General features: G+C 53.1%; 1 protein-coding gene across 1 annotated transcript; it reads left to right on the top strand.

Moving 5' to 3' along the window:
- The first annotated feature begins 557 nt into the window (after positions 1-557).
- On the top strand, positions 558-52267 carry HTRA1 (HtrA serine peptidase 1). The gene is made up of 9 exons (XM_030334987.1): positions 558-1047; positions 28064-28163; positions 28528-28732; positions 44479-44673; positions 45870-45902; positions 47282-47396; positions 48532-48589; positions 50071-50166; positions 51545-52267. Exons 1-9 carry the CDS (start codon positions 558-560, stop codon positions 51711-51713), a joined length of 1461 nt encoding a protein of 486 aa, XP_030190847.1. The 3' UTR covers positions 51714-52267.
- Positions 52268-52566: the final 299 nt, after the last annotated feature.

Genomic DNA, 52566 nt, shown 5'->3' with positions numbered 1-52566 from the left:
TGTGGGACGCGGGGGTCAATTCCAGGGAAGTGCCCGCCCCCCTCCTCTGGAACGCATGACCGAGGGGCCAGCGGGTCCCCGGCTCGGCAATCTGGGGAACTTCCTCGGGCCCGCGCACGCGCGCGCGCGCGGGGCCGCCGCAGGTTCCCCTTCGCAGAGTCTCCCTCTTAGTTTTAGGCTGGCGAGGGGCGTGCGAGAACCCGCGGACGGGAGGGGCGGGAGGGGCGCGCGGAGCCGGACACCGAGCCCCGCGAGAGGGCGGACCCGCGCGCCGCCCCGCCCGCGCCCCGCGAGCCGCGCCGTGCCCGGGCGCGCCCGCCCTGCCCCCGCCGCGGGCGGTCCCCGCTGCAGCCGCCCGCCCGCCCGCCCCCCGTCCGCAACCCCCCCCCCCGGCCGCCGTGCCCGTCCCCAAGGCGGCTCGTCACCGCCGCGAGGCCAATGGGCTGGGCCGCGCGGCCGCGCGCACTCGCACCCGCTCCCCCTAGTCCCTCCCGCGCTCTCCCCGGCGCCGCTCTCCGGCCCGCGCCCAGCCCGCCGCCGCCGCCGTCGGAGCCGCCATGCAGCCCCCGCGCGCCTCGTGCCTCCCGCCGCCGCCGCCGCTGCTGCTGCTGCTGCTGCTCGCGGCGCCCGCCCCGGCGCAGCCGTCCCGGGCCGGACGCTCGGCGCCTGCCGCCGCCGCCGGGTGCCCGGAGCGCTGCGAGCCCGCGCGCTGCTCCCCGCCGCCGGCACACTGCGAAGGCGGCCGCGTCCGCGACGCGTGCGGCTGCTGCGAGGTGTGCGGCGCGCCCGAGGGGGCGGCGTGCGGCCTGCAGGAGGGCCCGTGCGGCGAGGGGCTGCAGTGCGTGGTGCCCTTCGGGGTGCCCGCCTCGGCCACGGTGCGGCGGCGCTCGCAGGCCGGCCTCTGCGTGTGCGCCAGCAGCGAGCCGGTGTGCGGCAGCGACGCCAACACCTACGCCAACCTGTGCCAGCTGCGCGCCGCCAGCCGCCGCTCCGAGAGGCTGCACCAGCCGCCGGTCATCGTCCTGCAGCGCGGCGCCTGCGGCCAAGGTACCTGCGCGCCCGGGGGCTCCCCGCTCTCGCCATCCCGGCCCCGGCGGGCCGGCCGGGCGAGCCGAGGGGCGGCGAAGCGTCGCGGGGTGTTGGGGCTCCCACCTGCTGCGAGAGGCGGGGGCCCCGGACCCCCGGTGGGGGAACTTTCCGCGGGCCCCCTGGGGACCCAAGCTTTGCGCCCGGCCCGGGGCCGGCTCCGCGCCCGGCGGGTGCCCCGCGCGCTCTGGGCGGCAGCCCCGGGTCAGGGTGACGGGGCGTCCCGCCCGCTGGCCGGCTGCTGGGTGCCCCGCGAGGCACCACAGCGCCCCGGGGGAACACGGACAAACGAGACAGGAGTGTGCGCGTAGAGTTGAGAGGGATTGGGAAAGGTGCCTTGTGCCGGAGGCGTCGGGACCGCCAGGACTCATTGCTGTCGCTTTGCCTTCCTTCTACTTCTCTGCATTCCGCCCCCCACCCCCCTGGCGCCTTTAGAGTTAAGCGTGCGTTCGTCTTATTATGGATCCTGTCCCGGAAAACTTTCCCGTAACTTTGTATTTGAAAGGAACGGTGTTCCCGCCCGCTCCGCGGTTCCCCCAGATGATCTCGCTGGGTTGGCACCGCTTGAGCCCCGCAGACTTTGCAGCGGCGTGGCCGCCTGCCTGCTTCCCGTGTTTTGAGCCAATCCTACAAAAATGAAAGTGGCTTTTTTTTTTTTTTTTTAAATAAGCGGAACGGAACTTTGGATCGCGGAATCTGAGGCGGGGAAGGGGTGGGGGGAGGCGGGTTAGGGATGAAGACGTGAACCCCTCCTCCTTACTTTCGCATCATTTCTGGCTCAGCGAGACCCGTCCTGGCTGGGGAGGTGCCGGTGACCCAGCGAAGGGTGGGGAAATGGTCTCTCTCGCGGGACCTTCCAGAGGGATGCTTCTCCGGGCGGAGAGACCATGTGGAAAAACAATACGGAGTTCAGCTGCGGCCAATCCAGCGGTGTAGGGACGGGCCGGCTGTGCTTGGCAGCGCACTTGGCCGCAGCCTCCTACCGCGGGCAGTGCATGGGGAGGGAGGGAGGCATGGGAGCCCAGCGCCAGGAAGTGGTCTAGATTTTCTTTGGAGAAATATGGTCCAACACGACCAACTAGGGCCTGGCACAGGTTGGCTCCCACGCAGAGAAAGGTGCCAGAGCCGTGGAGGAGAAATTGGAGGTTGTGTATTCCAGCAGCACAGGAGCAGGGAGCCCGGCCTGCCCTCGGGAAAGAGCCTAGCCAGGGGGGAGGCAGGAGACTTCCCTCGGAGAGAAGTGGTCCAACAGCGACTGAGGTATGGCTGTGACAGTGCACAGGTGTGAGATTCCCGTTTCACAGATAGGGGAACTGAGGCTCAGTTACTTGCCCACGGCCACTCAGCTGGAATTTGAACCCAGACAGCCTTCCCTGGTGCCAGCCCCAAGGCTGAGAAAGAGAGGTCAGACAGGGTGACGGAAGTTTCCCGAAGGCCGGGAAGTGCATCCCGGGCGGCCTGCTCAGTCTGGGCAAAGCCTGAAACTTGCTTGGGAGCTGGTGAATAGATTGGTGTGGCTGGGGACATTAGGGGCGGGCAGCGAGAGTGACTCAGGCTGGTGGCACAGAGTCCCGGGCCTGAAGAGGCCGGCTGTGCTGTGTATTTGGATGTTCTTGGACCAGGGGCAGCTTAAAGAAATCCCGGCGTAGGACTCACCTAGCACCGGAGCGCAGAACTCGCCAGGGTGCGGAGTGAGGGCCACTGCAATAGTCTGGGTGTGGGGTGACGACACTGAAAAAAGCATCTGGCATATTTTTGTCAAAAACAAGCCAGCTGTTCCTGTGTGTAGTCTCACTGCTCGGGGTCTTGAGTCATTGGCACCGTCTGAGCACCTGATTTATTGCCCGTGGAGTCACTTAGCGAGCTTCGCAGCTGGCAGAGGCATTAATAGTCGCCGTGTGGAGAGAAACAGGTCCTTGTCCGTGGGCCATCAGGCCCACAGCAGGCTCCCAGACAGCGGCCTTGAGAGGAGAGAGAGACAAGAGGGGGCGAGGCTATTCTCACCCTTTTTCTGCAAGTATTTATTGAGCGCTGCGGTGTGTCAGACGCCGTGTGCTTCTCTGCCTGGCACACGGGAGGCACCCGGTAGATATGTGGGCAGGTGATGAATGAATAAGTGAATGCATCAGGAAATAAGAGGTGCCTGAGACACAGGGCCATCCAGACTTCCCCTAATGGAAGGCCTTGCTTTTCCCATCTGCCGCCCACCCGCGCTCCACTCCTGCCGTCTAGCACTCCACCCTTGACTTCCCAGAGGTGCCTCTGCGGACCGGAGCCTGGGAGCCAAGACTTCATTCAGTGGAAGCCCGGCCCGCGAGCAGGTCACTTGACGTCGTTGTTGAATGAGGTGAATTGGCAGCCAGTTCTGGCCGAGAGGGCTGGCGGGAATGCTCTCTCTTTTCGCTGGGGTGATCGCGGGAGGCCTGGAGTTGGAGGGAGCCGTGCACGGATGTGGGGAAGGAGCTCCCGAGACAGGAGCGGGCTCCATGATCTCCGAGATCCTCTGGAGGGTTTGTCTGGAGCAGAGAGCGAGCGGGGAGCCAGGAGGAAATGCCCGCAGACCAGCGGGCCCTGAGTTGAGCGGCTCTTCAGAATCATGGTGGATGGTTGGATGGGGGAACGTGTCACCACTGAAAAGAAAGCACTTTTATCTGTAAGCTGTTTAACGAAGAGTTCAGACAGCGTCTCCTAAAAATGGTTCTGGAGGTGAAGGCAAATCATCTATTTCAGAAATCTCGGGCCACCGGGGTGGCTCAGTCGGTTAAGCGGCCGACTTCAGCTCAGGTCATGATCTCGTGGTCGGTGGGTTCGAGCCCCGCGTGGGGCTCTGTGCTGACAGCTCGGAGCCTGGAACCTGCTTCCGATTCTGTGTCTCCCTCTCTCTCTCTGCCCCTCCCCCGTTCATGCTCTGTCTCTCTCTGTCTCAAAAATAAATAAACATTTAAAAAAATATTAAAAAAAAAAAAAAAAAGAAATCTCAATGCTGCTGTCAGGGTTTGGATGGGAAAGTGTCCAAGTATGAGAACAAAGATCTCTCATCTTTCACCACTAGCAGCTTGGATTCATTTAAAGCAAAAATTCGCTGCTGTCAGGAAATTATAACGGAGAAAGGAATTGCAAGTAATATAACAGTATAATAATAAAGGCTAACATATATTTAGGGCTTATTCTGTGCCAGGCATGTGTCAACCCATTTGACCCTCCTAGAATCGTGTGAGGAGTGTGCTCTAATCTTCCCTGTGTCCCAACTGGGAGACAGAGTCACAGAGAAGTTCCTTGTCCAGGACTTGAACCCATGCATCTAGTCCAGGGCGCATTCATAATCACCGTGCTGTGCTGTTGACAGAGAAACTAAGATTATAAGCCAGCTCCAGCTAAGCCGTGGCTAATAGCTGGAATAAACAGTGCTCCAGATGGCCATGGCCTTGAGATGAAATGTAGGACACCTCCCAGCTCTCATTCCACAGGCACGAGAGTTGAAGGACAGGGTTGCCCCAGTTGCCGTCAGTGCAACTTTTGCTACAGAAAAGCAAAAGAACAGAAGGGGCTGGAAGAGAGATGTTTCCAAACCAGAACCCTCGGCCCCAGACTGCTGTTGGGGAGAGAAAGTCCCCCCTGGATTCCCAGACGTTGCAAAAGACTAGCCAGCACTACGGATCTCTGCTAAAAATGGACGAGAAGCCAGGAAAGAGGCCTGAAAAAGACTTCTCAAAGGAGCAGGCTACTCCGTTTCTACCCCTAGTACCCCCCCCAGGAGAGCCCACCCCACCCCAAACGGCAGCCCAGACAAGCCTGGAGCTCTCCCGTCCTCGTTCTGGTCCTGGTCCCAACATCGCCGTCCCCCCCCCCCCCCCGCCCCCCAAATCTCTCCTCCCCCACCCTGATGAGGTGGAGCCTGGCTGTGCATTCCTGGTAAAGAGCCACCAGCTTGGAAGAAGAACCGTCTTTTCCACGGTTTAGAAGGCTTTGCTCTCTCCGGTTGGTTATTTGCCTTTATTCTCTTGTCGGTTTTGCTAAAGAGTTAAAATATTAAAGTTTCACAAAATTAGTAAGTTAACAGTGTCGAAAGCCAAGCGTTTGAGTTATTTCATTCCGTCCAGAAGAGCTGTAAATAGGTTGCATTAGAGCTTAAAATAACCGCATTCAGTAAGCGATTCTGGTGGGGACCATGAGCTAACTGTGGTCAGGCGTCCGACAGCCTCCGGACTGCGGGGCTGGATTCTGAGTCCATTTGGAGTTGTGTGATCCTGGACACTGTTTCGTGCCTTGGATTGAGAGATCAGACTTTCCATGGACCTGTATATCAAGTGAATAAATAGCTCTGGTCGGGCTTAGTTTGAAGAAGAAATCAAGCTTGGCAGCGGCTGAGGGTTCCTTGGAAGGCCAGCTGGTGTGGAGGGACTGGCGGGCTGGCCCCTGGCTCTGACCCTTCCTAGACTGTTACCTCACCAGGTGACCAGCCCCGACATCTCAGAGCCTCAGCAATGAGGGGATTGGGCCAGATGATCTCTGAGGTCCCTTCTAGCTGGAATGGTCTGTGATTCTTGTAAGAAAACTAATCTAAAAACCCGTGGTCACGTGGCCCATCTTGGGCCTGGTTCCCTTGTACGTTAGCTTTTGCTGGCTGGGGGAAAATCCCTGGTTGACCATCGTGGTGACATGCCCACCCCTGAGATGTGAGCTCCAGTGAACCTGGTGCCTCTCCCTGTTTTCCCAGAGGCCCCACGGCTGGGCTGGAGTGGGATCCTTCTCGAGTCATTTCATCTTTCTTTCCCACCTTCCTTGCCATTAAAGAAGAAGGAAAAAGGGAAGGAAGGAAGGAAGGAAGGAAGGAAGGAAGGAAGGAAGGAAGGCAGGCTGGCAGGCAAGAAAGGAGGCAAGAAGGCAAAGAAAGAAAGGGAGATAGAATTAACATCAACAGAGGAACTGAGACGGGTACCAATTCCAAATGCTTTTCCAAAAGGCCCCCAGAAGTGATAGGGAAGTTGGTGTGACCCAGTGCTGCTGGGTGACATGTGTCTAGAGCCACCGATGGTCACCAGCTAGGATAACACAGCACCAGACCGAAATGAGTGGCAACGAAGAGGCCAGGCCACTTGCTGCTCAGAGGGTACAGAATTTAGCGTTTGGAATTAGTGACGTGGATTCTATTTCTAAGTTTCTTCAGAGCATTTATGGAACACCTACTGTGTACTCAGAAGGGGGTCGAAGGGAGTTAGTCTAGCAGCCCACGATCTCAAGGACTTCGTGCTGGATCACGTGATACCTGGCCTCAGGAGTCGGATCAGCACTTTCTAAACGTGGGACTTCGTGTGTGTGACATAATCTCTGTAAGCCTCAGTTTCCTCATCAGTGGAATAATAATAAAAACAATAGTACCTGCGTACATATGTCCTTGGGTTGCTGGGGGGTGGAAGCTCTTAATTATATGAAGTGCTTAGAAGTGTACCTGCTGCGTTACTAGGACCCAATCAGCATTAGCTGTAATAATAGAAACAGTCATCATTTTTGAGACATCTAACAGGGAGTCAGCTCGGCGGGGCGAGTGCTGTAAGGATCATGTCTTCCTGGGGATGAGGTGGGCAGGTGGGTTACAGAAGGCTTCGCAGAGAAGGAAGGTGGTGGGGGACATGTATCCTGGAAGCTGACTTGGAATTTGCCAGTAAATATGTTTGAAAGTTTCTCTGGGCAGAGGGACTCAGACGCCACTGTCCCTGTTACCCCGTGAACCCCCTGGTCCTTGCCTATGTGTCATTTGACAAGTGTGTGACTTTTCTTTCTTTCTCTCTCTCTTTCTTTCTTTCTTTCTTTCTTTCTTTCTTTCTTTCTTCCTTCCTTCCTTCCTTCCTTCCTTCCTTCCTTCCTTCCTTCCTTCCCGCTCTCTCCCTCTGCCTTCCTCTTTTTTCCTTCCTTCCTTCCTTCCTTCCTTCCTTCCTATTTAGTTTTGAGAGAGAGAGAGAGCGTGAGAATGAGTGGGGGAGGGGCAGAGAAAAAGGGAGACACAGAATCCGAAGCAGGTTCCAGGCTCCCAGCTGTCAGCACAGAGCCCGATGCGGGGCTTGCTGCACCCACCAGCAGGGAGATCATGATCTGAGCCAAAGTCGGACGCTTAACCGTCTGAGCCACTAGGCGCCCCTGTGTGACTTCTCTTGAGTGAAGAGCTGGACACCTGAGCTTTTACAGATGTCCCCTTGTTAACCCTGCCTGGAGGGACTTTGTGACTCTCAGGAGATGGCAGTGTTTAGAAGCCCTGAGAGCTTCTTGAATAATCCTTGTTTTGGGAGCGTCTCACATGGAAAGATTTGCCACATTGAAGTGTGGGAGCCTACCGGCTACCCTATTATTTGAGATTCCTGGGACAAATTGTCAAGTAAGCGCATTGCATGAACATGGTCCTCCCCAGCATCACGTGACCGTGGCCCACTCCCTCACTGGGGGCTGATCCTGCGCCCTTGGGCACATGCTGGTTTCGGAGGACACGTTGTTGTGGCTGGAATTTTTGATAGTTTTCAGATTTGAATAAACCCTAAGTGAGTCAGAGGCTTGTGCAATGCCTTCAGGCCTCAGGAAACATCTTTTTCATTAGTTGTGCAATCAGATCTTGAGAAGAAGACGGTAGGCCTGTGTGTGTGACGAGCTGTTTTCTTCTCAGGGTTTGGCGAGGTTTGCGGGACGGTTCCCTTTCACATCGTCTCGGGTGAGATTTCAGCAGCTCATCTAGCACTTGAGTCATCTCGCACCCCGTGACTGGGAGAAGCCCTGTCTTCGGTGCCACTATTCCAGGTGGCAGTCACCACTTGGTGGGGATGGATGGACACAGAGTTCTGCCAGTTGGGGTTGCCCAGGCAGGCAGCTGCCAGCCAGATACGGAGGAGAGAAGGCTCAGCGTCTAGCGGTCACATCTGGTTTTCTCTGGCAGAGTGAGCTAGCCGGGGGGCCCAGGGACCCCAGGACGGCCGGGTGGTGGGTCACAGCCCTGGAGAAACAGTGACCCCCAAAGAGCTGCTGCCGCTGGGTGTGCTCTGGGAGGGGACACTGTGCACCCTGAGTTAGGGGCCTGCTGCCTCCTTGGCCACTAGGGCCACCCAGGGAGGGAATGGCATTGTCCTCGCTTCCCGGCTCAGGAAACAAGAGGAGGGTCCAAGCAGTAGGTTGTAACTGACCAAGGCTCCCTGGCAGGACGAAGCAGGGCTGGGATTGGGACCCAACTCTGTCTTACTCCCAAACCATTTTGAGACTTCTTTTTTATTTATGTTTTTTTTATTTATTTTTGAGAGAGAGAGAGTACAAGTGGGGTAGGTAGGGGCAGAGAGAGAGGGAGACAGAGGGTCCAAAGCGGGCCCTGCGCTGATAGCAGAAAGTCCGATGCGGGGATTGAACTCACAAGCAGTGAGATCATGGCCTGAGCCGAAGTTGGACGCTTATCCGACTGAGCCACCCAGGTGCCTCAAGAGTTCTTTGCCTCGAGTGTTACTTAGAAGACTGTTACTGAATCTCCAAGTATTTGGGGGGGGGGGCGGTTTCCAGCAATCTTTTCTGTTCTCGATTTCTAGTTCAGTTCCACTGTGGTCTGAGAACATACTTGGTATGATTTCTGTTCTTTTAAGTTTGGTAGGGTGTGTATTCTGGTCTGGAATGTGGCCTGTCTTGGCGAGTGTTCCATGTGAACAGCAGAATATTCTGCTGTGGTTGTCGGATGGAGTGTTTTATACATGCCAACTAGGTCTAGTGGACTGATAGTGCTGTTCAGGTCAACCCTGGCCTGACTGATTTTTGGCCTGCTTGGTCTGTCGGTTCGCGAGACAGGTGTGGCAAAGTCTCCTGAGTCTGCTCCAAAGCCCTGACCCGCTGTCTCCTTTGTGACCTCCTGGTGTCAGGAGACCTGGGTTCTCGTACTTGCTTGGACCTTTTGGGGGAGTTCTGAACTCCCTTCAGCCTCAGTTTCCTCATCTGTAATATGGGGATAACGATGCTGCCTAGGAGACCTCAGAGGGACACTGTGAGAGTCAGAGGAGAGAGTGGCTGTGAAGCTGTGTGGTCATCTGGGAGTCCTGGAGCATTGCACCTGAAAGGAATTAGGACCCTGAATTGGCACTTCCGGACTCTTCCGGGGCTCCTGGTACAACCAGCACCAAGCCGTGGAGCCAGAAGGATGCAAAAAGTAATATGCTTCCTGTGTGTTTAAGACATGGGTCTCCTCTGGGCGTGTTCCCCCATCCCACTGAGACACGATAGCCCTTGGCCAGGGCGACTGAATTATTCGTAAGCACTGATGCTCTGTTTCAGGGAAGCCAAAGGCCAAGTCCACTACCATCAGCTCTTAAGGGAAGAACACTTTGGCTCAAACCACTAGGAATTGGGAATTATGATACCGAGCACACTGCCGTCTCCACTGTGCCTCCAGGGAGCCTGTGGCGTGCGTTCTGAGTTCCTTAGGCTGAGTTTCTGTCGGACATCTGCTGGCCAAGAAGTGGCCTGAATTGAGGTTCTCCAGCTTGAAATTGCTGGAGAAATTCATCAAATGTATGAATCCGTATTCCAAGATATGACACTTTTGACATTTTGGGTTCTGAAAACTAGAGCCCAGTATGGGTTCAGCCCTCACCGGAGAAACCCAGGAGAAGTCTGATAACAGCTCAGAAGGCACAGGAGGAAGGGCAAGGATTGGAGACTGTCGAGAAAGGACCCACGTGCCCTGATTCCTTCCTGTGTGGGGGGGGGGGGGGGGGGGTTCTGTGGTGTTCTCAGACACAGCCATTTCCTTGGAATGCCCATCACTGGCCAGCCAGACAGTCCTTCGTCCTCTGAAAAATACTGTGGGCTTCCACAGCCCATCTCTGACCATGGCCTTACCTCATTTTCATGTTTTCTGGGGTTTTGTGGACAAGAACAACTCCTTCCCTTCCGAGGGCTGGCCATAGTCCCCAAGTGCCTCGTAGAGAGGACCGAATCCCAGAGCGTGCAGCCTGAGTGTGGAAGGGCCTTGCAGGTCTTGTAGCCCAACCCTTCCCTTTACAGCTGGAGAAATGGGCACCTAAGGGAAACATGACTCACGAGCTGCCCAGCTCATCAGTGGGGAGCCAGTGTGGACTCCATCCTGAGGCCCTTCCCACGTCAACCACGCCTTCCTGCTGGAAGCAAATGGGTGTTTGGGAGAGGACAGGGTCCATCCATGTGATTTTCCCATGAGGCTGAGAAGCAGTGGGTACTTTGGCTTAGTCTCCCAAAATGATGCTAAAGATAACTGCCCCCCCCCAAAAAAATGATCTCCCCTCCAAAAGAATGATCTCTTTCAGTTGGAAGATGACCCCTTCTAAGCACATATTATTAATGCTTCTGAACTATAATTATAGTGCTCTCACTGAGGGGAAAGAAAAAAAAAAAAAACCAGTACAAATATCATGGTGGACACGCCACATAAATCGGGGCTGAGATGCTTCCTTGTCTTTTAAGCTGCGGTTAGATTTTCTTTGAGATGACTATACCAAGTTTTCCCTCTCTTAGCATCAAGGCTCTTTTCACTTTTTATTTCTTTTACTGGACTCTGTAGACGTCTCAGGACATGAATTCATACATTTGATGACACGTTTTACCGTATCAGGTTTTAAAAATTATAAATATAGTCTAATTACATCGCAAACAAAGAAAACTGGCAAAAAGAGCCACAGCTTGGCATCTCCATCATTTCTGTCCCAAGCATTACTAGCGTCTGGTTACCGAGTCCCCGCTTTGTGTCTGTTTGAGCTGTGGTTGCTGTGGCAGGGGATACTGAAATGAACACTTTCATGCTCTTGGTTACTTTTGTATCTAGGGTTATTCCCCAGGGCAGATATTAACAAGTGCGATGACTGGATGGAATAAGGCTTTTTTAATGCCCCTCGGTGTATATTGCCAAGTCGTCTTCCTAGAGGGTTGTACCCGTGTTCGTTGCCATCAGCTGTAGAATTAGCAGCGTCTTAAGTCACTGAAAGTTGAGACGGGCAACAAGAAATTCCCCTAAAAGAAAACCTTCAAGATAAATGGAACAGGATGATGCCAAATGAGTCATTCTGTTCACTGAATAGATCACCTGGTTGGTCTTTCAGTTTGTTTGTTTGTTTATTTATTTATTTATTTATTTATTTATTTATTTATTTTTAATGTTTATTTATTTTTGAGAGTGACATAGAGCATGAGCAGGGGAAGGGCAGAGAGAGAAGGAGACACAGAATCCAAAGCGGGCTCCAGGCTCTGAGCTGTCAGCACAGAGCGCGATACGGGGCTGGAACTCACGAACCGTGAGATCATGACCTGAGCCAAAGTCGGATGCTCAACAGACTGAGCCACCCAGGCACCCTGGTCTTTAAGTTGTTTTTATTTTCAGGTGGATGCTTTTAAGAGATAATCAACGTTTGGGGTAGAGTGAACACTTCAAAAATTTGGTTTTTACCCAGTGATAGAGTTGTGATCCCAGACTGTCTGACCTGGAAGCGGTCCTGTGTTTGTTAGGTCATCTTATCTGACCCTACTGTTTTCAGTGAGGAGCCAGGACCAGCCAGGGCATGTGAAGGTCCGAGGTCACAACCTAGGCTGTGACCGAGGACTTGAGTCCCTGGACACCCAGCCCAGGCCTCTCTGCACTGAGCCTCCCAGATATCCAGTTCTGCCCAGGGTGCAGGAGGAGGCCAGGATGTTTTTGTTTGTTTTGCAAAGGGAAGAATATGTTTATTCAAACGTTTTGTACACACAGAAATATGACATGAGCCACATAGATAAAATCCACCTTTCTAGTCGCCCCATTAAAAGAGTTAAAAAGGGGGGCGCCTGGGTGGCGCAGTCGGTTAAGCGTCCGACTTCAGCCAGGTCATGATCTCGCGGTCCGTGAGTTCGAGCCCCGCGTCGGGCTCTGGGCTGATGGCTCGGAGCCTGGAGCCTGTTTCCGATTCTGTGTCTCCCTCTCTCTCTGCCCCTCCCCCGTTCATGCTCTGTCTCTCTCTGTCCCAAAAATAAAATAAACGTTGAAAAAAAAATTAAAAAAAAAAAAAAAGTTAAAAAGGTACAAATGACATTTTTTTCTTTTTTATTGTAGTTGTATTGAGGCGTAATTCGCATGCTGTGAAATTCACCCTTTTAAAGTGTATGGTTCACAGTTTCTGTATATTCTCAGAGGGGTGCAGTTATCACTGTGGTTGAATTCTATAACATTTTCATCACTCCCAAAAGAAACCCAGTACCCGGGGGCACCTGGGTGGCTCGGTCGGTTGAACGTCCGACTTTGGCTCAGGTCATGATCTCACGGTTCGTGGGTTCGAGCCCCCACATCAGGCTCACTGCTGTCAGTGTGGAATCGGCTTTGGATTCTCTGTCCCCCCCCCTCTCTGCCCCTTCCGTGCCGTCTCTCTCTCTCTCTCTCTCTCTCTCTCTCTCTCTCAAAACTAAATAAACGTAAGAAAAAAAAAAGAAACCCAGTGCCCATCAGCACACACTCCATACTTTCCCTCTGCCCAGTCCTAGGCAACCACTAAATCTGCTTTCTGTCCGTCTGGATTTGCCTGTTCTGGACATCTCCTACTAACGGAATTGTACCCCATGTGGTTTTTGGTGACTGGTTTCTTTCACTTAGCATAATGGTTTCAAGGCTCATTCACATTGTAGCATGTGCCGGTGCCTTAGTCCATTCTATGGCCACACCAGACTCTCTTGGGTGGATATAGGAAGGCCAGACTTTGTATTCTATCGATTCTCCCTGACGGGGAGTCCTAATCCCAGCCGGGAAAGTCACGTTGAAAGTCTGAACTGTTGAGGTGGCCCTGGCTTGTTCTATTGGAAGAAACCAGAGCACGTGACACAGGAAGCCAGCATTGAAAACAGCAATATATGTATTTTTTAATTTATTTATTTAAATTCAAGTTATTTAACATACAGTGTAGTAAGTGATGGTTTCAGGAGTAGAACCCAGTGATTCATTACTTGCATATGACACCCAGTGCTCATCCCAAGTGCCCTCCTTAATGCCCATCCCCCATTTAGCCCATCCCCCCACCCAACACCCCTCCAGCAGCCCTCAGTTTGTTCTCTGTATTTAAGAGTCTCTTATGGTTTGCCTGCCTCTGTTTTTTTTTTTAATTCTATTTTTTAAAATTTATATCCAAATTAGTTAGCATATAGTGCAACAATGATTTAGGAGTAGATTCCTTAATGCCCCTTACCCATTTAGCCCATCCCCCCCCCCCAAAACCCCTCCAGCAACCCTCAGTTTGTTGGGTCTCTTAGGGTTTGTCTCCCCCTCTGTTTTTATATTATTTTCCTTCCTTTCCCCTATGTTCATCTGTTTTGTCTCTTAAAGGAAACCGGGAATATTCTATATGGATGGGAATTATTTGCTGACAGGAAGAGATCAGGAAATGCACTTCTCAGATTTATTAGATCATATAACTTTGTTGGGAGCTGGAAAGGATGTCGGAAATGGTCTAGCCCACCCCCTCATCATCTTACTGCTGAGGTAACTGAGGCCCAGAGAGGGGAAGTGGTTTGTCTCGGGTCTCAGGCCCCACTTTTCACTTCTTCCTTGAGCCAGAGATTCCCCCTGGCTTCTGTCTCGGTTTCCTAAGTTACCCTCCTTCTCCTCCTTGTATCGGGCTCATCACAGATGGGTATGGGGTACTTCCTGGGAGGAACTGTCCCCTTCCTGGATGGAGGGCCTTGGTTCACAGTCACATCCCTCCCTGTGCCTTCCCGGTTTCCCCTGGCTCCCAGGCCCACCCTCCTCCACCAGGGGGCCGTGGGAGGGGAACCATGACCGCTGAGGGGTGCGTTCCGGGGGGGCCCCTTGAGCAACTCCGCGGTCGCCTCCCAGCCCCACTGCTTACGGAGGCAGAGCTGCCCTGGCCGCTCCAGACATAACAAGTAGCAGCAGTCGGAGCAGGAAGAAAACCCAAATGAGAAATCTGGGAAGGTCAAGACCGGAGCCAGATGCTTATCAAGAGGAACATTAATAGTGTTTTTGTGAACTGAGCGGTCAGCCGTTTCCCTGAAGGTAATAAAAGACACATCATGCTGGGCATTCAGGAGACTTCGGGGGGAAAAAAATTGTGCGGTGGAATGGATCGGACACTTTTCCCCCAGCACGGACAATAATAGGTCGGGAAAGACTGTCAGAGGCCGCAATACTGACCAGACCCGAGCATTCACCGAGGTGCGCAGGGAAGGGCTTTTTTTTTTTTTTTTTGGCCGATGAAACTGAAAAGTAATGATCAATGACAGGCGCCATGAAAACATAGACACGTTGTTCTGGAAAAGGCACCTCTTTACTAGTAAAGTTGAAGCTGCAACACCGAGCCGCCCTTGTGACTGACGGCACATTTAGGGGTTCGCAGCCAACTGGCCAGGTGCCCCCCACCCCCAGAGCCCGTGGTCGGTCGGGAGAGGCAGGCTCGGGCTCAGGCTTGTCTGGGGCAGGGTCAGAGTGTGCGCGCCCCTTGTCTTACCCCTGCATCATCTGCTGCCCGGCCTCTGCAGGCGGCTCCGTGCTCAGGGCCCCGTGGGGCTGGGGGGCACCTTCGCGGTCTGAGGGCTGGCGTCAGGCGAGCTTTTCCCACCCTCGGCCGTCTGGGAGACTGCGCCGGAAAGGGGGGCTGCCAGCATTTGGAAGCGCCAGTGTGGGCTGGAAATTGAGGCCAGGCTCCCAGGCTCCGCCTCCTCTTCCTCCTTTCTTCATTATGAGGAGAGAAATAGGTCACCCTGGACGCTCCTGAATTTCATTTCTTTATTTCTGTGCAGAAGACAGGGAGCATGGGAGTGCATCATGCAACCTTAAAAAAAAAAATAGTAATAATAACAGTGGCTCCTTGTGAATTCAGTGTATTATTTTTTATGACTTTTTAAAAATGTTTTTTAATTTATTTTTGAGAGAGAGAGGGAGAGTGTGCAGGATCGGCCAGGGTAGGGATAGAGAGGCGGGGGGGGGGGGGGGGACACAGGATCCGAAGCGGGCTCTGCACTGACAGCAGAGAGCCCGATGCAGAGCTCGAACCCCATGAACCGTGAGATCATGCCCTGAGCCAAAGTCAGAAGCCCAGCCAACCAGGCGCCCCGTGAATTCAGTTTATTTTAACAAGGAGGGGTCCAAGGGCCTTTGGCCTTGAGAAGTTTGACTCTAGAACTGTGTCTTCCGTTTCCTTCTTCCTTAGATTTGCAGACGGTGGCCCTGATGATGCACAGGATTTTCAAGTTTATTTTAGACCTCAGCCTCTGCTGCCGTGGCCACAGCCAAGTGATACCTGTCTCCCTCCTGGGCATTTTTCTCTGCAAGGTTCAGAGCAACCTCGTTGTGCAGGGGCCCCTCTGCGTCAGGCCCCCAGCGTCCTGGAATTTGCAGTCACAGCACTGATTAGAATGGGGGTCTGGTTTCCCGGAATGTGCAAAGTCTCACTTCTGTTTCTGCTGCCTCCACACCCCAGACCAGCGCTGGGCCAGCCTCTGGGTTGGAGCTGTTCCTGACAAGCTTACTTGGAATTTAATGGAGTGGGACAGACAGATCGCAGTCGCTCAAACTGAAAACGTGGAGAAAATGAGTTTTTCGGGGCATCTTTGCTGCCTCCACTGGGTTATGCTTCTTCTCCTCCCAGGCAAGCCGCTTGCAAACAGGAGGCCCCATTCCCTTTGCGCATCGTGACTCATTCCCCATTAGGAACCTGTTTAAATTGATTCTCTGCTGACCCTCAGGGAGAAAGTAGTGAAAGTTCACTGCAAGGCGAGGAAGCCTCCTTCTGTTTCTCCGCCCGCCCGCCCGCCGTCTGGCTCCTGTAATGCTTCTCTTTCTCCCCCCCCTTGGCTGGTCTGGCCTCTCCCACCCCTCTCACAGTCATTCTTGAATTCATCATGCAACCTCACAAAGAGAGCTTTTCTTAGTGAAAAATCATCCCCCTTGCCCTCCCTGAATGTGGACCAGCACCTCTCCCAGCTGCACGGTGTCAGGTTAGTTAACCGCCTGCTTCCTAGTCCCGTCTCCACGCCCCTACCCAAGTGGGAACAGGTGGCCCGCTCCTGCTTCAGGTGCCCGCACTCGGCAGAGTTGTGGAGCCCAGTTCCAATGCTGACATCAAAAGACCCTGATGTGTTGGGGCGCCTGGGTGGCTCAGTTGGTGAGGCATCCGACTCTTGATCTCAGCTCAGGTCTTGATGTCAGGGTCATGAGTTCAAGCCCCGCGTTGGGTGAAGCCCACTTTAAAAAAAAAAAAAAAAAAGGTCTGATGTGGCAAGCGGGGTGGCGGGGGGACCCGTCATTGAGCAAAAGCACAGTGTCCCCACCATCATAGCGTCGGGCCATGGCAGACCCCTCATATGTGTTGGCCTTGGCTGCAGCCCTCTCATTCTCTGCTTTGTTTTGTCTCTCTGAGATTGACGTCCTCACCCCATCAGAAGTGCGGGGACCTTGGGCGCAGGGCAGTGCAGCGCTGGGGAAGTAGGAGGAGCATCGGTGGGACAAGCTTTGGATCCTGACTGCGTGTGCTACCCACCCCCCACCTCCCCCTGTCCAGGCTCCACTTGGCCTCTCTGTGAAGGTGCCAGACTGTGAGCAGGACAGAGCAGGTGGGAGAGCAGGCCCCGGGCATGTGCAGGTGATGTGCCAGGAGTGGAATTTCCTCCTGCAGGTCCCCTCTGGGTTTGAGCCCGGATTTATTTACCCAGCAAGTAGCCTCTTGGTAGTTACTCTTCATCTAGCCGTGCTAGGGACGAAGAAAAGTTCAGATGTGCCCCTCAGACCATCAAAAGGTGAAAAAGAGGCCAGCCTTCAGCATGCAGCCCCCTGGCAATACATTCTGGGGGTGTCCCTGGATCGTCAGCCTGAATTGTGGCTGCTACTTGGAGGAAGGGGGCTCCAGAGGCTGGAACTCATATGGGGTGGGGGGCTCCTGTTCGAGCGCTGGGGCTGTGGGAGGGTGGCTGATGACAGCTGAGAGTGTGTCCCAGACCCCGCAAGCAACTGAGCCATTCCTAAAGACTATTGAAATGTTTCATGACACCCCACTGGGGGCCGATTGACAGTTTCTGAGCCCGTGGGAGCCTGGCTGGAAGTGCCTCTGCTGGTGGCCAGAGTACATTTCCCCAGGCTTTGGGGCTGGCCTTGAATCTAGAGCATGGTGGGTCCAAGCTGGTGTCTTAGGGGTGATTACTTCTCCTGGTCATCACCTGGCCCGGGGCCCGGGGTGTCCCTTCAGGTGAACACGGGAACAGGCTTTCCTCTGGCCTTCATCTCCGACCTCTGCATGGTGCGTTTTGTGCCCTTGCCTTTGAAAGGACTTCGTTTCTTTTGTCACTTGTGCCCGGGCCCGTGTGACAGAAGGAAGAGAAGGGCTGGACCGGAAGCTTGAGAGAGGCAGGGGCGAACGGAGGAGGGCCAGCTATCCCCGCCTGCCCTCCCGCGGTCCCTTGGCGAAGAAGGCTCTGGCCAACTCGGGCCCTGTTGGCTGAGTGTCTCTCTTCACATTTCGTCTTTTCCCCTGCGTCCTGCTGATTGTTGGAGCTGGTCTGTGCTGGGATTTGTAGGCTTGAAAGGACCGGTACCTTTGGTGGCACTTGAAGTGGAAGCAATCAGGTGACACATCACAAGGGATTTCTTCCCTTTCTCCTCGGGGGCTGGGAGGGACCCTGGAAGCCACCCAGTTGAGCCTCCTTATTTTATTATTTTTTTAAAACTCTATTTAGTTTTTGAGAGAGAGAGAGAGAGCAGGGGAGGGGCAGAGAGAGAGAGGGAGAGAGAATCCCAAGCAGGCTCCGCACCGTCAGTACGCAGCCGGATGCTGGGCTCGAACTCACGAAGTGTGAGATCGTGATCTGAGCCGAAACCAACAGACGGATGCTTCGCCAACTGAGCCCCACCCGGTGACCCCGCGCCTCCTTATTTTAAAGTTGAGGAACCTTCAGCCCCAGGGCCTTGCCTGTGGTCGCATACTTGTCTCACCCACGTGTGAGGCGTGCCCGGCACTTTGGACCACGGAACGGGAGTGCCCGCCTCCCGGCACATGGAGCGCCCGTCACCCCTGACGGCTGCCTGTGGGCTCCTGGGCTCTGCCAGACTCAGTATCTCCATCGGCTCCTGGGCAGCGGGTGCTGCCTCTCAGTACTTCTGCACTTTGGGTTTTAAATCAAATGAAATGAAATGCAGACAGGCCCGGCGTCATGGGCACGCCTCTCGTGCAGTCCGTGCTCCGACGGACCCCACACCCGGGTTAACGCCCCGTGGCCACCGTCTTGGACTTCTCGATAATTCTGGAGCAAGGAGCCCCTGCAGTTTCATTTTGCACAGGGCCCTGCGCGTCGCCTCTCCGGTCCTGAATGTAGGACAGGGCATTAAAATGCCCATGATTTGATCAATCTCCTCTTGCAACTGGTTTGAATTTTGGGAACATGCTGTTCCCTGTGAATAAAGGGGGATTCATTTCTTTTCCCTCGAATACACTGTGTTCTGTTTTCCAAATTAGCTCTACTTCTCGATTCTCTTGAGAAACTGGAAGGCGCGATTGTTCTTGTTGGAAGCCAAGGCTGGATTGTTAGTCCCGAGTTCTGGCCCTGAGCTCTCAGGCACGAAGTGGGAAGCCTCTTCCTACAGCCATGGGGCCGCAGGGGGCTGGAGGCCGAGGGAAGGGGCCGGCGCCTGGAAGGGAGGCTACGGCCGCAGAGCACAGGGGGAAGCTTCCCGCCCGTGCCACCTGCCAGCTCTCAGGACGTGAGCAACATGCTTCGCTTCTCGGCCTTACGTCTCACATCCTTCGTTTTTCCATCTTTCCGGAGACTGGGCATGGGGTTCACCCTAGAGGCTTGCAGGAACATTTAGAGATAATGCTTGTTGAGTGTCTCGCATTCTGCTTGCACGTAGTAGATGCTTAGTAAATGAGTACTGGTATTATTCTCATTGGTGTTATTATTTTATTGCCAATATTGCGGGTTAGGTGGGACTGGCCCAGCTGTATGGGAGGAGAATGAGGATTCCAGGCAGGAAGGAAAATAGTGTGAGTGCAGGGGTGGGTGGGGTGGAGCGGAGTGGGCCCGGAGGCTGGTGAGAAGTTTGCAGCAGCGGAGGGTGTATCTCAAGGGGTCCTGGGAGAGCGAGTTGGGGAATCAGGGCAGTGGGGAGCTGTGCTCGGGAGATGCAGACCAGCGTGGGGGTCCTGCAGGAAGTTCACACCCCCCAGGTGGTAACCGTCATTTCGGGGGCAACACTGAAAACGGGCCGGGCATGCCTGAATGAGAATGCAGAAACGGGATTCTGAGAAGTCTTAGGAGTGTGGGAGGAGGCGCTTGGGAGCCCGCCCTGAAATGCACCTGGGTGGTGCGCAGGCTGAGAGCTGGGAGATGATAATGGCCTTGAGGGCAGGCTTTGTGGGCACTGTCCCGCTTTGGACTCCCCACCACCTGGACGAGGTGGTACTATCTTCAGGATGTAGAACGGGAGACTGAGGCTCGGACAGAGGGAAAGCCACTGCCGGAAGTTAACACGGCTGGAAGGGGCAGCATCAGGATTTGAGGCCAAGTCTGGCTCTGGAGTCATCCTGGCACTAATGGGAGCCTTGTGATCTTTCCCAGCGTCGCTGACGCTGCTAGGAATCTTCTGGGGCTGGAGCTCAGCCCGGCACCCCATCTATTCCCTGTAGGTGCGACCCGGAGCTGCCAGGCCAGATTGGGAAACCGTGGAGCCGAGAACAGGGTCAGGGCATCTGGGATCCGTGCTGGGATTCCTGGAGCCAGGTCTGCGGTGGCAGCTGCCCCCGGGGCGGCCCCGGGGCTCTCCTGGGACTGCCAGGAGGGCTCCATTGGTCCTCCTAAAGCAGATGCCTCCCCTGCTAGCCATGGTGTCTGGACGGTGACCGGGAGTCCTGGTGACTGAGGCAGCGCATCCCGTAGATGTAGCTCAAGGGTCCCCCACTCCTCGCCTTACACGGCGAGCCAGTCACGAGCTCCAGAAATCCAGGGAGCTGGGGAATGAGTGGGACTCAGGCCTGCTACTCGGTTAGGAGCTGGTCCTCCCACCTCCCCACTGACAGGTCCAGGGACCTGAGACATAGACAATTCAGGAACCTCTTTGCGGAAAAGAATTCAAGGGGCGCCTTGGATGGCTCAGCTGGTTAAGCATCTGATTCTTAATTTCGGCTCAGGTCATGATCTCACAGTTTGTGGGATCGAGCCCCACGTCGGGCTTTGTGCCGACAGCGCGGAGTCTGCTTGGGATTCTCTCTCTCCGTCTGCCCCTCTTCAGCTTGTGCGTGCGTGTGCGTGCGTGTGTGCTCTAAAAGATTTAAAAAAATTTACAAAAGAAAGAAAAAGTTCAAAATTATAGAGCCTTGGATCACCTTTCATATGATAGTGAGTTTGTAATGTTTCCTATGGAGAGAATAGAATTCTTTATTGTTATTATTATTCTTATTATTATTTTGTTTATTTATTTTGAGAGAGGGAGAGAAAGCACAAACAGGTGAGGGGCAGAGAGGAGGAGAGACAGAATCCCAAGCAGGCTCTGTGCCATCAGCATAGAGCCCGATGCAAGGCTTGAGCTCAGCTCATACCCTGAGCTGAGATCGAGTCTGAAGCTTACCTGGCTAAACCACCCAGGTGCCCTATTGTGATTATTATTAATTTAGTCTTTCCTCTGGCATATTTCTCTGCTCCCATATACTTTCATACCCTGTACAACCTCTGGCCTGCACTAAGGAGCTGGCAGGAGGGAAGTATACGAGTTTGATCTTTTCCTCTTGCCCCACATCTAATCTTTACCAGACGTTTTTGCCTTAAATAGGAACACACGCACACTTTGATGTTTTTAAAGCACATGTCTAATTCGGTGCTAAATCTTCGGAGAGGAGCATAGATAAAAGTCCACCTGTTGGTTCGTAGCCCCCACATTGTGATTTTTCATTTTCACTGCAACACATTTTTCTTCACTGTGATCACGTATGTCAAATTCTTAACCTATGCCTGGCACTTTTCAGCAAACACTTAATAATGGAAGTGTCTGTTACGCTAATTTTGATAATTAATGAAACGAGCAGGCTGTGTGTATCTCTTTCTTCCCCCCTGTGTAGAAGTTTTTGAAAGTAGGTAAGTATTATCTGTAAAACTCCGAGGAAGATGGGGTTCAAGGAAGCAGCATTTACGGAGCTGTGTGTTTTCCTAGTAGTTTATACAGAGGAAAGAAAAATCATTTATTATCTTTGGATGAAATCCTGGCAGTTTTAAACTCATTAAATAATAGGAAACGTTGGCTGCTCTTAATGGGTCATTTGTTGTGTTAAACATTAGTAATGATAAATATTTATTAGGTAGATGGAAAGGCCTGTCCTGTAAAATGCTGTGACTCATTATTCTAATCCTAGTTATTCACAGTTTTTCAGTTTAAAGTGAAATATTTACCTATTATGTATTTAATATTTTTGATGCTATAATTGGTATTTAAAAATTTTAATTTCCAACAGTATTTAAAAAATTTTTTTAATGTTTTTATTTATTTTTGAGAGAGAGAGAGAGAGAACATGAGTGAGGGAGGGGCAGAGAGAGAGGGAGACACAGAACCCGAAGCAGGCTCCAGGCTCCAAGCTATCAGCACAGAACCCTACGTAGGGCTTGAATTCACAGACCATGAGGTCGTGACCTGAGCTAAAGTCAGACACTCAGCTAACTGAGCCATCCAGGCGCCCCAATAGTTTATTGTTTTTTAAAAAGATGTTCATGGGGCGCCTGGGTGGCTCAGTCGGTTGAGTGTCCGACTTCGGCTCAGGTCATGATCTCACAGTTCGTGGGTTCGAGCCCCGCATTGGGCTCTGTGCTGACAGCTCAGAGCCTGGAGCCTGTTTCAGATTCTGTGTCTCCCTCTCTCTCTGCCCCTCCCCTGTTCGCGCTCTGTCTCTGTCTCAAGAATAAACAGACATTAGAAAAATTAAAAAAAAAAAAAAAAACTTAAAAAAAAAAAAGATGTTCATGACCTGAGCTGAAGTCAGACACTCAACTGACTGAGCCACCCAGGCGCCCCAATGGTTTATTGTTTTTTTAAAAAATGTTTTATTTCTTTTAGAGAGCGAGCGAGAGAGAGCAGAGGCAGGGGAGGGGCAGAGAGAGAGAGAGACAGAATCTGAAGCGGCTCTAGGCTCTGAGCTGTCAGCACGGAGCCCGATGCGGGGCTCGAACCCGTGAACCACGATATCATGCCCTGAACTAAAGTCAGACGCTTCACCGACTGAGCCACCCAGGTGTCCCCAATAGTTTATTGTTAATACATGGAAATACGATTGTGTGTATTGACCTGTGTTCTCTTGTGACATTGACAAACTCACTCACTCCAGCAGGTACACTTCAGATTCTTAAGCAATTTCCGTATGGACTATCGTGCCGTCTTCAAATAGTGGCAGGTTTATGTTCTCCTTTCTAATCTCTATGCCTTTAATTTCTTTTTCTAGCTTAACTGTTCCAATTAGGACATCAATACAATACTGAATGGAAGAGTGAACGGCCTTGTCTTGCTCCCAGTTTTAGAGAGAAAGCATTCAGTCTTTCACCATTGAGAATGATGTTGGTTTCAGGTTTTTTTATTAATCCCTTTTTATCAGGTCAAGGAAGTTCTCTTTCTGGTTTGCTGAGTGTTTTTGTCACGAGTGGGCGTTCAGTTTTGTCCCATCTTTTTGCAACTATTGGGATAATCGCTTGAGTTTTCTTAGCATCACATTGATTAGTTTTCTGATGTTAAGTCTTATCGATCCTTTCTGGAACAAGCCCCACCTGGTCACGATATGTCATCCTTTTTGCTGCCCTTTGTGCGGGTTAGCCTTGTACGCTGGGGAGCACAGGTCAATATCCAGGCCAGAAACATTGGCCTGCCACACAACTTGCCCCTGATCTCTGCCTCTGCAGCGGCGGCCGTGATGGCCCTGGGAGGAGGAATTTCCAGGACCTGAACAAATTTGCTGAGGTGGGGAGCCTGGTTCTGTGGACAGCCTCACGTCTCCCCTTAACTTCTCTGCTGTACCGCCGAGGCGTGTGGTGTTCACACCTGTCCAGAGCTGTCTCCTGAGCACCTTTACCGTAAAAAGAGCAGCACTGTTTAGTTTTATTTTTAAACTCGACACTGCGACTTGGCCAAACGCTTCATATACAGTAGCTCATGCACTCGGCCTCAGAACTGCACTGAGGCAGGTTTATTGTCACCCCGTTTTCTGGACAAGGGGGATGAGACTTGGAGGAGTGAGGTGACATACCGAAGGTCGCACAGCAGGTAACTGCTGTGCCGAGCGCCACACTTACTCTGCTGAGACCACAGCCTGGGCTCTTAGCCATTTTCCCCAGTCTTAGTGGCCTGGATGCCCCGGCCCTCCATCCGTCTAAAATCACCTAGATTGTGGCAGAGCCAGCCGGGGTCCACCTCGGGGAATTCTCCACCTCGGGTGACCCCTCTGGAAGGAAGACAGTTGGCTGGCAGTTGAGATGTGAGCAGGTGAGCCAGCCAGGGTTTGTAACGACCAGGGGGCCGTGCCAGCCTCCTCTAGTTTGATGCACAGCCTTTGACATGGAGTGGGACTCTGACCCTGAGCCATGCTGGTCTTAGAGACATTTCCATTCCTCGTTCTGAAATAGCATTTCGAGAAGCCAAACACTTCTTCTCTGGTTTCACATTTTGCCCATCTTTGAACAATCAGTTGATGTTCCTTATGATCATTGTTTCTGCTCTATTTCATTTTCCCGCTGATGCGGGTCCCCTTGGTGATGGCGGGGGGGCGGGCGGGGGGGCACTGGTGGTTTTCTCATCAAAGCTTCACAATTAAGGCTTGTCAGTTGGGCTCTTCATTATGGTCCGTCCTCCCGCTTTTCCTCCTTTCTGCGTACTCATGTGCAGAGTTTGGAGAGTCCTGTGCCCGGCCTCAAATTCCACAAGTTCTTTATCTTGCCATAGCACTTTGGGGTGAGAGGGAGAGACGGGGATTAGATCACAGAATGTTGGAACTGGGCTGGATGGACTTTGCAGCTCTTTCTAGAGGCAGTCGGCCCCATTTCACAGATGGGGAAATGAAGGCCACCCAGGAGATGGGATGGGCCCTGGGCCTTCTAAGCGCCCAGGCCTGTGTCCTCGCTGATCTCCCATGTTGTTTTCCTGGAATGCACCGCGCCTGGAGCCACTTTCTCTAGTTTATGTGACAAAGCAGCTGGTTCTCACAGGACCTGGAAAAACCCATGTTCATTTTTACCCCTGATGCAGCCAAATTCTCCCATGCCTACTCTGGGAAGTCAGAAAGAGGAAGTGAATTAAGGATCCTTGCTGGTAAGACTCTTGTGATTGAGAGGGTCCCTGAAACGCCATGCTGACCTGGAGGTTGCTGGCCTTTTGGCGCTAAACCTCCTTTTGGCCTTTCCCAGGAAGCTGGCCTGAGGAGGCCCAGATGCGTTTGTTTACAGCTGTCTCTGGGTGATGGTCGCCAGGTTCTGTGGTCAGAAGGAATGTTTCTGTCCCCTTATTTATATCTCCCTTGAGAGCCCTTGGGGAGACAGACCAATCAATTAACCACCACTACCTGGAAACCTGGGAGATGGCAGATATGTCTGGGGCTGGTATTAAGAAGAAAAGTTGTAGGGGTGCCGGGGTGGCTCAGTCAGTTGAGCGTCGGACGTCGGCTCGGGTCATGATCTCGCGGTTCTTGAGTTTGAGCCCCGCATCGGGCTGTCTGCTGTCGCGGTGAAGCCTGCTTCGGATCCTCTGTCTCCCCCTCTCCCTGCCTGCCCCCTGCTCGCGCATGCTCTCTCTCTCTCAAAGCTAAACATTTTTTTAAAAAAGAAAAAGAAAAGTTGTAGATTTGCCCAGATTTCCCCATTATTTATACTCTGTATTAAGAACATGGAGTGGGGCGCCTGGGTGGCGCAGTCGGTTAAGCGTCCGACTTCAGCCAGGTCACGATCTCGCGGTCCGGGAGTTCGAGCCCCGCGTCAGGCTCTGGGCTGATGGCTCGGAGCCTGGAGCCTGTTTCCGATTCTGTGTCTCCCTCTCTCTCTGCCCCTCCCCCTGTTCATGCTCTGTCTCTCTCTGTCCCAAAAATAAATAAAAACGTTGAAAAAAAAAATTTTTTTTTTTTTAAAAAATAAAAAAAAAAGAACATGTAGTGTCGGGGCACCTGGGTGGCTCAGTCGGTTAAGCGTCCGACTTCGGCTCAGGTCGTGATCTCGCGGTCCGTGAGTTCGAGCCCCACGTCAGTGTCTCTGTTGACAGCTCAGAACCTGGAGCCTGCTTCTGATTCTGTGTCTCCCTCTCTCTGACCCTCCCCCCATTCATGCTCTGTCTCTCTCTGTCTCAAAAATAAATAAACATTAAAAAAAATTAAAAAAAAAAAAGAACATGTAGTGTCTGTGGAGAAGTCATTTAAGGTCTGTGAGCCTCAGTTTCCCTAAATATAATATGGGAACAATACCTGATTTTCCTCGCCCTTAGGGAGGCAGGGGGAATAAAAGTAGGGTACTGCATGAAGGGGCTTTAAAAGCAAAAATGATAAAATGATGCTACCACGCACTTGTTGAATTAGTTTTCCTTATCTGGTGGGTGCAGACCTTCTGACCTTAGAAAATCAGGATGTGCAAAAAGAGAGTGGATTCCAGCCCTGGAGTAAAGCAGCTCAGAGCCCGGCAGCCCGGCCACAGAGGGGCCCTTTGCTCATCGATGGTCTCTCACTTCTCAGAAGGGAAGCGTGGGAGAGGCAGGCTGGTCCCCTCGATGTCCCGGGGCCCAGCGGTATCGAGTTGCATTGCTGAGGTCTCTGGTGGGGACACGCAGCCGTGGGATCAGCACAGTCTAGACAGGGAGCCACCGGGGAAACCTGTGGGGACGAAACTCTGGGAGCCACAGGCACTGGCAAGGCTCACAGCTTTCACTGCCGGCCCAGAGCCTGGGAAGCGGCTGCAGCCCTTGCTCACGGGGAGGGAGGCGTGTGGGTGTGTGAGTCTCTGTGTGTGTGTATAAGTATGTGTATGTGTGTGCACATTTATATGTGTATGTGAGTGCATGTGTAAATGCGGGTGAGTGTGGGTGTGTGGTTCTGTGTGTGTGAGTGTATGTTAAGAGTGTGCATATACGTGAGTGTATGTGTGTGGGAGTGTGTATATGTGTGCATGTATGTGCAAGTATATGCGAGTGGGTGTGAGAGTATATGGGCATACGTGGGTTTGCATGAGAGATGGAGTCTGTGCATGAATGTCTGAGTGTGCATGTGTATGTGTGGGCTCATGGGTATGAGTGTGTACGTGTGGGCGTGTTTGTGTGCACCTCTGTGCACGTGTGTTGGGAGTGGGGCACACAGGCCCTATCTTGGGTTAGTGACGGACGGTTTTGCAGGCCAGTGGTTTCTTTAAAAATATATTTTTTTTAACATTCATTTATTTTTGAGACAGAGAGAGACAGAGCATGAACGGGGGAGGGTCAGAGAGAGAGGGAGACACAGAATCCGAAACAGGCTCCAGGCTCAGAGCTGTCAGCACAGAGCCCGACGCGGGGCTCGAACTCACGGACCGCGAGATCATGACCTGAGCCGAAGTCGGACGCTCAACCGACTGAGCCACCCAGGCGCCCCCAGTGGTTTCTTTTTAAGCTGCAGGGTGGTTTGTGAATCCCGCTGAGTGAGCTGTGACAGGGAGTGACAGGTGAGGGGGACAGATCCGTGCTTCTTAGACCATCTGTGGCAAAGGAACAGATTTCGTTTCCTTTTATTCCCTATCCATCATGGATCAATTAAAATGAATTCCTACCAAAATGTCGTAAAAAGGACACAAAATATAAGCCTCAGTTTAAAATGTTTGGATGCGCCAGATGGAAGGTTACCACTGTAAGGGCTCCTGCAGGTTGCCTGTCAGTGTCTGCATGGGACCGAGGGGCCATGGCGCTGGCAGGGCCACTGGTCCCTGGAGCCTGCTTTGTGTCGCATTGGGCTAGGCGACTGGCCCGAGGGAGGCGTGGAGAGAGCCAGGAAGGGGTTCTTTGCGGCAGACTAGCCTAGAACCGCCCTGGTCCATGAAGGCAGAGAGACATGTCGAGGGATGTCAGCAGGTGGCATGAATTTGGGGCCAGAGCAGCAGGCTAAGGGAATAACTTCCTGGAGCTACCCTGCCTCTGTCACCACCCGTGCTAGCAGGACGGGTGTCCTGGGACCTGAGTCTGTAGTAGCTCCTTTCTGCACCAGATGCCATGGTGTTGGCAGAAACCAACTTTCTGGCCTTGCTGGGTGAGAGCCCTACACTGGGATGTGGGATCGCTTTGTCTGAAAGTAGCTTTGAAATGGGGGCTCACTAATTACAGGGTGCATGTTTATATAGAAATTGCGGTCGTTTGATTTCTCTTTCTTTTCCCCCCAACAGTATCAAGGCACTTCTTGTGCCTTCTGGCCTGGGATGTCCCAGGGTGTTGGAAGAAACCAGGCGTAATGGAAAGTTGCTCTGGGGACAGACGGTGGCCTCTGTTCACCTTGTGGTATCAGTGGGAAAGACAGGATCTGTGCCTTTGCCTTAATGCCTTTTCATGATAGTGTTTTCAGTCTATAATGTCTAATGGGCATCTCCTCCAAAGCAACCTCAGCCCTCCCCTCGGTGGTGGCGATGTGCTGGGAAGGGCTGGCAGGGCTGTGGCGGAGGGTGGCGCCGGGACGGTGACCCTGCGTGCCACGGCCTTTGCAGGGGGGCCGCTAGGAGGTCCAGGTATCGGCTGGTGCCTCTGGCTCAGCATTTTTGTAGCGAAGCTGTTGGAAGGAAAGAAGCAGAACAAAGAGGTGCTCTGTGATGGGTGTTGCTTCTTACCTAAGTGGACGTTTCCTTGAGAGCCGCAAGGGTCTTTGCAAAGGAGCTCAGGTCTGGGGTCTTGTCCTCGCTTGTCCAGGTTTCCAAAGGCCCCGGGCATATATTTTGGCTCCTTCTCACCCATGCCTTCCCCAGGAACCCACAGCACAGAGCAACAAGGTCTTGAAGTGCCCTGTCTTTGCTTTGTTCCCAGGGCAGGAAGACCCCAACAGCTTGCGCCATAAATACAACTTCATCGCCGATGTGGTGGAGAAGATCGCTCCTGCTGTGGTTCACATCGAGTTGTTCCGCAAGTAAAGAGGGCCTTCTTGTTTTCCCACGACCTCTGATGCTCCCACCGAGATGCACTGCCGTTAGCAAAGCATCAGAGCTATCTCTGAGGCACTTGGATTTGTCCAAGTGCCATTGACTATATTCCTACGGGAAGATAATGTTTCTCCCTTAGTGGGCTTTCCCTTTTGACTCTTTAAGGCTACATTCTTGACCCTCCTAGAGGAGTTAAGAACCTCTAGTGCTGAAGAGAGCCCCTAAGAATATTTTGTAAGTGGAGTTTTTTGGAGCTCGCAAAAGTCAGTAGCCTTCCATTGTTTTGAATGTTAAATAGACCGTTGATTGTAAGGTGTTTCAGGCTTAACCGGGTTCTCCTCTGGGTTCTAGGCTTCCTTTTTCTAAGAGGGAGGTGCCAGTGGCCAGTGGGTCTGGCTTTATCGTGTCCGAAGATGGACTGATCGTGACAAACGCCCATGTGGTGACCAACAAGCATCGGGTCAAGGTTGAGCTGAAAAATGGTGCCACCTACGAAGCCAAAATCAAGGATGTGGATGAAAAGGCAGACATTGCGCTTATCAAAATTGACCACGAGGTACGTGCACTCCCCATCTGCAGAACTCAGTTCCCAGGTCGCAAACCTGGGAGCATTTAAGAGATGCTGCGAGTATGGCCTGGGCTGGGTGAGAAAAGGGGGCTCACGGAAGCTCCTTTAATAAGCAGACTATAAGATCAGAGTTTTAAAAATAGAAGCTGACGTTTTTATAAAAGAAAGCAACAGGTTTATAAAGACATTAGTAGGTAAGCAGTGAACCTTGAGGCTCCCTTGCATTCCTGACCTCCAGGCAACTATTGTTACAGATTTGTTTTCATTTGTGCATTTCAGCAGATTTGAAAACAAACCAGGTCTCCCAGATTGGTTTTTTTCAGGGTTACTAGAAGTGTTTTAGAACAATGCTCCATTCTTAAAAAAAGTTTTGGAAACCTTGAATTAAAGCACCGCTGATGGATTTCTTCCTTACAGAACTTCTCAGAACTTTTAATATGCTCACGGGCACAGGAGTCTCCCACAAAAGGGTGTATACTCCAAATGATAATCATCTGAGCTTAGGACTTTTTTTTTTTTTTTTTTTTTTGGCAAAACTGAGACACAGTGAGCTCAGTCTGGGAAATGCTGTGTTTGAAAGCGGTTTGCTCTCTGTTTAAGTATTCTCCTTGCCGTCGTTTTTGCTCTGTTGATTTGTTTGGCAAGTCTTCCTACCTGAAATCAAATCCAGGTCTTAGGGGCCATCACCAATTCCCGCTTGATGGTGTGTTGATTGGGGAGGCTTGGTTTGCTCTGTGGTGTGTGCAGTGAGATTGCATTTTCTGGTTGCTTCGTGCCCTTGTGATCTTGCAGACTTCATAGGGAAGGGAGACTCTGGGGAGGCTGGAATCCTGTTGGCCCAGGAAAAGGTCCTAGACTGAGAGCCAGGAGGGGTCTTTTTTCCCACCTCTTTACCTACCTTTGCCTGCTTGTGGGCTCTGAAGGCAGACCAGTGGAGTTTGACACAGGCTGTTTGTTGTCTGTGCTGTTTATCCGGCTCCGTGCCTGGTGGCCTTTAGCAAAGTCTCGATTGGATATTATTTCTGTTAGGTAGCTGTGGAATTTCTAGCAACATCTCTCTTTGAAGATGTGTTTATTGGTCACAATATAATCATAATAACTTCTACTCAATGAGCTCCAGTGCTGACCCAGCCTCTGCCTTCATGCATAACTTCCACCTAATCAACAAGATAGCTGTATCGTCCCCATTTTATAGTGGAAGAAATAGGAAATAACCTGCCGGAAGTCACACAGCTGTGCTGCCGTGAAACTAACCTTCCAAGCCAAGCCAGGCTCCTGACCCTCAACTGCCCAAGGCCGTGGCCTTTACCGAAAGAATGGAACCCAGCCTTTTGGGGGAGATCGGATGGCTGGGCTTCAGATAGCCCACGGGAAGGCTGGCACTTCCCTATTTAGGAACGTGCTGCTCGAAAGGTGTCCAGGATGTGGTAGTCTCATCGGAAGGAGGCTGGCCAGAATAGCACATCCTGTGGCCACAGGCAAGACTTTTCAGCTCCCCCCCAAGCTCCTGGAAGGCAGCCAGCAGTCGGGGCTCTCTGCAGGCAGGGTGCTGGCCCGGATGCTAAGTGAGCTGCCGCCGCTGAGTAATTTTGTGTTTGGAATGCGTGGGCACATAATGTGCCTCTGGCCAGGGGGATATTCTTTTCAGATTTTGAGCCAAGGTGGAGACTGTATCCTTGTGTCATCCCTGACATGTCCAGGCAGGACGTGAAACATCTCAACAGACCAGCTTTGCGGTGTTTCCGACCCAGCCCTTGCAACGCACCCCCCCCCCCCCCCCCCCCCCCCCCGCCGGGGGTCCGGCCCTTCGCCCGGCAGCACAGTTTGCCATGTGTTTCCAGCTCAAGAGAAAGGTGCTTAAAATTTAAAAGCTGAGCCAAATGTGGCTCTTTAAAAAGGAATCGGAAATGAATGGATATTAAATTGCAGACACCCACACAAGAGACTCGCTTCCACTTACTAAACTGCTTTTTTTATTTTTTGCTGATAGTAGTGGGAAGCGGGGAGAGTAAAACCATCTCTTCAGCTCTTTCCCTTTTGTTCCCGTAGTTTGATGATTGATTCTTTAGGAGGGGTCAGAGACTGGCTTGGAAGGAGGCTCAATTTGGAAGGAGCCTCTCCTCTGGGCAAACCCAAATCCGCCCCAGCGCACGATTTAATAACCTGCAGGCTGTGGATGGGATGTGAGTTTGCACGGAGTCACTCTCAGGAATAGCAGAAGAGAAGAAAGCCAGTGCGAAAACTCAGAGCAAGGAGGAACAGAACCTGCAAAAACTGGGCCTGAGGATCGAACATCCTTCCAAATGGTGCCTCGGGGGACTGTGGCCCAGCTGCCCCCGGGGCTGTTTCCTAATAACCCAATGAAATTGATGTGATGGCCCGCCAAGTATGTGGGCTGGGTAGCTAACTTGGTGGCTCATAACCCGGGGCCATTTCTTACTCGGAGTCCCCCCCCCCCAATCGTGATTTCTTTTGGAGGCTCTCCATGACTTTAAACAGCTCTTTGTCCTTCCTGAGTGTGGAATTCTCAACACTTTTAAGGAATAGAAATTACCATGGACATCTGTTGTCATGCCCCTTGTCATCTATCTGGCCGCCGTCTCCTGGGAACAGCAGCTAGCATCTTCTTTGGGGTCTGCTTCTCCCCCGTTGGGCAGTCTTGGTGGGACCGTCTGTCACGGTACCCCACCCCCCGTGGCCCCGTTAGATCAAGCAGGCCCTCCCCTCAGGGGTGCACCTGTCTGTCGCCCTCACAAAAACTGCAGGGCCCACACGGGTGGAGCCCCTGCTGCTGAGACCCCCAGGCACTGTCTGAGTTCCAGCCCTCTCTGAGCCCAGTCTGTCTACTTTTCCTTCCATTCTTGGAGCTCCCCTCGCGTCTCCAGTGAACCCCCTTTGGCTTGAGATTGCCAGCGACATGTCTGGGCTGGCGACCAAGGAGCTCTGTTTTTGCTTCTCACGGCTGAGAAGACACATGTGCGCTCACTTTCCCTGCTGAGTTTGGAGACGGGAGAACTTTCGGAAGAAGGCTCGCCAGCAGCCGCGTGGCCCGGTCTGTCCCCCTGTCCCCCACCCCCCAAGCTGGGGGAGGAGGGTCACCCACCCTTCCAGGCCCATTCTGTGCTTCTGTCCTAGGTTTTGCACCTCCTCTTTCCTGGGGCCAGCAGTGGCCTGGGGAGGCAGCTCCAGCTGCAGGAAGTTGGGACAGCGGGTGCATGCAAACATTTTAATAGAAAGCAGCTTTGAGGGCAGACTAGCTCAGCTTCGGATACAAACTGTTTCCAAGTGTGTTTAACATGACACTGGCCGTGTTTGCAGAACATTTAAACATTTCATCCCCAGGCAGCATTTTGTCCGTGCAGTCTCCTCTCTGAGCGGTTCCGAAAGAGAGAGAGAGTGGGGTGGAGAGAGAGGCCGAGAAGGAGAGGGGGTGGGTAGAGAGGCAGAGGTAGAAAAAGAGCGACGTGGTTTCTCTAGGCCAGACTCCAGGGCAGAAACCCTGGGGATGCATTGAGGGGAAATCTCCTTTCGTTACAGCGGTTTTCCAGCCGTGTTGACGAGGAAACACCAGGCGAAAAAGCACACGCCTCCCTCGCTGGTTCTGACTTTCGGACCGTGTGCTGTGTCCCCTTGATGCATTTCCCAGTGCTCTTCCGAAGAGAGCTTAGCTCCTCTCCCGGGGCCTCGGAGACCTGGCCAGATGGGGCGCGCCTCCCCCAACCTCATCTCCCCCCTCGGCCCGCCCGCCACCCACTCTACTTAGCCTCTTTCACACCAGTGCTGTTTCTACCCGGTGTGTGTGGGGGGGTCTTGGCCGTGCCTCCCCCCGCACCCCGGGGTATCTCCCTGCACCTCCTCCAGAGCTGGCCTTCCCATCTCTTCGGGGCTCCTGCCAAATTCTGCCCGAGACAGCCCCTTCCCCGACCCACGATCCGAGGGGATGCCCACATCTCAACCCCCAACTTGTCACTCTGAGGACAGTCACGCGTCACTGTTCATACCCCCCCCCCCCCCCCGCTGCTCCTCTCCTTAGCATAATCTACCGTTGCCTTATTTGTTGATTGAAGTTTTTCCTCGCTGGTGGGAGCGTGAGGGACACGCCTGTCACACTCACATGTCAGGTCGTAGGTGCTGGACACCCGTGTCCCGGTACGAATCTAAGTGCCCTCTGCTCCGAGGAATGCCAGAGCAGGGAGGCACAGGGCTCCCGTGGTGGCCTGCGTCCCACTGTCAGATGAGGGTGTGATGGCCCAGATGGCCCACGCTCCCCCCACCCTCCTCAGCCAGTGCTCATCGGATCCCGAGGCCCGTCTGCTTTGGACGGACACCCGGCTTTGCCTGGGCTCCCGCAGCTCTGTGGTCTTTGGTAACTCAACGCGCTGCTGAGGCAGTTAGGTTTCCTGTGGGCGCTTTCCCCTGACGCCAACAACCCGGGAAATACGTGGGAGCGGCCAGGTTGAGGCTTGGGAGGTGTTTTTCTTCCCTTGCCCCCAGGCCCGCGTCCGTCCCCGGCCACGTTGGGGCCGGTTGCCGCCCACAGGCCGGACTCGTTTGAAGTGGCCCAAGAGGAGGACTTCTGGGCAGGGGGGGTGGCTGCTTGGTTTTCAGAGGGTCGTTTTGCTGCTGAGCCGGCCGCTGGGGCAGGAAGAGCTGCCAGCTCTGATCCTGTGCAGCTCGGGACAGGGGTCCCTCGGGGTCGAGGGCCCCGGGCCTTCCCCGCACGGGTCCCAGTGGCCGCTCGGCAGGGTGTCTTCTCCAGGCCCATGTCTCAAGATTTGGCCCGGTGCGTGGCGGTGAATCCACCCCGAGGAGGGCCCAAGGGGGCCCCGGGACCGTGGCGAGGCCGGAGGTGGTGTGGTGCCAGGCGTGACTCATGCCCGCCCACCAGCTAGCTCTCCTCAGGCAGCCTGATCGTCAGAAGGCGCTGACTAAGCCGTGCGAGCCGTCAGAGAGTGAATCAGATAACGCGGGGCCTGGACTGGCATGGCCTCCCATCTTTTGGAGCCTGTCCCTCGCCCTCGTAAAGCGACTGGGAGCCTGGGCTGTGGATCGCACCACCATGGCTACCCTCTTATTTTGCTTCTGTGTTTTTCCCTTTTGGATTCTTTCCCCCACTCCCTCCGTGCTGGTCGTTCTGTGGTCTCGCTCTTTCTCTCCCGGAACTCCCCAGGCCACAGACCCTGTTGGCGCCCGAAGGCTTCTATTACCGTATTGATTTTTACCAGTTTCAGGGGGTGGGAATCAATATCTCATGAGGTAATGGAAACCCGGGCAGCGAGGTGGAAGCCGGCCTTCATTCCTCCGTGCGGCCTTTGTGCAGAGGCTGCTGGGGACGCGGCCCCTTATGTTCTGACTGCAGCTCCTCTTGGAATGTGAAAATGTTTCAGTTCCCCAAACTATCAAAACCGGAGCCCTTGTGTGTTCTCTGGCCCCGGTTCAAGAACTTAGCTGATTGTTAAGGAAATTCTTTGGCTATTTTTTCTCTTAATATGGTAATGCCTTTTTTCACTTTGGCGCTCTCTCCTCAGGGAATTGGATTAAGACTATTATTTATGGTTGTGACAAAGCAGTTCCCAGGTTTTCAGTTCCCTGAATTTGTAGGTGCCCCATCGGGAGTGTCTCCTGTCCCCTTCACTGCGTGGGGGACATCCGCTGCTCCCGTTTGACAGTGTAGTGAATGTGTCACGATGCGTTCGAGTCCAGGCTTGGCCAGCTGCGGCCTGCGGGCCAAATCCAGCCCTCCACCTGTTTTTGTAAATAAAGTTTTATTGCAACAGCAGCCATGCCCATTCCTTTATTTATAGTCTGTGGCTGCTTTTGCCCCGCCCCAGCAGAGTCGAGTAGTGAGGATGGAGACCACAGGGCCTGTGAAGCTGAAAGTATTTCCTTTTTGGCCTTTCACAGAAAAGGCTTGCCAGCCCCAGTGTGAGGCGATTAACACCTTGTCCTAAGGAGCTGAGTGTGCTGGGGGCTGAGTGTGCTCCTAAGACCCATTGAGGTGCGGCTCTAGGTGACCAGAGGCCAGAGAGGCTGATTTCATCTGCCCTTTCTCTTGGGGCGTGTGTGTGTGTGTGCGTGTGTGTGTGTGCGTGCGCGCGCGAGTGTGTGCACGTGTGCATGTGTGAATTGTGCTCTTTTTTGCTGCTGCTTCCGCAGCTTCGGTTTTGCTGGATTAGGCAGAGAGAAGCCTTGTTTTTGCCCATTTCTCTGTATTCTCAGTGCAGCGTTTCCGTGAATTCCAAGATGTTTTGAAAATGAGTGTCCAGTGTTAAATCCTAAAGATCTTTACAGTCTGGTTTGTTCACTGTCCTCAGTTACTCTTTATTCACTCACGGATTCTGTACGTCTTTACCGAGCGTCTGTCTTGGCCAGACGGTGTGTTAGGTGCTGAGGATGTACCAGCACATGGGCAAGAGCCGTGAGAAGGCAGTCGAGGGTGGGAAACAGGACAGGTGGCATAAAAGTCGGTGACAGGTGCAGAAAAGGAACAAACAGAAGAAGTAGAAGGCACTGGGGGCTGGGAGACCTCTGTACCTATTGCAGACAAGGAAGCTTACATTTGGAGGTGACATGACAGGAAGGGCAGATAGGGCCAACCCGGGGGAAGATCCGGGCCAAGCCTAGAGCCTCTGGACCTCGGACCACGTGCAAACTTATTTCTCAGTGAGTTTATTGGAGCCCTTCAGAACTCAGCCGACATTTCTGGCTAGCTGCTTTTTCCGCATATTGTCTACATTTCTTATGGGCCTTGTTCTTGGGAATTCCTGGTCATACTCTGGAAAGCTCCGCTCTCTCATGTAGTCAATCTCCTGAGAGTCTGAAAGTGCTGAGGCTTCGTAATGAACTGGTTGCCTCATTCCACGACAGTGTAGATGCCGTTTCCCAAAACTGCTTTCCCACCACCATCATGACCACCTTCCGTGGCAAGGGAGAAATAAGGCATTCTGGTGAATTGAGGACTGATTATTTTAGTACATGTGCTAATTAACAGGTCACTTTTGCTAATGAAGGCTCCAGAATCTGGTGATGACAGCATGTGACTCATGGTATTTCCCTCTTTGCTTTGGTTACCAGGCAGCTCATCGAAACCATTGGCTTTGTGGTTAGAATATTCTCTGTGACTCCATTTTATGCCACGGATATATGTTAATTAGCTTAGTATAATATATCCCATGTCACTGACCGTGTCAGATTATTTTTACGTAGAGGAGGTTACATATTAAAAAACATTTTAAACATTGAAAGGAAAGGTATTTCCTTGGGATTCTCTGCGTACAGGACGGCACAAACTCTAAGTGGTCACGGGGAGTAAGGAGCCAGTTCAGTTCAACAGACATCGGGTGCCTGTGGCGTGCTAAGCACTGAATCCACCAGAGAGGGACCACTGCACTTCTCTTGGGGAAGGATCTTTTTTTAAAAGAATTTTTTTTTAATGTTTTTATTTATTTTGGAGACAGAGACAGAGCATGAGCAGGGGAGGGGCAGAGGGAGAGGGAGACACAGCATCCGAAGCAGGCTCCACGCTCCGAGCTGTCAGCACAGAGCCCGACGTGGGGCTCGAACTCACAGACCGTGAGATCGTGACCTGAGCTGAAGTCGGACGTTCAACTGACTGAGCCACCCCGGTGCCCCTAGGGAAGGATCTTTTGAGATCAGTTTTTGGGGATGGGCCTTTAAAGACCTGGTTTTCTTTCATTTCTTTCGTTTTTCAGTTGCCTATTCATTGATTTTTATAATAGATGCTTAGCCGCCAATCACTATTATCAGTGAAGCTGAAGTCAGTGTTTGATAAATGTGGAGGCATCCAGGGGCTGGTGTATGAAGACCAGGGTTACGCTTGACGGAGGCGATGTTTTGCCTCCTCTAGATGCCACGGAATAAGTACAGTCACTGGCCACTGGGCTCCCATGTAGAACTGTTGACATTTTGTGGCTTAAACAACAGGAGTAAGGGAATTTTCGAGATGCCAGTGTTTATAGCCTGACGGAGACTAAATATTCTGGTGGGGTTCACAGACAGGGACGAGGGGGTTGCTGGCCTGCTCCTTCTCTTTCTGTTCAGGCTTGACCGTGCTCTCTTCCTGTCTCTTTCTCCCTCTGCCTCCCCCACTTCTCCCGTCTCCCCCACCTGAACCCTCCCCTACTCCCATCCGTGGAACAGTCTTAGATGCTGACAGCACCCCCCCTCCAATGCCTCTGCGACCTAGTTTGCTTTTCCATGGTAAGCAGGCAAGTTAGTGGCTCTGCTTCTCGCTGGGTATGGGGGACGTGCTATTTTCTCCATTGCATATTTTTTTTTTTTAAAAGAAAATGAAAGGTTAGCATAACTGTTTCCAGAAAGCACATGGAATCACTCAGTTGAGTCCCAGCCAGCCGCTGCAACATTAGCCTTTGAGGCACACTGCGGCCGACACACGCAGGACCAGCCTGGGGCTCCAGCCCCTTGACAACGAGTGTGCCGGGCGGCGGAGAGGCAGCGGCTCCCGCCGACTCGGCAACGAAAATATTTTTGTAACAGGAGCACTTTATACTTTCCAAGGAAGAGAAAGAAGTAGTTCACTTGCCTCATTAGGTTAAAAACATTTTTTTCCGTTCAGTTTTATGGTTTGTTTCATTGGCCTTCTCTGTCAGCTTCAGGGCAGGAGTGCAGTGGTTTGAGAGCATTCAAGGGCTCGTGGGCAGAACCCAGTGTGGCCAGACGCTGAAAGACTGACAGGCCATTGCCTTTAGGTCCTCTCTAGATGACTACAGGCTGAGCCAGCATCTGGAGAATTCCAGGAGTCCCCTCTCCTCTTGAGGCAGGCGCTTGCAAGGACCATCTGCCCCCGTCCGGGACTTGTAGGAAAAGAGATTTATTAAGGACGGCGGTGCCTGTTTTGATCTCATCAGTTTTAACGGTTGTCTGCTAATAGGTTTTTTGGAAATCAGCCAGGTCTTTTGGAAAGAACCCTAATTGTCAGAGCTGGAATGACCTTGGACATCACCAGCCTCCAACAACCTTATTTTAGAAGTGGCCAAATCCGGGACTCAGAGAAGTCAATCAGGTGGCCCAAGGTCGCAGAGTGAGTTAATACAGAACCGGGTCCAAACCCGGCTGTCCCGCTGCCTGGGACATTGTGCTCCTGGGATACGCGGCGGCCGAGGGGGCACGTATGTGCGTGTGCATGTATGTGCGTGTGCGTGTGGCGTGACTGTGTCTGAGTCTCCACTTGTGCACAACCCTTGGCTGCTGCTGGAGAATAAGCCCAAAGGAAGCCATCACCCAGGACGTTACCCAGCACAGACCCAGCCTTCCTTCCTCGGGGCTTCCGGTGGTTGTGATTCACGTTCAGCAGGAGTCCAGGCCCCACGCAGAGTCCTCGAAGCAGGTGGGGCCACACAGCCCTGCCGCCAGGCCCCGGCCCAGGCTTGTCTGAGGATAGTTCAGCTTCCCGGCACTGGAGACACAGCATGGCCCAGGCCCTCGCCCCGAGGACTCGTGAACTTGGCCTCCTCTGGCTGCTTTCTGTGCTGATTGCCCTTCGACTCCCCAGGTGCCCTGTCATGTACCATCTCTGCTGCCCTCACTCGCCCCTGTGGGAAGGTCCTGCACCATGAGCATTTGGGCAGTGGGCAGGGTAGGCCGGAGAGAAGGTCACTTGGGTTGGAGGCAGAGGGAGGATTCTGGACCTGGGACCTCCATCTCCTAGCTGTGGGAACGTCGTTGTCATGGGCACGATGGTCTGTCCCACTGAGCGTCTGGTTGTAAACTTTTTTTAAAATGTTTATTTACTTTTGAGAGAGAGAGAGAGAGAGAGAGAGAGAGAGAGAGAGAGAGAGATGGAAACAGCGCGAGCAGGGGAGGGGCAGAGAGAGAGGGAGACACTGGATCCCAAGCAGGCTCCAGGCTCTGAGCTGTCAGCACAGAGCCCGACGTGGGATTCTAACTCATGAACCATGAGATCATGACCTGAGCTGAAGTTGGACACTCAGCAGACTGAGCCACTCAGGCTCCCCAGAGTGTCTGGTTGTAAACGTCAAGCAGATGACAGAGCACGACGCACGTAGGGCATGCATACAAGGGGTGGGTTAGGCCAGGCTCTGCTTGGACCATTTGTGTCTTGCACGAACACAGACATTTCGTGACCATTATTTGTTTTTGAGGCAGATTTCTCCTTTTGCTCCCATCCCAACCCCACCAAAAAACCGCATGAAGGAGCATATACTTAGTAGAGCCCTTCCCAAACATTGTTAGGTATTAGGATGGCTTCTCTAAACTTTAATATTTATTTTTGAGAGAGTGACAGAGAGAGCGTGAGTGGGGGAGAGGTGGAGAAGGAGACACAGAATCTGAAACAGCCTCCAGGCTCTGAGTTGGCAGCACAGAGCCCGATTCAGGGCTTGAACTCATGGACTGTGTGATCATGACCTCAGCCGAGTTGGACACTTAACTGACTGAGCCACCCAGGAGCGCCTAGGATCGCTGCTCTACAGTGAACCATTTTCCCCTAAGCCTTGGGGGTTGCTGATGGCTCCCACCCCACAGCCCTCCTTCTCCTTGCTGCTACAGCCCTGGTCTGTCCAACCATGATCCACCCCATTCCTAAGGCAGACAAATTCTGGAGAAGCTAAGGCAGTCATGGGGGCCATGTTCCCCTTGTCAAAGCATGGTTGAGGGTAATCTTATGACTAATTGCTGGCCGATGACCCAGGAAGAAGAATGTGCTGGGCCTCTGGATTCTTTGCTCTTCTGAAGAGACACACAGAAGAGAAAAGATCCTTTTACATCCACTGGGCATAGTCTTGTCTTTACATAACACTTGGAAGGCAGGTGGCTTAAGTTGATCAGACAGAAGGAAGGATGTCCATGAGTCTTTGAGGTGATCAGCCCTGCCACCATCTTGCCCTTGAACAGCTGGACATTTACTCCATTTTGAGTAGGGTTTTCTGATACTTGCAGCTGAAAATACCCTAATTGAAACACACAAATCGTTTTTCGTGTTGATCTATATTTAGCCTTTATGGAACATTCTAGACCGAACTGACCTTGGCAATGGAGATTTGGACCATGTGCTTTTTTACTGCCGTGTGACTCTCTAACCCATCAGGCAATACAGCTAGAGGGGTGGGCACGGATGGATTTCATTGATCTTCTGTGTTCACTGTGCTGGGCGCTTAGGAGACGCTCGGTGAATGCTTGTTGAGAAAGTTCTCTTTCATGGTGGTGGTGTTTCGCGGGAGTGCTGCCAGGCCTGCTGGTTGTTTGTTTGTTGTAATTAAATGAATGGGAGAGCCTTCTTTAATCACGCTCTACGCTCACCTCCCCCAAGTTCTAGCATTAAGCCTACCTCACAGTCAGTATCCTGCCAATGGCTAGTGTTTAGTAATTTAATACAGACCTGGTGAGTCTGGAGTCCACACCCAGGACTTCTGACAACCTCACCTGGGCTGTTTCTCCCTCCGCCTGGGTGGCAGTGGGCTGAAAACTCAGGAGCTAGGGGGATTCGTGTTTTCTTTTTTTTTTTTTTAATTTTTTTTTTTAACGTTTATTTTTGAGACAGAGACAGAGCATAAACAGGGGAGGGTCAGAGAGAGAGGGAGACACAGAATCTGAAACAGGCTCCAGGCTCTGAGCTGTCAGCACAGAGCCCGACGCGGGGCTCGAACCCATGGACTGTGAGATCATGACCTGAGCCAAAGTCGGACGCTTAACCGACTGAGCCACCCAGGCGCCCCTCGTGTTTTCTTAAAGTCACTCTCGGTGATGCTGTTGTGAGGATGCTGTTTAGTGGTCTTGAGTCACATCCAGATAGCTCCCCCGCCCCGCCCCATGAGCATGAATGTGACCTTGAGAACTGGGAGCATACCGGGCACGCTATGAAATATCCCCGGTCCTTGAAGGACTTGGGCCAAACATGAGACTCAGGCTCTCTGGGTACAGCCTGAGGGCTCCTTCTCAGCTCTGATACGGAGCCTTGGAGTCTCGCTGCGGCCACTTACGAGCTCAACCCCCCGCACCGCCCCCCCCCCCCCCCACACACACTGCTGCGGTGTGCACACCCGACTTAGGTTTTCATCCACCCGGTGGCTAATGGATCCGACGTGGGAATAGTTGCTGCTCGCACCCTTGCTTCGTACCCAGTGGAGGAGAGATGCCTGTGTCTTAACATCGCAGGCGTGCTGTGTGCCCGGGATGGTGAGCTGTGGGAAGGGGCTGTCAGGAGAGGGGCTGGCTTCTCCGACAGGCCCTGTGAAGCTGGGGCCGCTTCAGAAGGAGACTCAGGCGGAGCGTCTGCTCAGGAGCCTCGAGGCAGCTTTGATGTGGGTGTCTCGGGAGCCAGCCTTCCGGCAGCACTGCGGAGTTAAACCAGGAGCAGGCTGAGCGGTCAAGGCCAATTCGTGTCTTGGTGCTTCCAGCCATATCTGCGTTTCATCCCCCCCGAGGCCCCCTGTGGTCCGTGTGTCTAGACAGCCATGGGATAAAATGCTCAATTACTGAGTAGGAATTTGGCCAGCACAGAGGTATAGCTGCGTTGAGCAGACAGACCCGAGGTAAAGACTGATCAGATGAGCCTACTTGTCTCCGGAACAGCCAGAGAGCCTGATGCTTGTGGGGCCAGCAGCCCCTGCGGGGAGCAGGGGCCAGATGGCCCTGCGAAGGCATTTTGACTTCATGGAGAGCTGTAAGCCTGGCCTGACCCACATTCCTGCCCCACGTCACCCCTTTGCAAAGATCTCTGCCTCCACTTAGACTTCAGGGTAACACGTACTAGGAGCGCAGGTCTGAGAGTTGGGAAGCCTGTTCTCTTCTTTAGCCAGGCTGCTCATGAGCTGTGACGAGTCACTGCGTCTCTGGGCCTCAGTTTCCACATCTGTGAAATGGAGGGGACGCAGGCCCTAATTCTCAAGGTGGCCGTGAAAGTGCTTTGTCAGCCGGGAGGTGGAAGGTTCATTCCCTTCCATGTCAGTAGAGGCTTCGTGTTAAAAACCCCACCCCCTTGGGATATGTCCGCTTGCTTATTTTTGTCTACGATTGTCCTTCGTGATCCAGGAGACGAGTGAGTAACAGCTTACACAAGGTGAGGGTTGGCATTGCCCATTGGTACCATTGGTGCAGGTTTGGCCTCTTGGGATCCAGGGTTCTTTCCCCCGGTTGTGTTCCAGGGAGGATTGGTTCCTGGGGAGACTTGGGCTAGTACCACTGGTGTCCACTTGTCCAAGCCCGTGTGGTCCCTTGAGTGTGAGGACTTCACCGTGCTGAAGTCCCCCAGGCCCGGCCCTCCCCGGTGATCACGGCTGAGCACACCCAGGCCCCTGGAATTCTCCTCCCCTCATGGGGGCGGGGGGCGGGGGGGGTGGTCTCCTCTGTCCTTACAGCTTCTGCTGACCCCAAAGTGTTTGTCTCCCTGCCTCGTCCTCTGCCTCGAGCTCAGACTTGGGAAAGCAGAGCTCAAGGGGTGTCATCTTCAGAGCCCCTCTGCCTCCTGAACCCCGAGAACTGGGAGCCTGGGCCTGGTTCCCTTTCGACGGGGTGCAGGTGGAATGCAGGAATCAAGGGTGTGCCAAGGCTGATTGAGAGCCCCACGGCAAGCCCTGCCCCACGGAACTTTCTGATGCGGTTCCCAGTTTGTGTCTGAGCTGATGTGGGCTGGGCCCACCTCTCTGTTTGAACTTGATCTCTTGCCTTGGAGTTGGTGAAAAGCAACTGTTATCTTGGGCAGCCAGACACAGCCAGCCCCAGGATCCTTTGCCGCCGTGTCCCCTGGCCCAGCCCCGAAGGAGGGGTAGTGTCCCCAGCAGGCCTCCCCCAGAGTGGCTGAGTATACGTCACTGGCCCTGCTCGCCCACCCGCTGTGACTGCTGGATGAAGTCATTCCTGGCAGGGGTGGCTGGCACGGGCCCAGAGTAAACAGGCCGAACTGAGCCGCTGGTGTGCCTCTGGACGCCGAGGAGCTTGGGGGTGCGGGGCCGCGGGCCTGCCCCTTCCAGAACAGCACCGTGCGCTCCGGCCTCGGGCGACCCCAAGGGTCACTGGTAGTGTAGACCTGTGCCACCTGCCTCTTCCCGGCTGGGCGACGGCAGACGAGCTTGTGGGAGTTTAGTTGGCCAGGTTCCCCCATTGGGTCTGCACAGATCCCAGTGCTAGTAACGATAACTAACACTTAGATGATGCTGACACGTCCCAGTCACATTAGGTACTTAACATGAGCCAGGCGGTATTCACGGTGTTGTTCGGGTCTTGTTGCCTAATTCTCACAACTCACCTGTGAGAGAGCTGTGCCGCGTTATTCCCATTTTCCAGACGACAACACTGGAGACCAGGGGTTATGAACTCGCACCAGGATCTAATCAGGATCTAATCTGTGCCCTTGACAGGCCTCTACTGCGCTTCTCACTGTCTGTGCTCTGAGGGGCGTTCCTTCTCATTGCCATTTCTCGAAGTCAGCGTGAGGTCTTAGATCCCTTCTCCAATATTCCTTCTTCCTCCGTGAACTTTCTGAGCCAGCGTCTTCCTTATTGGGGGCGGGAAGGGGTCTTTATGGCTTAGCGCCGTGTCAGAGGATGAGGGAATCTGGGTTTGGGGGCACAGTCCGATGTGTGAATCTCTGCTCTGTCTCGAGTCACCCAGTCTTTTGGGGCCTCAATTTGTCCATCTGTTAAATGGGCACCTCACCTCATCCGCTGGTGTCTGCTCTCTCCGTGTCAGAGCAGATGCTAAAATAACCCTGGTTTTCGCCCACCCCATCCTCTCGGGGGGCCCCCCTCATCTCTTTCTTTCTTTGTTGAGGTGGATGTGAGGGGGCTGGACGTGCATGAGGCCTGGGCGGGGTCTCGGCTTCCTGGGCCTGGTTCCCGTTGTTTGGGCAGCCGCTACCCTGCTCTTGACTCAGGGAACAAAGGCGAGAGGAAGGTTTGCTTGGCTCAGGAAGGAAGGGAGGGGGAGAGCCTCAGGCCGTCCCGATGGAAGCCCAGCTCTAGGCCTGGCTACTCCAGCTGGCCTCATTTTGCCCTGTTTCAGTGTGAAGAGTTATTTGGAGCTTCTGCCTCTGCCGGAGCCTCACAGGGCCCTGGGGATCAGGCTCGCGGGGTCGGTCAGTTCACCAGGGCCGTGCGGAGCAGAGGTGGTCGATGGGGCGCTCTTTTCGGGCGAGGAGAGAGGCTACTTCTGGGGCTTTGGGGCTGGTGGAGGGGTGGGGGAAGCTGGATGCCTCACCGCCCCCTCCCGCTCCCTGCGCCTCTCCAGAATTGCTCTGCACTTAGCACAGAGATGCACCCAGCCGAACCCGTGCGGCTCTAGCCTCAGTGCTCCCGATTCTCCAGGACTCGGACAGAAGCACCTGTGATGAGCGGGGGTGGCTCCGCCCTTTCCTTCCACCCCATCCACCCCAAGGCTGTGTAGGCTCAGGATCCTTCTGTGCGTCTTCCCTTTCTTCGGCAGCCTTGCCCCAAGTCCAGACTTTGTCTCCTATCCCCTGGTCTCAGGGTCTCACAGCAGGTCTGTGCTAATAGTCAAGATGGGGCGCGACCCCGCGATGGCCTCTCATGACCTTCCGTGTTCTCCTTGGTCAGCGGCTCCAACGCTCACTTGTCCCTCGGCAGCTTGCGACGTGCTGATGGCGGTGGGCGGGAGGGGACGGGAGGCCCCGGGCCTGCCCTCACTCCTGCACGAGGCCCGTCACCGCCCGACACTCCCCGACGCCTGCGCGTCGTCCATTCTGCTAACCAAACGCAGCAACGCCAACCTTGTGGTTCCAGGGCAAGCTGCCTGTCCTGCTGCTGGGCCGCTCCTCCGAGCTGCGGCCGGGGGAGTTCGTGGTCGCCATCGGAAGCCCGTTCTCCCTTCAGAACACGGTCACCACTGGGATCGTCAGCACCACCCAGCGCGGTGGCAAAGAGCTGGGGCTCCGGAACTCGGACATGGACTACATCCAGACCGACGCCATCATCAACGTGAGTCCCGTGGGGTCGGGCAGGTGTTTGGAAAGCTGGGCTTAGGAACCTGGGGTGGAGCCAGGATCCTCGAGGTGCCGGCCAAGGCGTTACCTCTGAACCCCTAGAGCGGCTGAGGCCTAGGGCTGGTCCTCGGCCTCAGCCATCTCCAGGGACTCCTGTGAAGGGGACTTTGGATACGCCAAGGTCTGCAGCTCAAGGGGGCTCCCCATCCCACCGGAGGGGCCGTGGCTCCTCTGCCCCCAGGCCGCTCAGCGGACCCGATGTTGAGGCTCTGTGCAGGACGGACGTTCACCCTGGTGCCGGTGCTGTCACCCCCGGAGGTGCTCGCTCTGCCTCGCGCTCAGGCGCGGTCTGAGTGTTAGGCCCATACTGTTCCATGTCTAAGGAGGCCAGGCCTTGCTCCACACCATCTCCTCAATGGAACCTTTTATAAAACCACATTTTTTCCCCTTCGGCTGTCTCCTTATAGGATTGGCCTTTCTTTCTTTTTTTTTTTTTTAATGTTTATTTCTGAGACAGAGCATGAGTGGGGGAGGGGCGGAGAGCAAGAGGGAGACACAGAACCCGAAGCAGGCTCCAGGCTCCGAGCTGTCAGCACAGAGCCCGACGCAGGGCTCGAACTCACAGGCCGTGAGATCATGACCCGAGCCGAAGTCGGTCGCTCAACTGCCTGAGACACCCAGGTGCCCCATGGATCGGCCTTTCTAAAGAGCAATGTGTTTCCCCCTACATCTGTCTAATAAATAAGAAACAGTGTGTTTTGTGCATTTGCTGCTCTAAAAGGCTTCATTCCCAAACTTTCTTGTGATCCGCATGAAGTAGTGGAAAAAGAACAAACCATGTGGATTTCCAGCCACAGCGGTGAAGTGGGGATCGCATAGCGGGGGTGGGGGGGGGTGGGGGCAGGTTTGAAATACCGGTTGGTAGCCAGTGTGTTGCCAGGAGAAGGAAGTGGGTGTTGGGTGTTTGAGGGGCGTCATAGGTGGCCTCTGGGCTTTGGAACCAAAAAAAAAAATTTTTTTTTTCCATTTATGGCACATCTAAAACTTTCTGAAAATGTTTAAGGCCCCTTTTTCCAGCAGCCTATTAGGTTGACAGGAACAAATCCAAGGAGAGAACCTGCCAGGCAGGGAAATGCACAGGGCCGTGTAAAGACATGAACTCATAACCTTTTAATTTTTGCTTAATTTCAGTATGGAAACTCGGGAGGACCATTAGTAAACCTGGTAAGGCCTTTTTTTTTTTTTTTTTTTTAAATCTGTGTACATGTTTTTTTGTTTTTTGTTTTGCTGTTTTTTGCTTTCTTTTCAGACATGAACTTGCCACAGCACATTATCTGATTCTTTTACAGTGAAATCTGTGAGTCTGTACCGCATCCTTAGAAATTACCCTTCTTATCTTTTCTGGAAAGAGTAAGGCGTGTGGGAGTCGGGGTTGGAAGTGTTATGCCAGCAGACATGCTTGGGTTTCAAAGTTACAAGTAAATTCAGTGGAATTTGGGTCCAACCCAGGAGCAGCCAAAGGGGGAGGCCTTTCTTTTGAAGGTGTCAGCAGCTCTGGCCTGTTACAAAAAGGCACGGCCTTCAAATGAGGTCCCCAGGCCGCCACAGGAGCTGGCTTGGCTCGTCCACAGTCTTTGTCTTGGCCAGGAGCCCTCCCTTAAGACCTGGCTGAAACGAGGAGTTGCCCCCGCTCACAGAGATGTCACATAAGGCTATACTTAAATACATAAGCATGAAAAGGGAAGCTTTAGAATCTGTCAGAGTGGGGCCCACGCAGCTCAGGGGTCACCCAGCCCTGTTCTCATTTCCCTCCATGGGAAATCGAGGCCGTCTTTAGAGAAGCCCTGGGTGGCAGCGCCTGCTGGAAGGTTCTCGGTGTCGGGGACCGAATTCTCAGTGTTGCAGGAACTGTACAAGGAGAGAATTTGTAGTCGCTTGGCACTTGTCCCTTATCAGCCTGAGCTAAACAAACCATTCAACAAGGGTGTGCAGAATAACGGTGAAGGGGTCTTGTCATTCCACAAGTAGCGTTCGCCAAACTAGGAATCTGTCTTGAACGAGAGCACAGCCCGTAGACTGGCTTCCTCCGTGATCTGAAGCCGGTCTGTGACAAGCAGAGGAAGCGAGGCGGGGCCTTACCCTGCAGCCCCTGTAACATCTGTGGCTGCTGAGACAGCCCGGAGATAGCACTGTGTTTTCCCGGTAACCCCTAGTCACTAAGGTCGTCCCCCTGGGTGTCAGCAGAGGAATCTTTAGACCATGGAACATGGAGGAAGCTGGAGGCTGTGGACAGCCACCTAAAGGACTCTGAGGTTTCGGAAATATTCCCTGGGAAAGGAGCAAGGAGCACCTCGAAACCAGCCTCTTGAGGCTGTTTTTGTGGTACGGTGCTCCCTGAGGACAGAGCCTGATGTGTGTTGGCTCGTACTGCCCAAGTGATGCCTCTCCCCCTGCGGCCCCGGGACCCCCTCCACCCGGTTCCCCCTCCCCACCCATCCACAGCTCAAAGACTTCCTTCATTACAGACGATCTGTTCGCTTTTGGTGCGTGTCTTCTGGTAAACCTTCGTGGGCTCAACAGGCTGTTTCCATCTTGCTTTTCAGGATGGCGAAGTCATTGGGATTAACACTCTGAAGGTGACAGCCGGAATCTCCTTTGCAATCCCATCAGATAAGATTAAAAAGTTCCTAACCGAGTCCCATGACCGACAGGCCAAAGGTAAAGCATGGCCCCGCGTGGCCGCGGGTGGTTCAGGCAGGCCCGGCTGCACCCCTGAACGTCAGCTAAGCCTTTTCGGATCGAGAAGGAAAATGGGATACACGTTGTTAGGCCCCTGGCATTGGGTCACAGAAGTTTGACCCTTTTTGGCCGTGAATGTTTCATGTGGTTTGGTTTAATATGTACCAGTCATGACCCTAGGTGATTTCTATGCATCGTTTTATTTCATTAAGTTCTTTTGCCCTCTCAGGAGGGAAGTATTAGTCCCATTTCAGTGATAAGAAAACTGAGATTCAGGGAGATCGTTCATTCCACACATGTTTGTTGACCCGTATCTGCTTGGGGTTAGGCTGGGGGTTCCACGGCTCCACAAGGTCCCCGGCATGTGTGATGTTTACACTCTGACTGGAGGAGGAGGGAGGGTGATACTAGACAAACATGCAAGGTTTCAGATACCAATGATGCTTCCCTGAAAATGAAGCAGGGTGGTGAGCTGGGGGAGTGCCGGGAGGGCGACATTCCAGACCAAGGAACAGTGGATCCAAGGCCTCCGTTGTGGGCACAGCACACACAGCGAGTGGGTCACGTGGCTGGAGTGCAGTGAGGTTCAGGGTCACACAGATGGATGCAGAAAGCAGTTAGCCAGGGTCACGGAGACTTGACCTCTGTGCCGTGGTGGCCATGGTGAAGGCCTTGGGTTGTATTGAGAACAGGGACTGTCATGATCTGGTGGACGTCTTTGAAAAGTCATTGTCATGGCTGCATGGAGACTCCACTGGAGGGGCTGGGCAGAAGTTGTAGGACCAGGTGAGAGACTCTCCTGGTCATCCACGCCAGGGTGGGACGAAGGGCTCAGATTCTGGATTTATCGGAGGGCTAGAACCCTCATTGGAGGTCAGGATAAGGCAAAGAGGAAGCAAGTATCACTCCTCGGTTTTTGCCATTAACAAAAATGACAGGACTTTCCCCAGGTGCCATGGCAGGTAGGGGTCTGAGAAGGATTTGAACCACATCGTCAGCATTCCCCCCCGTGGCCCTGACTTTATACACTGCAGGGATTGAACCTCACAGCTCCTGGTGTCCCCAGTACAGCTGCCAACTGGGCTGACCTGTTGTCCTTTTGTTGTCCCACCAGGCAAAGCCGTTACCAAGAAGAAGTATATTGGCATCCGAATGATGTCACTCACATCCAGGTGGGTAAGCGGGTCTGTGTGTGTATCTTAAACTTAAACCTAAACTTAGGAAGGCTCTCACTGGCGCCCTGAAAGGGAAACCTCATGCTGCCTTAAGCATCTCGGTTTCTGGTTATAATTGAGAAACATCAGGAAAGAGGAGGGGCCATTCCCCTGGGCCTCTGGTTTTATGCTTCATTTTGGGGGTTTTGTTTGTGTTTGGAGGGAACAGGTCCTTCCTTCTAGAAGATTCTGCCCTCCTCTTTGAAGGCAGGCCTGGACAGTGGGGCGTGTTGGTCACTCTCCCTCATGCCTTCCTTTTACCACTTGTTCCGTTGAAACCCACATTCCAGGAGTGCCCCAGCGCCTCCCTCAGCCCAGAGCACCCTGCCTTTTGGGAGTGTGACCGTGTGTGGGCTGTGGCTGCCGGAATGCTGGGTCAGGCTTGTTTGCCGGAGCCGGTGGAAGCTGTGGCCTGCGGCTGCCAGGCTTATAACGTACTGGTGTTTTACCCTTGATGAAAAAGTCTGGTATAACCACACGAGTCCTGGTAACTAAGGGCACAGTGGAAACTCTTGCAGGTACAGGTAGCAAAGAGCAGAACGTATTCATGTCGGCATTAACATATGAATTATCGTAATTAATTTACTATTAATTGTGACCATATTACTATCCTTTAGATGCATATTATGAATGGTGGTGTCGTTTTTAGCACTCCACAATGTATGGACTGATTTGCTATGACTCAAATGTGAATCAGTTACTTGTCTTGGAACTGTGGGCGACGCAGGTATGGGGAAGGAATATACACCCTAGCATTTGGCTTCCTGAGTTCTTGTCCCAGCTGTGCGACTTCCTGGCTAATGACCTGGGGAATGACTTGACCTCTGTGCCTCAGTTTCCTCCTCTCCGGGACCAGGATAACAGTGCAGGCATTTTGGTGGGTGGTGAGGACCGAGTGATTGAACGTGTGCCCAGGCTCGGATCCACGGGTGGTGGCACGGGTCGCCAGCCACAGTGACACCAGCCACTGTATTTACTGCACATTTGCTCTGCACCAGGCCAGGTGCTGTGTCCAGACCATCTCACCTAATCCTCAAAACGACCCCTACATCATAGAGTATTGTCATTATTCCTGTTTTGTAGGTGAGGAAACTAAGGCACAGAGAGGTTAAGCAGCTGCCCAGGATCACACAGAAAGTGGCAGAGCTGGGGCTCCAAACCTGGGCAACCGCTGCACCATATTCACTCCTTACGTTACAATAGTTACTATTAAATCATTAGTAAAATTAAGAATAATAATAATTATAAAGCACCGTACTTCGTGTCAGCCAGTAGATCTTTGACTCTAATAGACATGTAAGCGAAGCAGAATCAGACCTCCTGGGGCTATTTTATTTCAGATTCAGGGATCAGGAGGAGAAGCTGGGTGAGAGCTGAGTCTCAGCCAACAGAGGCCCCTTGTTACTTGATGTTAACGCAGGTGTTTTCCTCCCGAGCAGCAAAGCCAAAGAGCTAAAAGACCGTCACCGAGACTTCCCGGATGTGCTTTCGGGAGCGTATATCATTGAAGTCATTCCTGACACTCCAGCGGAAGCGTGAGTTAGGACTATTTTCTCTTTGCCGGATTATCCCTGCGGTTCCTGGGGGCGGTCGGGGGAGGCTGTGTTCTTTTCATATCGGCTCAGGTGGTGGTGAGGGTCCCTGATGAAAGGGTTGGACACCCTTGGTCCCGCCAGCCGGGCCCTTCGGGCCTGGTTCAGCTCAGCACTCATCAGCAAAAGGGTGCTTCCTGTCCTCAGAAGTCCTCACTTCATGAGAGGTGATTCAGGTGGAAGGAGCGACATCTGACTCTCATGAGTCTCTGGGGCAGGCCTGGCTGGGGAAAGAGGGTTGAAGGAGCAGTGGCCCTGAGATCTTGGGCAGTGGTCCCGTCCTGGGCCGCCAGACAGAAGCCTGGCATAGAAGCCTGCCTTCTCTGATTCCGTCTGTTACCGACCAGGCCATACCTGTCCACACCTCCAGAACAATAACCCAGGTAACATCCAAGTAACATGAAAAGAAGTAGCTCAGCAGGCAGTCAGCACTTCTTACTTCTTCGGACATAATATGCAGGGAGAAGAGCTAGATGGGGTGGGGCCTGCAGGCTGTTCCCTGGGGCCCGGATCTGGCCCGCCAACTGCTCCGCTTTAATATGACCCGTGGGCCTTAAGGATAGATACTGCATTTTTAAACGGCTGAAAAAATTTTTAAGCAAGAGTATTTTCTTCTGATACATAAAAATTGTACGAAATTGACATTTCAGTGTCCGTAAGTGAAGTTTACTGGAACACAGCCAAGCTCGGTAGTTACACACTGCCTACAGTGGCTTTACGGCCACGGCAGTCGAGTTGAGTTGTGCCGGATGCCACGTGGCCTGCAAGGTCCAAAATATTTCCTATCTGGCCCTTTACAGAAAAAGTTTGCTGACGCTGTGCTAGACCACTAAAGGACCGTAATAGCTTATTTCACACTTATTTGACTCTTGCTTATTTGTAAGAGCTAGAGTTACAGCAACAGTAACACAAAAGAAGGCGGAACCAGTCCACCTGCTCCTCAGGGGACCGTCCTCCGAGTTGTGATGCCCATTACAAGCAAGCTGGCCACGGGCACGACACATGGTAGACGATACACGGGGTAGCGGCATATCCTTGACCTCCTCTGGGGTCAGTCTGTCATCCGATCATAACAAGTGCTGGGGAGCATTTCTGCAATGGACAGGACTGATGATTTGGCCTAAAACCCTCAAAAGGAAATGACGCAATCCGTTGGTAGTTGAAGCTACTGCCGTGTGAGTTCGCCATCACCCCACCCGATGCGCTCGGGGCTTCTGGGTTCTAAACTGTGCCTCTGTCAGCGCACAGTCGAGTCCCTCTCATGGCAGTTAGACCCGGGGGGAATGGAAGCATTACAGTTGTGTTTCCCCTTGTGTTGCAGGGGTGGGCTCAAGGAAAATGACGTCATAATCAGCATCAATGGACAGTCGGTGGTCTCCGCTAATGACGTCAGTGACGTCATTAAAAAGGAAAGCACCCTGAACATGGTTGTCCGCAGGGGCAACGAAGACATTATGATTACGGTGATTCCTGAAGAAATCGACCCGTAGGTAGAGGCATGAGCTGGATTTCATGTTTCCCCTCAAAGACTCTCCAGTGGACGGTGCGTGATGACTCTGGGCTGGTGGCACAGGACACTCAAGACTTCGGACCACCATGTTCCTTGTTCAGCAGAAGCACCCTGGCCAACAGAATCCTTCTTGATAGTTTGCAGGCAAAACAAATGTAATGTCATAGATCCGTAGGCAGAAGCTCGCCCTTCTGTATTCCTATGTATGCAGTGTGCTTTTCCTTGCCGGCTTGGACTGTTCCTGCTTAGACAGTCAACATTTGTCTCTCCCTTTAACTGAGTCATCATCTTAGTCCAACTAAGGCAGTTGATATAACGCATAGGTGGAGGAAGGCCCCACGGGAGCCAGAATGGTTCTGGGCACGTTTTTGCTTTCCTCGCGGTCAGCACCCGGAGGAGATGGACGCCAGAGACCACAGGCCGGTGACCGTTGGCTTCCCAAACGGCCGAAGTTGCCTCTTTTAGGAATCTCTTCAGAACTGGGGGCACAATGACTTTGAGTTTGAGCTATTAAAGTACTTCTTCATACTCTGCCTTGTGGCTTGCTTCTTTCCCATTCCCTGTGAACAGCTGGTGGCTGTCTCTTGGAAATGATCGTAAGGTCAACAGGTCCTCATTAAACCACATTGTCCGCACAGGGTTGAGCTTGCAGGCTTACCGGTTATTTCCAAATCATCACGTGGGGTTTACCAGCATTACTAACAACTGTGCTTGGCCACTCTGGCTTCATAAAATAGGGTTTGAGGACAGTCGTACTTGGATCTGGAGCTTTCCAAATTGACGAGAGTTTGTTGACCTCATGCATCATGCAGTCAGTCAACAAAAGATTTTCT

The sequence above is a fragment of the Lynx canadensis genome, chromosome D2, assembly GCF_007474595.2.
Source record: "Lynx canadensis isolate LIC74 chromosome D2, mLynCan4.pri.v2, whole genome shotgun sequence".
In the NCBI taxonomy this organism is placed as follows: domain Eukaryota; kingdom Metazoa; phylum Chordata; class Mammalia; order Carnivora; family Felidae; genus Lynx; species Lynx canadensis.
This window is presented reverse-complemented; position numbering and strand designations above follow the sequence as displayed.

What these genes read in the sequence shown, in the direction of transcription:
- HTRA1 (XM_030334987.1), top strand. Translation starts at nt 558, where the DNA reads ATGCAGCCCCCGCGCGCCTCGTGCCTCCCGCCGCCGCCGCCGCTGCTG. An exon ending in TTATCAAAATTGACCACGAG is followed by an intron (nt 28,733 to 44,478) that starts GTACGTGCACTC and finishes TTGTGGTTCCAG; the next exon opens with GGCAAGCTGCCTGTCCTGCT. An exon ending in AGACCGACGCCATCATCAAC is followed by an intron (nt 44,674 to 45,869) that starts GTGAGTCCCGTG and finishes GCTTAATTTCAG; the next exon opens with TATGGAAACTCGGGAGGACC.